General features: G+C 42.3%; 2 protein-coding genes and 1 pseudogene across 3 annotated transcripts; 1 reads left to right on the plus strand and 2 right to left on the minus strand.

Moving 5' to 3' along the window:
• The first annotated feature begins 294 nt into the window (after positions 1-294).
• Positions 295-36487, plus strand: LOC138739196 (DNA-directed RNA polymerase III subunit RPC7-like). Its single transcript, XM_069890764.1, has 7 exons — positions 295-414; positions 4753-4882; positions 19708-19767; positions 21757-21819; positions 24990-25063; positions 33126-33236; positions 33418-36487. Exons 1-7 carry the CDS (start codon positions 295-297, stop codon positions 33499-33501), a joined length of 642 nt encoding a protein of 213 aa, XP_069746865.1. The 3' UTR covers positions 33502-36487.
• On the minus strand, positions 18009-18680 carry LOC138749195 (translationally-controlled tumor protein pseudogene; annotated as a pseudogene).
• A 942-nt stretch (positions 36488-37429) lies between the features above and the next one.
• Positions 37430-52046, minus strand: lysmd3 (LysM, putative peptidoglycan-binding, domain containing 3). 2 transcript variants are annotated; one of them, XM_069890742.1, is made up of 3 exons: positions 51934-52046; positions 42787-43056; positions 37430-38856 (listed from the first exon to the last, which is right to left on the minus strand). In XM_069890742.1, the coding sequence occupies exons 2-3, from the start codon at positions 43048-43050 to the stop codon at positions 38221-38223; spliced, it is 900 nt and encodes a 299-aa protein (XP_069746843.1). In that variant the 5' UTR covers positions 43051-43056; positions 51934-52046; the 3' UTR covers positions 37430-38220. The 2 variants fall into 2 exon arrangements, with proteins under 2 accessions (XP_069746843.1, XP_069746838.1); XM_069890737.1 differs by lacking the exon at positions 51934-52046 and adding an exon at positions 48192-48392 and having other exon boundaries at positions 37431-38856.
• Between the last annotated feature and the right edge of the window lie 20043 nt (positions 52047-72089).

Genomic DNA, 72089 nt, shown 5'->3' on the forward strand with positions numbered 1-72089 from the left:
CCTCTGACAAGAGATGCTGCGTCAAGTCGTGTGACATTGGCTGGTCAGCGGGATCTCTGTGCAAAGCGCTTCGGAACATGCCAGCCAGGCGATCCCCTCCGTTTAATCTTCAATCGAAACTCGTGCGTGTCTGAAATTGTCAAGTTCCAATGCAATGCTGGAAAGCGGCGAGGGGCTCTTGTGCACAAGGCGTGGTCACCCTGGAGCTGGCCGCTCGCCCGCCCGCAGCCCCGGGAGAAGGAGCCCGAACACCACCTTGACTGAGAGATCGGCTGCGCCTGCAGCGGCTCCGCAATGTCTGAGAAAGGACGTGGCCGGGGTCGAACACAATTCACTTTTAATATCGAAGCTATCGGCTTTTCCCGAGGCGAGACCCTGCCTGATACTGGAGGTCAACCTCTTCCTCTCTTTCCGGTAGGTGCCATCAATTTATTTCGAAGGGGCAGAACGCCCATGGGGTGATGAGTTGAAGGAACGGTCCAGGACCCAATGTGATCGCCGTTTCTCACTCCAACCCCTTTAGAAGGAAACCCTTCAGCAGATTTGGGACATGTCTTCCCCCCACCCCCCTGGCCACTTGACACAAGAAGTGTCAACTCTTCCCTGTGGATCCACTTTAGGGATTTCCTGTTCCCTCCCCTCCCCTCCCCTCCCCTCTACCCAAGCCCACAAACACACCTTCCAGATGAAGAAGAATGTCCAATCTTAGTGTGGCCTCCTCTACATTAATGAGATCTAGGACTGACTGGGTGACCCTTTGCTGGACACCTACACTGTATGGGCTGACACTTCAGCATCCCGAGACCCACCATTTTAACCCTCCCACCCATTCCAACTGTGACATGTCTGTTCTTGGCCTCATCCATTGTCTGAGCGAGGCTAAATGTAATCTCAAGGGCAATGTACATGTTACATTCCTCTCAAACCGGCTTAGACCTAATAGCATGAACATTTGATTTGTCGAATTAAAGGTAATCCCGACGCCCATTTGATTCCATTCTTTCTATCCATTTTCCAAGTCGTCCTGTAGTTATTTTTCCCCTTCTAATTATTCTTCACTCCCCCTTTCTGGTGGTCTCTCCACCTCCCACACCTTATGACCTATAGCCTATCACCTCTGGGCCCTTTCCTCTTTGTGTACATCATATTAACATCTTCCATGAAGTCTTAATAAAGGGTCCAGACCTGAGATATTGTCTTAACGTTTCTATCCATGGACATTGTTCCACCGGCTGAGTTCCTTCAGCATTTCTTTGTCTGCTTGAGGTTCCAGCATCTGCAGCTTTTGATTCACTGTTTTCCATACTTGAGACTTTATTGCATGCTTCCAAAACTTAACATGAAATTTAAATTGATTTCCATGTTCTCTATGTTGGTTCAATGGGAAGACATTAACAATTGAGTTTCACTGGCTCCATTTCAATACAAGCCACAAAAAAAATTGTGGGGATGTCCATTCAATGATTTTAAAAAATTTGTTGGAGCTATTAAGCTTATCACTCGGTATTGGGTGAATCAAACAGGGTGTGTTGCTGACTCCCCCACTGTGATTAGTGTTAATGGGAAAGTATTTTATTAAATTGTTTCAAATAATTTATTTGAACAGTAAAATGAAATTATTTATGCATTGGTGTGATGCAATTTAATTTATCAAAACAATACATAATAAAAACTGGGATTAGGAAGTTTAAAAACCATGCTGCGAAAGTTTGCACTGTCGCATTTAAATCAGATGCAGTACTTTTTTTTATTGCTTGATCAGAAAGAGGTGTTGCAGTTAGATTTCGGAGCATGCTCAAAACACAATTGAAGCAGCCCAATGTTCTGTTTGCCATGTAGCTGGTTTGCTGCAGTTTAGTGAGATGATCACACATGTTTTGTACTGACTGGGGTAATTTATTCCAGTTCAGAAGATTAGCATAATGGATTCACAGATTCGTGTCCAATTTTATTGACTGCTGCTTCATTTAGAAAAAAAATGCTCTGTCTATTTTGTGGAGTCATCTTATTTTTAGGCCCTATCGGGTGGCCTGAACACCCCAGTATAAAGCCGCATAATCTCCACCCTTGCGGCCAAAGACGTACTCACCTGAATGCAGCAGAAGCGCCTCCGTGGTGCCGACACCAACCCTCCTCGGGGAGGGATAATTGGTGGAGTGCCGCACTCCTCCAGGCACCTGAATGTGTACATTCAGGCACCGGGGCTAGCTGATGACTCTATCAGCTGGCGACCCAACTCCCCGCTGCCTGACAGCTGTCCCCATGCCCCACAGCCTGACAGCCACCCAGTGCCTGACAGCCACCCCCCTGCCCTGCTGCCTGACATCCACCCCCCTGCCCCACTGGCTGACAGCCAGGCAGGGGCAGCCGGCAGGGAATGTCAAAGGGCGGCCGGTGTAAGCTGTTACAGCCCAGCTGACCACCCCAACACCGGGGCGGCTCTCTGCGGCATAGCAATAGCTGACTTCCCTACCCATAATCCCCCACACAGCTAAAACTGTGTGGGAAACAGAGCGGTTCCACCTGCATGGGGGATTAAGAGTAGGGAAGATGGCCATTGCTATACCGCATATTTATGACGGGTGGCGCTGCGGCACCAGTCACCCCACCTCCATCAGATCCAGAGGCGCTACGAAGTGGCTCTGGATGTGAATAGGCCATTTGAGGTGGACCAGGCAATGCTGCAAGCAGCCCATAGGGCTGCCACCTGAAAGGTGAGCATGCAAGTTAAAGTCCACTTCTGCCGCCATCCTGAAGGCAGAGGATCCACCTGAAAGGACCATTTTTTAACAAAAGCATCAACACAATTACATTTTTGGCAGCAGTGCAGGAACTGGTCGACAACACTGTGGCTACTTCACGCCACTGAGGATGATATTTTGTAAGTTTCATGTTATTTCAATTGTGATCATGTGTTCTTTGAAGACTTTTTATTGGAAATGGAGGAATTTTTAAAAGGAAATCTGTTTATCAGCAACAATTGCTGCAAGTGAAGCTCTAGATCAGTGGTTTTCAAACTTTTTCTTTCCACTCATACCACCTTAAACAATGCCTGTGCTCTGTGATTAGTAATGGATTGCTTACGGTGGAATATGGATGGGAAGGGAAGGTTGAGAATCACTGCTCTAGACCCAATTGTTACTGACGTATTTTGCTTGAGAAAAATTGTCATTGGCCCATTTCCTTTGGAGTTATGAAACCGTGCACATAATGAGTCAATTAGGTACGATTAAAACCGTGGTTTTCAAACCTTTTTCTTTCCACTCACATATCACCTTATGCAGTCCCTTACTAATCACAGAGCACCGATGGCATAGGGAATACATAGGGTGGTATGTGAGTGGAAAGAAAAAAAGTTTGAAAACCACTGTTCTCGGTCATATGACTAAATAGAAAATAAAACATTTCATGTAAAATTGGATGAACTATAGCCATCATGTATGTTTCTTTCCTGTGTATATTTCAGTGACATAGTCCGAAAAACTGTTGAGATGTAGATGGAAGGTGCTTCGAGTAGCAAGAGGGGTTAAGAACTTGGGACAAAAGAAAAACAAGGCAAAGCAATCTAAAGTAATTAAAATAAGAATTGGGAGTCAGAGAATGCTATTTGGCTCCTTGAACAAGGTCCATCACTTCTATACTATACAATTCCATGAAATCAAGTTGTGAGAAGAACTGAGACAGCATCATGGAGGGATTAACAAATGAACAAAAGTTTGACAGTATTGTGGGGAAATGTGAAAGTGCCCACTTAAGAGAAATAAAATAGCTGAATATTGTTTAAGTGAAGAGAGACAACTGAATGCACATGAATCTGGGTATCGGACTTGAAACACAAAATTAAGGATGCAAATGGAGTAAGTATTTAGATAGAAAAATATAATTTTTGTTCTTTTATTTTGAGAGGAATGGATATATAAAAGTATAGAAATCTTGCTGCAGTTCAACAGGAAGTGGGTGAGCCCACAGCTGGAGTACAGTGTACATAACCTTGGGCGACAGGATAGGAAAGATTCACTTTGTTGGTTTCTAAAATGAGGGGTTGGCTTTTTTGGATAAAGTGAGGCCTCTTCTTTTTACGTAGAAAAAAATGAGAAGGGGAAGATTGACAGAATAGATGCTAAGTGGAAGTTTACAATTTTGAGGCAATTTAGATCTTGGCAACAGGTTCAGAAAAGCAATTCATGCATTTAACACGGCGAGGAAAAATTTCTTCTGAAGCTTGTGAATCTTCAGAATACTTTGCTTCAGAGCAGTGGAATTTAAATCAATGAAAGGCTCACATTTTCAGCTTGTTGGAGAGGCTGAGATAGTCAGATTTTTAGATTATACGAGAGGCGCAAGTCATTCGAGCAGGCAGGAAAATGGAGTTGATGCCTTGATCAGTTGAGCACTGAAATGCCAGGGCAGTCTCAAAGGCAGTTGTAGCTTGTTCTTGCATTTATTTCTTGTGTTCTTGCAGTTAAACCCATTTCTATGGTTGATATTTGGAAGGGGAAATTGGAGCAGGGGTGAGACCAAAATAAAAAGAAAAATGCATTTATGATGACAGAAATAGTTTGGCTCCTCAATGAAAAATAGTTTCGGTAATAATTTGAAATGACTTGTCAATTAATAATTTTAAATGATTTTGAATTTCTTTGCTGCAGTGAATTTCATTTCCCTTGATGGAAATTTTATTTGGATCAATAATAGTTATCTGGTTACAGCTAATGTTACTGTCCAATGATAATCTGTATTACCAATCTGTAGCCCACAGAATATAAGCCTGTCCCCTTGAATACAGGGGAAGATGTAAACTATATCCTAGCCTTAAAGCAGGAGTTGAGGGGAGCCTGCAAGAAACTGCCTTACTTTCTTGAACCTGCTATTGAAAAGAAAGGTAAGAACTTGTATCTTACAAAAGTATCTCCATTATTGTATAGAGCTATTGAGCTGTATTGCTTTGAAATGAACCTGTGAAGTTGCTTGGAATTTACTAGAAGGAAAATGCCTTTCAGTATAATTTACACTCTGCATGAAAATCACACTTTCTTTTTGCACAAGCATTGCACAGCAATTGATTGCATGATTGTCTGTCTTGGATTTTTGCTGGAAACAGACACCTCCATGACTCCGTGGCACACCCAGCTTGCACATTAGACCGCAACTCATTTTGCATCCATACAGCTACCGGACCATCAGAATTTCAAAACAATCAGATGTACGTGATTGTAGTCTTGCTGAATGTCGGTCCAGAGACCAGACTTGTGCAAATTGTGTCAGATGACATCAAGCAAATTATGACAAAACAAGGGAGCTTTCAAGTCATCTTATCGGTGCCAGTCGAGAAAGAGCCATCCATTCTAATCAATTGGTCTGTGGCCCTATACATCACAGTTCTTTGAGTATTGACCACTGCATTTCTAAAACCTGGACGGGAATTGCAGTCACAAATTCACAACCTCATTCCTATACCTGGGAAATTCAAAGTTGTTGCATCTTGTGACCCTCTTCAAGAATGGAGATGTCCAATAATGAGAACTGCAGAGGGATTTCCCTGTCATCTGCTGCATAGAACTTGGTGCCTGGACCCACTCTAAGCACTTCCTTCCATTGGCTTGCCAAGCTGCTGACCAAGGAGGAAGGATTCCACACACAAAGAGACAAAACTAAACATGTGCGTGTCATCTCTAAGAAATGCAGGGAACAACATACTGACCTTTGATGCTTTCAACTCGGTCAAGAGTGACTGTGAGTCTCTCCTTCATTTGGTTGCCTTAAGAAACTGATATCATTCCATTCACTACGTGCTGCCAAGGAAGCTGTGTTCATAACAAATTAGCCAAAATTGATCCCAATGGCCTGCTGACAAGTGTCCAGCCAGCCAGGTTGTTCCTTCATCGCAGAGCTCTTTTTCCTGTGTTTCTCTTCACTGTCGTTGTTGTGCCTCGCCTCCAACAAACTTCTCGCTAGACTGGAGCCAAACCACAGGACAACTTTGCAGTTCATGTGACCTCTGCTCCAGCTCCAAGGTCACAATGACATCACTGGTCCAGCTGCCGTGTACTGGTTGTACTGGTTCACGTATATCTAGCCGCTGAGATCCAAGTCCTTGTCAATTCATTCACTTAGGAGTACAGAACGATGAGTCTGGCGCTTAACATCTGCAAAGGCTTTCTGCTGGTGCTCAGCTTGCAGATGAATTGCCATAGAATAATCAATGTGATCCGTCTATCTCGGGTGAGTTTTGTTTCTGGTTAGTGTCCAACTATGTCCTGCTTGTAGATTCATATATGAGAAAGGGTATTTTCCTCCCAAGTGTGATCTATAGTGTGTAGCTGCCAAATTGGATCACTGTGGGATGTGTGAACCAACTGACACAAGGGACCATGTAATTGACCAAGTCCTTTTCAGCATGACAGGGGTGTGGACATTTTCCTGATCAGCTGGGATGAGGAGAAGCCCTTTGACATAATGGATGTGCACACCACAGGGGGCTTTAGTGGGAGTTGCTGGAGACAAATATCAGTAATGCAATCTAAATCAATGAGTGGGTAACTTTCCCGCTGTTTAGAGTAAAGCAAGTTATACACGTTCCCCGGTCACCTTTTGCCAAATCCATCAGGAAGGGTGTGGGTATAAGAAAGGTGTCGTGCCAGGCAGTGGAAGTACACAGATCAAAGCCTCCCTGAACATGGTTATTGGCATCATCTTCTGCTCACACTCAAGGCTAGTTCTCAGATGGATCAGCATCTGTAGACAGTTTGAGCTGGATTCAGGTACCTGAAGAGCACAGCTAAGCCTAACCAGTTCAGAATCAAGTCTGACTGCCTGAAGGTGCTGGGTATCTGGTTTGGAGGGGCTGAGGGATGCAACAGAAAATGGCTGGAGTGGATAGACATGAATGTAAAGCTGGGCCTTTCCCCTCTCAATGGTGGGTAAGATCCTGGTCATCAGGTGGAAAAGCTGTCAAGGTTACTTTACCAGGTGCAGATTTGACCCATACCCTACTATTCCACTGTCACAGGCCATTTTCCATTCCACCCACAGATCCAAGATGGAATGCATCCAATTAAATTGTGATGGATAAGTCCAGAGACAATGGTGGGGGGGGGGGGGGGGGGGGGGGGGGCGGCGTGGTGGCGCAGTAGCGAACCCAGCATTGCCCTTGTCCTGATAACCATCTTTGCCTGTGGCTGTGCCCAATTGTGCATAGAACTGGATATGCAAACACCAAGTGACACACTGCAATGATGATCAATCTGCTCCCGATGCTGCAAAGGATGGGTGTGGTCTCTTTGCCATGCAATGGCTTATTCTTGCCACACTACCAGTACTTCATGGAAAAGCTGAGGAAAGCACCTTTGACCACAAATCCATCAAGCAGTGGTTAGTAGAGAACATCCTGCAGGCATTGGGAGAAAGATGTGTTGGGATGGTTTCCTGGTGTCAAAACCATGTTGCAGAATGCTCATCTGGGCTGATAAGGATGCAAGAGGTCTCTCCTGAGCATCTCTGATCTTTAGGCTGTTTGCATTACCAAATAAATGTCCAGAGCCGCCTGAAACTTATTGGTCTTCCATAGCAATGAGATGTCCATAAGTGAATGTGGTTGCCTGGCACATTTTAGGCTACAGGAGTGCATGCTGAAAGATGAACTGTAGTTTGTGGGGAGGAACTGCATTTTGAGGTCTTTCCACCACTCGTCATCAAAGGTCAAAGCCATGCAAAAAGTCTATCTAAACATTTGAAGTTTGCATTGTCTTAAGGAACTATTTAATTGGTTTTGGTGCCTTGACCTAGACTGTGCTAACACAACAAATATGTAGACCTGATAATACTTTGAATGTACAGATTGAACATCATGGAATACAGAGAAGGCCATGCATTCTTCTTGTATTTCCTGTATAAACATGGGAAATTTAAAAAAAGTTTCTGTGTAGATAACTGTCCATGATTATTACAGCAAAGCCCATGTGGAAACAGTCCTTCACATGTAATAGTTAATTTTTGTAATTAACTATTACAATAATAGTTAATATTGTAACTATTACATTGTTACACTATCCAAATCCTGTTATACCCTTGTAACAGTTCTGGAAGATAGGTGAGCATTGTTGATGTCTTCAGTGCAATCAAAGATGGACCATAATTGTTGATCTTACCGGCAACATCCAGATTCCAAAAAGAATGAATGAAACTGAAAGCCATGAGTGATGAGGGAAAGAGTGATATGCCACTGTAAATTAGATAGTGGATGTCAAGGTGGGGTATTGATGTAAAATAACTTGATCCACTTTAAACCCCATCCCACCCCTCTTCCCATTCCTGATCCTAGCTCCAACTCCTGTCTGAACTTTTTCTTTCGACTTCCCTACCCCATCTCCAATGATGAATGGTCTGTCCTCAGCAAAGGTCTCGCCTTTATGCTTTTAGAGTGAATCAATGGACATGATACTGAACACTTGTTCCATTGTTTCCTTCAATGTGCTTACTTCTTTGACAAGTAATCCCAACACCCCCCCCCCCCCCCGCCCAATGATCCTTTCACCTATCTCCAATTGTGCTCCTCCTCTTGGATAGACACCCCACCCCAGCAACTTTCCTGCTCTTGACCTTCTCATCTCCGATTGCTGATGGGACATTAATTGCTTGTGTTTCTCCAATCCACTCTTAACCTTTGCCACCCCCGAACATACTGCTCTCCATTCACTCCAAACCTGTGTAAGTGTCCATGTTTTTATTGTTGCTTTTACAAGTCTTGCAAGGGCTGTGTGGAATGAAAAGTTACTTGGCTCAGCAAAAAAAACCCAAAATGAGTGATAATAAGCAAAGAAACATGACAAGAAAATGAGTCATTGTGTCTCAGTGGCAGGTGGCAATAGAAAACAGCCTCTCATGATAAGAATGTGGCTTTGTAAAGACATAATTCATACTTTTTCTGTGCTGTATTCGTGTTCAACGTGCTGTGGTGGTGGCAATCTACAGTGAACCTGGAGTGTCTCTTTTCTTTTTATTGTGAAAGATTGTGCTTAGCCTATGAGAGCTGAGCTCGTGTGGGGAAATAGCTGTTGGGCTGCATCACTCTCTCTCTCTCTCTGACTGGGTTTCTCTTGCTTTGCAAACCTGGTTTATCAGTGTTCAGAGTTTTCTTAGAGTTCGAGAGGCATATGGAAATCAGTGTGATACAAAACACCAATTTCACTCTCAATCTCGCAGGCAAAGAAGGTGCAGTTGTGGTCTGGCGCAGTAGTAACCATCTTATAAATTCTTTCATATCTTTGCCTTCTTCATCTTCCTTAAGGCCCACTATCTTTATATTGTTTCTCCTATTATAGTTTTCCATTATATCCATCTTCTGAGCTAAAAACTCCTGTGTTTCTTTAACTTTTTTATCAGTTTCTTCCAATTTTCTTTTTAAGTCATCCACTTCCATTTCTACGGCTGTTTCTTGTTCTTCCACCTTGTCTACTCTTTTCCCCATTTCTGTCATGACCAGCTCTAATCTACTCACTTTTTCTTCTGTACCTTTTATTCTTCTTTTTATTTCACTAAATTCTCGTGTCAGCCATTCTTTTAATGCTTCCATTTATTCTTGAATTTTTTTTTTAATCTATGTACTGACCATTCCCTTTATCTTCTATTTCTCTGTGCAGAGCTTGCTATTCTCCTTCTTCTGTGTCTGCTCTAGAGTTTGTGTCTTCTACTTCTCTTCCTTGTATCTGTGTCTCTTCTGACTTTCTTATTGGGCTGTTTGTCTCAGTTTGTTGGGTATTTCTTTTATGGTGTCTTGATGTTGGTCATCTTCTTTTGGGCTGGTTATCTGTTGTGTCTCTGGTTTCCTTTTTTCATTCTCATCCCTCCTATTCCCGTTATTTTCTGTATCTTCCCGCTGGGAGCCCTGCTGTCGGGTCTTTCTCAGCTGTTCGTGCTGTGGAGTTCCGGCGTCTTTTCTTCTTCTTTTCTTCCCGTTGTTTTTGGCTTTTCTTTCTTTGGTGCCATTTCCTTCACACCTTTAATTTTTGTGATTTGTGTGTCTGGGGCTTTGCTTTTTTTTTCACTTTATTCCTTCTTTTCTGGAGAGGGCTGGTATTATCCTACCGGCCACTACTCCATCACGTGACTCCTCCCTAGTAGTAACCATCTTGATTGTTGCTATGGAGCTTCTCTCAACAGAGCGCAATCGATTCAGTCTTCTTCCAAATTTGATTTTCAACTTTCAATTGTCTTCCAATCCATCCTATTGATTAACGGGTCAATAGTCCAGATTTTCTTTGACTTGAAGATCCATCTTTTATTCACTAACAAGTCAGTAACATCCCATTTTATTGACTAAATATAGCAACCATCTTCCTTTATAGTCACCTGGAGAGCTTGGAATGTCCTTATTTATGACTTCTTCATCGAAAAAGATCCATAATAAAGTTGAATCAAGTTTTCCAAGGTTTATTAGATCTTGTTATTACTTATCAACTTTGATATTCGATTAAAAAATACTTAATAAGTTACTTGAAATGGTCAATAAAGTTTTAGGTCTATTCAAAGGCCCTCTATCTTCTCAGAACAATTCAAAACTGCAGTCTTATCTTGAAACCACGAAGAGAGACCTTGGTCTCACAGGCTGCAACCACAGACACACTCAAAAGAATTTAAAACAACAGACTGGCAGGCCAAATATATCAGTAATTTTAAGACATTTTAAATCTTACAGGTATTGTGACCTGTACATTGCATTGGAAAGGACAAATATTAGCTCTTGGGCATCTCATCATCAGGACATCATCTCCCAGATCATCATGAACCTCATCATTTCTCCAAGTAAACTGCCTCCAACCTGTTAGTTCCCAACTTGATCCTGCCTACTTCTATCTCCAACCCAAGATTCACAGACATAACTGGCCTGGCAGACCCTTTGTTTCTTGTGCTGCTCTACTGAACATATCTCCTCATACCTTGACATCATCTTGTTCCCCACCCCACCTTGACAGTCCCTTCCCACCTATGCCTGGGGCTCCCACTCGCCCTTTCCACTCTTGGAAAATTTCACTTCTCTGTCCCTCATTGCCTTATCTTCATTATGGATGGGCAATCCCTTTACACATCCATTCATAAGAATATAAGCCATTTGGCCCATCGAGCCTGCTCCACCACTGAATACGATTATGGCTAATCTGATGATTGGCAAATCTCCAGCTTTCTGACTTTTCCCCATGTCCCTTAATTCCCTTATGATGTAAAAATCTATTTTTCAATCTTACCTGAAGTACATTTACTGAGGTAGCCTCCACTACTTCAGTGGGCAGAGAATTCCATAGATTCACTATTCTCTGGGAAAGCTGTTCCTTCTCATCTCCTTCTTAAATTTACTACCCTGAATCTTGAGGCTATGTCCTCCAAATCTTGTCTCGCCTACCAGTGGGAAAATTCTTGTCTATCTCCATCTTACCTATTCCTTTTATAATTTTGTACATTTCTAGAAGATCCCCTATCAGTGTACTCGGGAACCACTACCCAACTCTTCCTTCACCACACCGATGACTGCACTGGTGCTACCTCCTGCACCTGACCTATGCAGACTTTGACAATTTCATTAACTTCATTCCCAAATTTCTACCAGTTCTTAACTTGAACCATTTCTGACATCTCTCTCCCCTTTGTTGACCTCTCTGTCTCTATCTCAGGTGAAAAATATCTGTTACAAAATTCACTGACTCTCACAGCTCGAGTGTCCTCCATAATTTTTGGGACAAAAACACGTTTTTCCTTTATTTGCGCCTGTGCTTCACAGTTTTACATTTATAATCAAACAATTTACATATAACTAAATTGTTCCTGCCCCATTGAATTGGTCTCTCCTTACCTTAACTCTGTTTTAACTCCTTCCCCCAACCTTGTCCAGTCCCTCTCCACCAACATCCAGGACACTTCACATACCCTCCATCACTTCAACAACTTACTTGATTTCCTCATATGTACCATGGATATCCAATCCATTTACACCTTCATTTCCCCATACTAAAAGCCTCAAAGCCCTTCGTTTCTTTCAGGATAATACAACCAAACAGTTCCCCTTCACTACCACCCTCGTCTGGCTGGCGGAACCTGTCTTCACCCTCAAAAATTTCTCCTTTGGCTCATCCCACTTTCTCCAAGTCAAAGGGGTAGCCATGGGTACCTGCAGGAGCCCCAGCTGTGCCTGCCTTTTTGTTGGCTATGTGAAGCATCCATGCTACAATCCTGCAAAGGAAAGGTCCCTCAACTCTTCACCTGTTACATTGATGACTACTTTGGTGCTGCCTCATGTACCTGCGATGTGCTAATTCTCTTCATCCACTTTGCTGCCAACTTCTACCCCCAACCTCAAATTTCACTTGATCCATCTCTAGTAACACTCTCCCTTTCTTCAATCGGTCTCCATCTCAGGAGACAAACTCCCAACAGACATCTTCTAGAATCCCACCAACTCCTCCCACAGCTACCTCGACGACCCCTCTTCCCACCTTGTCCCCTGTAAGGATTCCATTCCATTCTCCCAATTCCTCCATCTCCGTTGTATCTACACCCAGGATGAGGACTTCCATGTCAGATCATCAGAGGTGTCCTCCTCCTTCAAACAATGTGGCTTTCCCTCCATCACCATCAACTTGGCACTCACCCGCATATTCTCCATTACCTGCACATCTGCCCTGGCCCCCACACGCAACAAGGACAGAATTCCTCGCCCTCACCCACCACTCCACCAGCAAGCAGCCAACATGTCCTCCTCTGCCATTTCCGCCACCTACTCCGTGATCCCACTACATTTCCCTCTCCTCCTCTCTCTGCCTTCTTCAGAGTCTGCTCCCTCTATGACTCCTTTATCCACTCCTCCCTCCCCACTTGTGCCCATATCCACAGAAGATGGTCTCCTCTAGATTGGATATACTGGACCCAGACTGGGAGATCACTTTGTTGAGCACCTCAGGTCTGTCTGCCTCAACAGCATGGATCTCCCAATGTTTACCCATTTCAATTCTCCATTCCATTCCCTTGCCGACATATCTGTCCGTGGCCTTATGTATTGCCAGACTGATGCAACCTGTAAATTGGAGGAACAACACCTCATTTTCTGACTGGGCACCCTCCAATCAGATGGCATTAATATCGACTTCTCTGGCTTTTGTTTAAAAGCTAGCCCCCTTCTCCCTGTGGTCTCTCCAGTCCCTGTCTCCTTTCACACAGACATGGTAAATTCTATCTAGTCCCTGATTATATCCAATTTTGTAGGTCTGAATTCCTCCCCCATTGTTTGAATTGTAAGACTTTCTGATATAACCTGCTTCTACTTTTTCTGGTTTTTCCTTGAAGGGCTCCAGGCCTGAAACTTCGGCAATATATCTTTGACTCCTATAGATGCTGAAAAGACCAGCTGAGTTCCTCCAGCATTTTGGTGTGTTTACTACACCACAAGATGCTAAGCCACAGAAACAGGATGGCTAGATTACAGTTTCCCAAGAAATATTTAAAAGAACCTGCAGAATTCAGGAAAAGGGTCTTGTGGACAGATGAAAGTGATGGCAAAACCAAAGTGTGGAGATGTAAAGGAACTGCCCAAGATCCAAAACATACCACCTTTGCACCTATATTTCTGTATATGGTCTTCTGTGGACTATACTCATTGCCCCATCTACTCCTGCCTCCTGAAGAATGTTGCTGATCTGTCGAACATACAGTACATTTGGGGATTTTTCTTCATTACGATGAGAATTCTTCTGTTATCAGCAGTGGAGATCTTCCTTGGAATACCAATCCCTTTGCGACTACTGAGCTCACCAGTACATTCTTTTTTCTTAATGGTGTTCTAAACAGCTGATTTTGGTGTCCTAAGGATTGGGACGATGTCTCTTACTGTTTTATTCTTGTTTTTCAGCCTCATTATGGCTTCTTTGACTTTCATTGGCACAACTCTGGTCCTCATAAAGAAAAATGGCAACTCCAGACTCTAAAGGTGATCAAAAGCTTTGAAGCAAGCCTAGCTCTCTTATACCTGCACCAATGAAGCAATTATTCCTTATGGGGACACCTCAAGCAGTCCAGATCGGAAACAGCATCTCCAAGACTATCATACTGAGCACAACCCCCCCTCCCACCCACCAAGGGCTGTGTGCTTAGTCAACTACTGACCCACGATTGTGCAGCTAAATACAGCTCGAGCTACATCAAGTTCGCTGACGACATGACAGTGGTGGGCCTTATCAGTAAGAAAGAGAAGGCAGCATGCAGAGATGAAGTGCAGGCACTAATGAACTGGTGCAGCTCAAACAGCCTGTATCTGAACTTTAAAAAAAATAAGAGATGGTTGTCGACTACAGGAGGGCCTGGGGACATCGAGCTCCCTTGACCATTGATGGCTCTATCAAGTTCCTCAGTGTGCACCTGGCGGAGAATCTCACCTGGTCCCTTAACAACAGCTCCATAGCCAAGAAATACTGTGAAGGCTGAGCAAAGTCCATCTCCCACCTTCTATCCTCACTGCGTTCTACAGAGGATATATTGAGAGCATCCTGTGCAACTGCATCACCTGGTTTGGAAGCTGTACTACCTCAGACCGCAAGACCCTGCAGAGGATAGTGGAGTCAGCGGAAAAGACCAATGGAGAACCTCTTCCTAGCATGGAGGATATCTACTACACTCGATACAAGTGGAAAGCAAAATCAAATCTAGAATATGCATTTTAATTACACATGAATTGTTTGATTATTAATGTAAAACTCTGGAGCACAGGGGCAAATAAACAAAAAAATTGTCTTTGTCCCAAACATTATGTAGGGGACTGTATCACAAATACCACCTACAAATTTGCTGATGACATTACACTCATCGGCAGAATCACAGACGGCAATGAGGAAGTGTACAGGAACGAGATAGATCTGCCTGATGAGAGGTGTCACAACAACCTTGTCCTCAACATTAGCAAAACTAAGCAACAGATTACGGATTTCAGGAGGGGGAAAGTTGGAGAATATGAACCAGTCCTCATCGAGAAGTCAACAGTGGAAAGGGTGAAGAACTTCAAATTCCTGGGTATCAACATCTCTGAAGATCTATCCTGGGACCTCTATGTGGATGTACTCATGAAGAAGATTCACCAGCGGCTGTCCTTTCTGAGGAGTTTGAGGAGACTTAGTGTGTCACCAAATACTTGCAAATTTCTGCAGGTGCACTGTGGAGAGCATTCTGTCTGGTTGCATTACTCTGGTATAGAGAAGCCAATGCACAGGACAGGAAAAGACTGCAGAGAGTCGAGAGCTTGGCCAGCTTGTCACTCTTAGCGAGGACATCTACAAGGGGTGATGTCTTAAGAATGGAACTTCTGTCCTCAATGGCCCTCACCACCCACCTCATTGCACCTTCACACTGCTACCATCTGGAAGGAAGCACAGGAGCCTGAAGATGAACACCCGATGGTACAAAATCAGCTTCTTCCCCTCTGCCATCAGATTTCTGAATGTACAATGGACTACACAAACTACCTCACTTTCTCTTACTTTTTGCACTAATTTATTTTTAGTGTAATATTTGCACTACTGATGCTGCTGGAAATACAATAAATTTCATGCCATATTCATGACAATAAATTCTGATCTCTCTTGTAAGGATGCCGCCCCCCTTCTCCCATTTCCAGTGCCTCTGCTCATCTGTTGGCCTTCCACTTCAGGGCAGCTGACCTGTCCTCTTTCTCTAAGATGTGTGGATTTACCCCAAACATCTTTGATAAAAACTTTACCTGTATTTTTCATGATCCCTGCCACCCCCTAGGCCAAAACTCCATTGGTCCTCACTTTCCAAGACACCATCCTCCACTCCTGACTCATTATCCACTGATACTTCTGTCACCTTCAGCATGATCACGCCACCAACCACATCTTCCTCTTCCACCCCCATCTGCTTTTTGCAGCGGTCAGTCTCACTGAGACTCCCCAGTCTGCACTTCCAGTTGTAACCACAAAAAGTGTTCCATCCAGGAGCACAAACATTGTAGCTTTTAGGTTGGTCAGAGGTTTACATGCAGATTGTCCAACTGAACCTTCTGCATTGCTGTATCTTGTAGGCTTCCTCGACATTGGTGAGATCATTTGCAGATTAGTTGCTTCACCCAACACCAAGACACTGTGGGTTTAACCTTGAATTTCCTGTAGCCAACTCCCCCAAACATACTTGCATAGATACGTCTGTCCTAGGCCTCCTCCATTGTCAGGGAGAGACCAAATGTAAACTTGAGGAACAAAACATCATATTCTTCCCAGACAGCCTTAAAATTAATGGTATGAGCATTGATACTTTTTTTAAACTTGAGGTATCTGCATCTGGTTCCACTCTATCATTTCTTTTTTTTACGTACGCCTCTACTTATTTTTCTCTCTAATCCTCTCCCCCAGTCCTTCCATCTACCTGCCTCTCCATCTCTCAAACCTTCTGACAAATGTTGCATTACATCGACCCCCCCCCCCCCCCCCCCCACCCTTCAGCTTCTTGCCCCCTTCATATAGAGTGCTCTCCATATTGTTTGGGACAAAGATACAACTTTTTCTTTATTTGCCCTTGTGCTCCACAGTTTTAAATTTGTAATCAAACAATTCATATATGATTGAAGTGCACATTCCAGATTTTATTCAAGGTTATTTGTATACATTTTGGTTTGACCATGTAGAAATTACAGCACTTTTTAATGGACAGTTGTCTCATTTCAGGCCACCATAATATCTGGGACAGAGCAATGGTATGGGCATTAAAGTAGTCATATTTAGTACTTCGTTGCACATCCCTTGAAATCTGTGATTTACCAGATGCTGAATATCTTCCCTGGTGATGCTCTGTCAGGCCTCAACTGCAGCCATCTTCAGATCTTGCTTGTTTCGGGGGCTTGTCCCCCTAAGTTTTCTCTTCAGCATATGGAAAGCATGTTCAATTGGATTTAGATCAGGTGGTTGACTTGGCCATTCAAGAATTTTCCAGTTTTTAGCTTTGAAAAAGTTGCTTTAGCAGTATGTTTGGGATCATTGTCTGCGTCACCCAATAAGTTTGGAAGCATTTGCTTGAATTTGAACAGATAGGATGTTTCTGTGTACCTCAGAACTCATTTTGCTACTGCCATCAGCAGTTACATCATCAATGAAGATAAGTGCACCAGTACCTGTGGTAGACATACATGCCCAGACCATAACACCCCAACCACCATTTTTCACATATGAGGTATGTTTTGGCTTCTGGCCAGTTCCTTTATACCTCCACACTTTGCTCTCGCCATCACTCTTATACATAATCAGAGTTAATCATGGTCTCATCTGTCCACAAGACCTTTTTCCAAAATTCTGCAGGCTGTTTTAAATACACCTTGGCAAACTAATCTAGCCATCCTGTTTCTGTAGCTAACACAATGGCTCTCAACCTTTTTTTTTCCACTCACATATCACTTTAAATAATCCCTATGCCCCCAATGCTCTGAGATTAGTAAGGGATTGCTTAAGGTGGCATGTGTGTGGGAAGAGAAGATTGAGAATCACTGCTCTAGACCCAATTGTTACTGATGTATTTTGCTGGAGAAAAATTGCCATTGGCCCATTTCCTTTGGAGTTATGAAACCATGCACATAACAAGTCAATTAGGGACAATTAAAACAATGATTTTCAAACTTTTTCATTCCATTCACATGCCACCTATGGCACAGGGAATACTTGGGGTATGTGAGTGGAAAGACAAAGGTTGAGAACCACTGAGCTAACGTGGTTTGCAACTTGCAGTGTAGCCTCTGTACTTCTGTTCAAGAAGTCTTCTGTGGACAATAATCATTGACACATATTCACCTGCCTCTTGAACATTGTTTCTGATCTGTTGGACAGGTGTTTGGGACTTTTTCTTCATTAAGAAATTCTGCCATCAGCAGTGGGGTTTTCCTGAGCCTACCAGTACCTCTGCCATCACTGGGCTCAACATTCTGCTCTTTTAATTTTTTTTTTCATTTTTTGAGGGGGGGGAAATTAATGCACTTTATTACACTCAGTTAAAACAATGTTCATTTGCAATAAATCAACTCAGTGATACCAGATCCATGTTTATTGCAGGTAACAGGAACATTTCAGGTCATTATGATTGATCAATTCAACATGATGAATTGCAGGCAGCAGATTTAACATTTCTCAATTTCCAAACCATCCTTGAAGAAAATCATATGTGGAGTTTCGTCATTACGGTAATCTAATAATCCAATTGCGCCTTCGTAGTTCATTCTCTCACCTGAATAAAACTGATAGTCTCCAAATTTTTTGAGAATGTTTAAGAGTACCCTTAGCATTGCTAGTAAAATCTTCCAATTCTTCTGGGTTTTCCTTTAGAACTCTTTCTTTCAGGCGTTTCAGGTACTGCTTTATGTAAATCATGTAGTTATCTTTGCTGAAAGTCAATTCGTTTGAGATGGTGATTCAATACAATGTCAACACCACTGACAGGGTGATTCTCAGAATGCTGGACTGGACATTCTTGGGAAGCATTGCCATGCCACCAATTAAAGTCATCAATTGCACCTTCTGTTCTGCAAATGAGCTTCCCCTCCACCTGGTAAGTGATGCTCTTCAGATCTTCCTTGATCTTATAGATATCGGAGAACATCTCATCTCCCGAAATAATACACTTGTAAATCTTCATGGCGGAGGAACCACAAGCACACAATGGCCCTACAGCACCGACCGAAAAAGCCTGCTCTTTCTTCTTAATGATGTTCCAAACAGTTGATTTTGGTCATCCTTAGGTTTGGGATGATGTGTCTTACTGTTCTATTCTTGTTTTTCAGTCTCTTTGACTTTCGTTGGCACAACTTGGGTCTTCATCTTGAAAAATAGCAACTACTCACTCTAAAAGTGATCCAAAGCTTGGAAGCCAACCTAGCTCCCTTACACCTGCACCAATGAAGCAATTATACATACCTGAATACTCACAAACCCCCGTGAAGCCAAATGCCCCAGACATTATGGGGCCCTGAAATGGGAGAACTTTATATGTGTTATAATTTCAACACGGTAAAATCAAAATGTATACAAATGACCTTGAATAAAATCTAAATCATTTGATTACAAATTTAAAACTGTGACAAATAAAGGGGACAAAAAGTATCTTGTCCCCAACATTATGGAGGGCATAATATGTAATATTCCCCCCCCCCCCCCATTACCTTAGGCTTGATTAAAGTCTCTGCACCTTATATGTATGTTTACTGATCATTTCTTCCCATGGATGCTGCTTGGCCTGCTGAGTTCCTCCACCATCTCATTGCTTAATATTCTTCAGACGGTGTTGAAGGCAGGATTTGAAATTCATTGCATTGATCATTGATACTTCATGTTTTATTTTCATCACCACCAGATGGCAGCCAAAGTAAAAGTCAACACTGCGATCCGAATTAGTGGACGATATTGAGGAAAGGCTCAAGCCTGACTTTGACCTGCTGAATTTCTCCAGCACTGTGTTTTTACTTCTGCAGATGTCCGTGTTTTACTCCAGTGAAACTGTTTGATCTTCATTGAATGTTGATCGCATAATTATATTTCAGCACGTGTAATAAAAAACAGGATGAAGAAACCTTTTTAAATTATCATTACTAAAAGCTGATTGAAACCATAAATGAGTGAACCACTAAATTCTGTAATGAAGTTGCTTTGAAATGCCTATTTGAAATATAATTCTTCAATTTAGATGTTGACAGATATTCGGAGAAGTATATTGAAAAAGATAGCAACAAGGAATGGACACCAGGTAACTGCACATAATTTGTTTGCTCATATTGATGTATTTCTACTGTGCTTAACATACAACCCTGACCCAAAGCACTCCAAAGTCTCCCATTGATTTGGCTGATTGCATGTAGCACTCTCCTTTGATTATACTGGCTTTCATCCATATTCAAGATGGAAAGTGATTAAAAATACCCAAGTAATCATCTGTCGTACACTATTAAAAATATCTAATTATCCAGAGTAAGTTTATTTTTTTACTATAGTTTTGTGCTTTGAACATATCCATTAATGGTTCTATTGAAACAACGTCGAGAGCAATGAGGGAAAGAAGCTTGGTAAGGTTTGAGTAATCAAAATTAATCAAGAACATGTTCATGGTGGGGGGAGGGAAGATGGTCAGTATTGAGGTGAGGGGTGAAACTGGGGCCTTTAGGTAGTTGGAGCAAGGAGGTGTGATGGAACCAGCTTGGGGTGGGGGGGTGGGTGGGATGAAATGGGGAGACAGAGGCAGGCATGTGATAGGTGGAAGCAGATGAGGAAATAAATGGACATTTGCAACTGGGGAGGGAAAGGTAAAGGTGGAGGCAGCTGCTGGTTGTGCGCACGGATTACAAGTTCTGGAACGTGAAAGGTAAAGAAAGTAATAATGGGAAAATAACAGGGAGAGATGATGGGCAAATGGAATCATATGGAGAAGGGGACCCCATGGGTTAAATGTGTGGATAGTAGGTGGATGGATATAGGAGGGGGCATGGGACAAAAATGGGTGATGGCATCTAGAAGTGGGGTGGGGAGTTCATTGGGATGGGAGGACTGTGGATGGAATGCTAAACGAGAGAGAGAGAGTGGAACTCTCGCCTGGCTCCTGTCTCATCCTTCCCCCTCTCTTTATTGTCAGAGTACATACATGACATCGCATACAACCCTGCGATTCTTTTTTTTTCGGCTGGTAAGGCAGAATTACCACTTACTGGTAGTGGCAATTTTTTTCCTACTCCATTGGCAATCTTTTTCTCCACACGCAGTCCTGATGCAGAAGTTCAAACTGAGGCACCAAATAATGCCTTTCCTTCCATAGACGCTGCTTGATCTGGTAACTTCCTCCCTTGTTTTTGATTTAGATTCTGATAGCTGCAGTCTCTTGTATGCCCACTAAACACCAAATTTTATGTCTTGTTCAGGACAATAAATTGTGATTATGCTGGAAAACTAGCTCTTTGACAAGATTTTCAACCATTCAGAGGTAACCTGTTCCTACAGGAAAATACCTGTTTTATCATCATTAAATATCTTACCGTGGCAGTAATTTGGTGGATGAATATTGTCTATTTTTTTCTGCATAAGGAATGAGTAAAGAAAAGTAGCAGGGAAAAGATGGGAGGGAACACTCAGTAGTCAGCTCATCTTATGAAAGAGTTCATCTACATGGGCAAGTAGGTAGCCTAAACTAGTCAATACTATCTTCAATAGTATTGTTGGAGTTGTAGTAACATCAGATATAAAATAAGGGATAAAAATCTAATTTCTTGAAGATTTGAGCTGATGAATTTAAAAAAAGGTGAAGTCTGAATCATTGTGTATTTAGTATTCACCATACTCAAGATGAACCAGCTTGCTCAAAATTATTTCCTGGCCAACACTAACTGTTATTAGCCTCAACACCTTTCTGTGGCTTACTTGCTTATAAAATTGTCTGTTTCCATCCCTATCTTGCCTCCTCTGGTCAAAACTCTGTATGTAATTTTTCCTTTACGTCCAGAAAAGACGTTCCATCCTCTCACGCAAAGAAGAATTAATTTCTCTTAGCACAGATTCAGACAGACATTTTCATCGCTTCAGAAACCAGTCCATGGCATTGTTTTATTTAAGAGAACGTTATGTAAATTTCCTACTCTATATTGAGGAATGTGTGGTCGTTCCTGCAGTCCACTTATTCTTTGTCAAGTTTGGTGAGAGACTGAAAACTGGTTGCTTCTCATCTGCACATTAATCTTTTGTAAATATGTAGACTGGAGAAGACTTCCAAGGGAGCTGAAGCCAAGAAAGAAATTTTTAAAAAAAACAAGTAAGCGTGATTTAGAATCTTACATTTGGAGAATAAATGTTATAAATTTTTGTATGTTTAGCTAAACCTCCATAGGCTTTCTGTGTGGTTTAAAGGTCCTGCTCTTAATCTACAAGCATTCAAATTCTCCAGAAAGCTCAAATGGAAAACACCCTTCAAGGAATTTTGGTATCTGCTTTGTGGCACACTTTTCAAAAGCAATACAGCTAATTTGAGTTGGGGGATTTTGCACATCTGTTGACAAATGTTGACATCCTGACTGACAGAGACACTATCTGACATGTCACTGCAATGTTGGATTCCACGTGGAGCTTGTTCTTCCTCAGAGTGCCTATTTACATTGACAAAATAATTAAGCAAAAACTTTGGGGTTTAGATCTGGTGCAGGTACTTTCAATTTGGAATTCTGATCTGTTCCCACGCTTGTTATATGCAGTTCGCTACTCTCTTCTGATGCTGGGCGATGGCAGCATCGTGCAAGTGTATCATACAGTCTACTTTCTCATGTTGCTGACTCAACCATGCTTGCAGTCTCTGTAGCGATTACACGAACAACCCATCATGTCTAGTAAATGCCCATGCGTGTGTCTCCTGCTTCTGATGAGAAGAAAAAGAGGAAATCAATCACTCTGGAGACAAAACTCGAGATACTTGCTCAGTATGAAGGGGGCAAGCCGGTAATGGTCGATGCCCCAGTGCGTTCAAGTATTGATGGTGCAGTGCGTTCTACGAGCTGTTCTCGAGCATCATCAGAAGGGAGTGAAATTGATAACCCTGTCACTTTAGCATCCACACCATCCAGCAATTAATTTTAGTTCAATACTTTAAACATTCTTCATGCCCAGTGTGCTTTCAGCTGTGTACATTAACATTTTTTTTTTCAGTGTGGAATAAAAGTATTCAAATTTAATTATAAAAAAATAGTAGGTGCAATATTCTTTTTAGACTTCTGATGGGCTTGACGGAACATAAACCTCGTCATAAGTTGAGGAGCACCTGTATAGGAAATGTTACTAAGGGGATTGTCAACTGGGAGGAAAGATAATTTTTTTTAAATGTTTTAATTATTAGCTTGTAAATTGTTTTATTTTAACAAATTCTTGAAGTTCAGAGGCATTCCAAAATATATATTGCCTTTTTTCACAGACAATAAATCTGATGCAAATTTGCTATTTCCTCAGTTCATCTGTTCGATTCATGTTTGGACCAAGGCTGTGATGGAGCTACTGCTCCTAGTGAAACTAAACTGGGCATAAATGAGTAAATTACACAATAGCTGTTGATAATAACTTCAGTCACCTTTGATTGAGAGTAAGCTGTCTGAATTTGTTCTGCTTTTGGTGAAAAGAATATCTGGGTAATTTTCTGCACTGTTGGGTAGTCTGAACCCAGTTCATTAGAAATGTGACCATTTCTGTCACTAACTAATCCCAGCTAAAGATAGCAAAACTGCAGCACTTTAATTTGATTTGTTGGTTGTAGGATTATTTAACTCTCAGCTTGTTTTGCAGCTTCACTGTATTATTACATTTTATGACATGGTTGATGCGGTTCCTCATCACACCAGGTTGATTTCTCCCATCTTTATTGTAGTGATGAGATGTACTGAGCAATAAGATTAGACTCTAATGGTGGGATTTCATTCCCACAAGCACTGTGTGGTACTCCCTTCTCTCCAGATTGGTGTGGACAGATGCATATGCCATTGGTAGATTGGTGAGGAAGAGTTTTAATTAGAGATAGAGCACAGTGACCAACCCTTTAGGCCGACAAGCCGAATTACACCCAGTTGACCTACAACCCCCGGTACATTTTGAAGGGTGGGAGGAATCTGAAGCCCCTGGAGGAAACTCCTGCAGACACCAAGAGAATGTACAAACTCCTTACAGACAGCGCAGGATTCAAACAACCCCTATCGCTGGTGCTGTAACAGCATTGTGCTGACCATCAAATAGATTAAACCCAGGAGATGGACTGTGACGAGGACCTGGTTTGGCAGTATTGTCTTTTGAGACTTGGTCAGCTCAGTCAGTGACGGTGTAACCAAATCCCTCTTGGTGGTGAACATTTACACCTCCATTCAGACTAACGCTGTCTTTTGTTCAGTGCTGTTTCCAAAGTTGTTCAATATGTGGAGCACTGAATTCATTAGCTGAAGGAGTGCTAGATGTTTCCTTTCCCATGCAGAATTTAAGGCAAAGTTTTTTAAATGGTAAAAAAGCAAATTTACTGATGAACCATGTTGGGTTTCATTGAAACATCGGCAGGTATTGGCCATTTTCAGAAAAGATGGCTTCTTTAGGTGATACACACAAAATACCAAATTGCCATTAACAAATACCTGGTGGAATTAAAGGCTGCCGATGTTGATGTCATTTTGAATGTTTGCTATTTCCTGGTAAGATCAAACATGAGGGATTAAAATCATTTGCTGATGATTTGCATATGAGAGAGCAACTTTAGTTGGTAGATTTTAGCCTTCCTTCTTCTTTGGCTCGGCTTCGCGGACGAAGATTAATGGAGGGGTAATGGCCACGTCTGCTGCAGGCTTGTTTGTGGCTGACAAGGATGCAGTGGTTGCAAGGGAAAATTGGTGGGTTGGGGTTGGGTGTTGGGATTTTCCTCCTTTGTCTTTTGTCAGCGAGGTGGGCTCTGCGGTCTTCTTCAAAGGAGGTTGCTGCCCGCCGAACTGTGAGGCGCCAAGATGCACGGTTTGAGGCGATATCAGCTCACTGGCGGGGGTCAATGTGGCAGGCACCAAGAGATTTAGCCTTCCACCTATTGATAAATACTACATAAATTGAATAAAAGAGTAGACACCTTTTCAATATCATAATTTATTTAACTCTTCCCACGAGTCTCTATTTTAAATGCATTAGTTTCATAAGAAACCTTTAGGCCAAAACAATCTCACTTGTTGTAGCTGGTTATCATTGAAAGGGACTTCTCAGTTGCCGAGGAAACGTTAATAGCTATCGTAGTAATGAAGAAGTGAATATCACGAAAATGCACTATTTAGACCAAAGGGAACAATAAGATTAACCACTTACAATAACATTAAAATATGTTATGTCAAATGGAAATGCAACATGAATTCTTGCTGTAGATTTAGCTTTGACTGATTTTTGAATCCGAGTGGAACAGACTGCAAAGTGTTGCTTTCTTGATTTTTGCAGAATCTAATGCAGGTGAATCCTCGAATCCTAAAGTTGTGAAAAGGTCTAATGAGGACATAATCCAGAAACTTGAGGTGGGTAATGCTTGTGATTAATAATCTTTACATTTTGTGGCATGATCTTCAGTAATTAAATTAAAAGGGATTTATGGAAAACCATTTGATCTAGGAAGCTGCCTACAAAATGAAAGTTCATTTAAAAATCAGTAGATTGCCACCAGAACCTGTACAGGAGTTTGATAATATGTGGTTATGTTGTTCTTAGGCAGTTCCATGGGATTAAAAATGACTTGGATCAAATGTTACTTAACTAGTAATCCAGAAACTGTGATAATAATCCACCGAATAAGAAGTTAAATCCTATTTGGGGATTTTGTGAACGTACATAACTTTTAAGAATATCTGGAAATGAACAAATGCATTAGTAATCTATAGCCAACTAATCTAAAAATAACCCAATTATTCCACCAATTGACGTGTCTTGATTTTGCATAACAGTATTTTGAGTAGTATCTGTTTGATAGCAATATGAATTCTTATATTTTAAATTTAAATTTTTAACTTTGACATACAGCATGGTAACAGGCCATTTTGGCACACGGGTCCATCCCACCCAATTTATACCTAATTAACCTACACCCCTAGTACATTTCAAATGGTGGGAGGGAACCAGAGCCCACAGGGAAAAAAAAACCCACACAGACACAGGGAGAATGTAAAAAACTCCTTACAGCGCAGGATTTGAACCCCCGGTCCCGATAGCTGGCGCAGTAATAGCATTGCGCTAACCGCTACGTCAGCCCGTGCCATCCATATTGGAATATAAAATAGGACACAATCACTGAGTATGGAATTACAATGATCAACTGGTACCATGCATCAATCATGTGAGGGCTTTGTTATGAGATTCATTCCAGATAGCTGCAGGGAAGCCTGTTGGAGCATGCTTTCAAATTCTTAAAGCTTCTTCCTGATGGGAGGAGGGGGAGGAGAGTGTGTCTGGGCTGCAATGGATCTTTCAGTATGTTGGCTGCCTTTCCTAGGCACCAAGAGATGTAAATGAAGTCCATGGAGGGAGGGAAGTTTGTGTTGTGTTCTGATCAGCATTCATTACCTTCTGCAGCTTCTTCCGAAGTTGAGCAGATCCCATACCACGTTGTGATATATATGCTGAACTTCCTTCATCTTCCAAGATAGTAGAGGCATTTGGTTTGCTTTCTTCACTGTTGTATCAACGTGGCTGGTGTAGGTCAGGTCATTGGAAATAATTACTCTCAAGAACTTGAAGTTATCTACGGTCTCCACTTCACGGTGTTACAAACCCAAAGGACCCCAAAACCCAGCAGCAATAGACAATCATCAAGACGTGGCTTTCAAAACAAAAGTTATTTTTAATCAACTTCAAACATGAAAATAGAATCAAACAAGAACTTAACTCAATAATTAACTAACCCAAATTAACCCCCTACTAATTTTAAGCGCATGTGTATGCAATGTGTGTGTAAATTCAAGAAAAGTTCTTGGTGGTTCACAGTTCAATCTCACTTCTTCTTCCAAGTTCTCTGGTTGCAGGTAATCGCCATATTGTGCACAGAATTTAACATGTATAAAGTTCACCAGGCTTGGTGCTTGAAAGATAAATGTTTACTGCTCAGGAAGGTTCTTGTAGGGTTTGCAGAGAGAGATACTTGTTGCTCCAGGATTTCCACAAGTGAGGTACCACCACTAGTCATCTCAAGGTCTCGCTGATGAAACTTGCCCCATCAGGGTCTTCCAGATCTTCAAGGGTCCTCTAGATGGTAACATCTTTCTTCAAGCTACCACAGAGTTCCATTCCTTCCTCTATTTCAAGAGAAACATCAGACAGATAGCACTTCTAGCCATCTAATGCTCTGGAACTTGCTTTCATCAATTTCAAACAGTTTTCCCTGGATTGCACTTTTCAGTTACTTGTCAGTGACCCACACACTGACTGGCTTGACTGAGCTGTTAACTCAACTCTCTCTCTTTTCCAATTCCAATTCCAAAGAAAGTATGTGACTCATGTCTTGCAAAACTCCCACCTTGTCCAGCAAAACAACAGGAGTTCTTTCTTCTTCTCAAGTTGTTATCTTTGGTAAACAATCCAGAATTGACCTGACTGTGAGCATGACTCCAGCAAGACAATTGTCAAGCATTTTATGACATCAGTTCAATTAACACCTACTTGTGAAAGGTGCTTACATTCTCCAGAGATCTTCAGTATTTTTTCAGTCTTTCAAATAATATCTGTTTTAAAATGTGACCTACTCTAAATCTTATAAATTCTCCCCAAATATTAATATTGTTACAACTGCCATAATTAATGTGGACAGGGATGTGGTCTATACCCCATTCCCTGAGATCAATGATCAACATCTTTATCTTATTGACATTGAGTAGGGGGTTGTTATTCTTGGTATCATGCCACTTGACTTCAATCTCCTTTCTGTAATCTGTCTTGCCAGTTTTTAAAAAAAATCTATGATTGCGGTGTCATCCGCAAATTTCAAAATGAGATTGGACCAATATTTGGCTGTGCAGTTGTGGGTGTAAGGTGAATATAGTAGAAAACCTAGTATTGCATCCTGCAGAGTTCTGGTGTTGAAAGTGGTCCTGGAGGCAAGGTTGATCTACATCTTGACTGATTGCCATCTGTCTGATATGAAGGGATTTCCCCTCGCCTATCCTCTAAATTGCTCAGTGCAGCAACAGGTTCATGATGGATGCTACACAAAAGCCTGGAACACCTGGACACCTAGGATATAGTTCACCATTCAACACCATTAACCCCTTAAAACTGATCAGCAAACTCCAAGACCTGGGACTCAACACCCCACTGTGTAATTGGATCCTGGATTTTCTCACCCCCACACCACTATCTGAGGATCGGCAAGAACTTGATCACTGGAGAACCACAAGGCTCCTGTTCTGCTTACATCTATGACTGTGGCTCGGTGAAACGATACTACCATCTACAAATTTGCCGACAATACTATGGTAGGGAGTTGTATAAAAAGGGACAATGAGTTGGAATACAGGAGGGAGATTGAAAACGTGGCTAAATGACACACCAGCAGCAACGTCGCACTCAACATCTCTAAAACCAAGAACCTCATTGTGGACTTTAGGAGGGGAAAGTCAGAGATGTACAATCTAGGATCAGAGGGGGAGCAAATTTAAATTCCTGGGAGTCACTATCTTGGAGGACAATTCTTGAACCGAATGTACTAATGTCATGATGAAGAAAGCACGTCAGCGCCTCTACTTCCTCAGGAGTTTGTGGAGGTTTGGTATGACACCAGAAACCCTGGAAAACTTCTACAGATGTGTGGTGGAAAGTGTGCTGACTGGCTGCATCGCAGCCTGGTATGGGGGCATCAATATCCATGAGCATAAAGCCCTGCAAAAGGTAGTGGACACAGCCCAGGATATCACAGGCAAAACTTTCCCCACCATCGAGAATATCTACAGGGAAATGTTGGAGAGCAACAGCCATCATCAGTATTGCACAGTCAGTTGTGTACATTTTTGCACTCCAACATGTGGGTATTTCTTCAGTCTTTCAATCTCAGGGTTGAATGTGATGTCATGTATGTACACTGACAATAAATCTGAAATATGATTACAAATTTAAAACTGTGGAGCAAGAGGGAGAAAAAGTGTCTTTGTCCCTGTTACGAGCCCAAAGGACCCCAAAACCCAGCAGCAATAGACATATACCAAGACAAGTGGTTTTTAAAACAAAAGTTATTTTTAATCAACTAACCCAAATAAACCCCCTTCTAATTCTAAGTCTATGTGTATGTAATGTGTGTGTAAATTTAAGAAAAGTTATTTGGTTCACAATTCAATCTCACTTTTCCTTCTTCCAAGTTCTCTGGATGTAGGCAATTCTTATACTGTGCACAGAATTTAACATGTATAAAGTTCACCAGGCGTTGGTGCTCGTAAGGTAAATGTTTGCCGCTCAGGAAGGTTCTTGTAGGGTTTGCAGAGAGAGATTTGTTTATACAGGATTTTCACAACTGAGGTACCACCACTTATCACCTCAGTGAGTCGCTGATGAAACATCAGACAGATAGCACTTCCAGCCATCCACTGCTTTTGAAACTTTTCATCAGTTTCAACCAGCTCTTCCTGGCCTGCACTGTTCAACTGCTTTTCAGTGTCTCACACACACATAAGCTGAGAGGCCTTCTCTTCTCCCTCCCTCTCTCTCCGACTGGCTTCCAGAAAGCCCCATGTGACTCATGTGACTTCCAAAACCCCCACCTTCTTCAGCAAACAACAGGAGTTCTTTCTTCTGCTCCCATCTGTTGTTTTTAGATAAACAAAACCCAGAGTGAGCTTTCTATGAGCATTTTGCAGAAGGATACTTATCGTCATCCTGGTTCCAGTTCCTAACATTTTATGATGTCAGTTCAATTAACACCTACTTGTGAAAGGTGCTTACATTCTCCAGAGATCTTCAGTATTTCTTCAGTCTTTCACAAAAGATCTGTTTTAAAATGTGTGCATGTATGTAACCTACTCTAAATCTTATAAATTCTCCCCAAATATTACCAAATTCTCCCAAAATATTATAATCATTACAGTCCCAAACATTATGGAGAACACTGCCTTGTACTCTAAAAGTAATTCAGAACTTTGATCTATTTTTAGATTTGTCAAACATTTTCCACTTTCTATAAAGTGATATTGACTTTACCCAATCAGAACATCATTTTCCAAGAGCCCTGCTATTCCATTTAGAATAGTGAGTTCCAACATTTTGCAGATAATAGATGTCAAGCTATTCTCACTGATGGTCTTGTATATACATAAACATGCATAATCCATTTCAAATTGCAGAGTTCACTCCAGAATCTATGGACTTGAAAAATCATCACTAATGCATACACAAAGTCTACATTCACCTCTTTTAGAACCTTACATTGCAGGCTGTCAGAAACCTGGAAGAGGAGGTGGAGGGTTTGTGACCTATGCAATGTTTTTCAGAGAAGAAAACCTACCATCTATGCTCATTCTGGTCTCTGGGACTCCATCCACACCAATGTTACATTTCTTGACATCTCTGGCTCAGAGTACAAGTCCTCCCTGACATACCATGGTAATTGAGACTGAAGGATCAGGCATATCTCAAAATGGACGCGAGTTTGAATGTTGCCTGCCCATGTGGAGTACAGAAGTCTTAAAGCAAACTTGTGAATCAAATGTTGTATTTGACAAATTATAACGGGGATACAGGAGATGTAAGAGCCAAAATGTGCATACCGACTTTGTTAGTCAGGGTCCATAGGCTGGGCGAAGCCATCTTGATTCCTGGATTGGTGCAGTGGTTTTGCATATTGGAGTTTGGTTGGCGCATGAGCGAGTTAAGGGTGTGAATTCAATATTGTCAGGGTTCTTAACTCTTGAGCATGCAAACCCACTGTGCATGTCCCAACTGAAGACTCGCGCAGGGATCCAGGAATCGAGATGGCTGCACCTAGCCTATGGACCCCTGGATGCTGACTAACAAGGTAAGTATGCAGATTTTGGGTCTTACATGCCCTGTATCCCTGTTATAATTTGTCAAATACAACATAAACCGTGTAAATTTTATATTTTTTCTTACATTTTTTTTTAAATGTGGTCATGTGTGCAGATGGACATTGGTTGCAAGTCAGGAAGTACCCATACCATATTGATCTGAATCCCTTTCAAATTCAAATCTATTATAGGGGTAAAACATAAAAGTCTGCAAACACTGTGATTGAAGTAAAAACACAATGCTAAAGAAACTCAGCAGGTCAGGCACTGTTACTTTAGATAGCAAATATAAAGATACATAACGAATGTTTCAGGCTTGAGCTCTTCATCAAGGTATGAGCAAAAAGCAGCCAGGTGTCTGAACAAAATTGTAGGGGGAAGGTTAGTGGGAGAAGCGCAGTCCAAAAGGCAGGAGGTGGATTAGGGAGGGCACAACAGCAAGTAGGGGATGGAGGGAGTAGGGGTACAGTGGTTCTACTCCAGGACCCACTCAGTGCCCCCCACACCCCTCCCCCTCCCCTTGCTGAGGACTATTCTCTATTCTGGACATGCCTGTTTCTTCTATGACCAGTAATCCTACTTTGTAGTCCTATAGTTCACTGTTAATTAGACAGTGACAAATACAAAAAAAGCAAAATGGCGGCCACCAAGGCCAGACCATCTCATTGCCATTTTGGTGAACTCTGGCACCAAAAAGAATTAGCACTGCACCCTTGGGAAGGATGGCTCTGTGAATAGAGAAGAGAGGGGGAGAAGAGCTAAGGGAAAGAAGATGGAAGGCAAAAGAGAAAGGAGGGAGAATGGAGAGTAAGTTAGTAGAAACCAGAGAATTCGATCTTAATGTCATTCAGTTTGAAGTGCCCAGACAGAAAATTAAGTGTTGTCCCTTCAATTTATGGGTGGTCTTGGTGGGATACTACATGAGGCCATGGACAGACATGTGAGGACTTGAAGTGGTTGGCCACTGGGAGGCCCCTGTCACTAATGTGGACAGAGCAAAGAGATCTCCCAGTCTGGGTCCAGTATCTCTGATGTAGAGAAGGCCACAAACGGAACACCAAATGCAGTAGATTCCACAGGTACACAAGTGAAGTGTTGTCTCACTTGAAAGCACTGTTTGGGACCTCGAATTGTGGTGAGAGCAGAAGAATGGGCACAAGGATGGTACTTCCTGCAGCCACTGGGGAAGGAATGAGTGCATGAGGGAGTTACAGAGCAAGCAGTCCCTACAAAAGGCAGAGAAGGGAGGAGAGGGGAACTTGTGTCCAGTGGTGGGATCACGTTGAAGGCAGCTGAAACGAAGGCTAATATGTTAGATGCGGTGGTAGGGGAGGACAAAGGGAATCCTGTGTTTATTGCGACTGTGGGCAGAGGGGGGCCAGGGCAGATGAGGAGGAAATGGAGGAGAGGTGGGTGAGGGCTGAGTTGATGGTGGTGGACAGGAAGCCACGTTTTGGATGATCTGGACAAATGTATTATAATTCAAAATTGAACAATTTGGTTAATCTCAATTTAATAATTTTAAGAAGAAATCTATTTGGTGCATCTGGAAGTGTTATTCCATGCTGAAAGCATGGATTATTAAAACTGCTTCATCTATAAACTTATTCATTCCTATTGCAATTTATTATCAACCTCATGCAGTGGCACTGGAAATAATCTAAAAGTTATTTATTATTATTTAAGTAACTCATTTTAACTGTGGGTTGAACTTTCCCAGAATCTATTCCAGGCACTTTCTTTTTATCTGCAAATTACTCCTTGTTATGGCTGCAGAAAAGGCTCCACATTGCTTTCATAATTTGTTCCCACATTCCCTGTCTCCACCAAGCTCTTGTTTACCAAACCTTCTTTGTCGTCGTCTCTTTACCATGAATGATCTGTTGTATTCATTGAAAAAACTTCAGCACTAGATTATGTTCAGTAGTCAGACCATTTTGTATTGATCAATAGTCTGAGTGAATCAGTGACTGTTTGACCCTTGGGATAATTCCTTGTGAAGTGTGTAATTTTAGCATTGGAGTCTCATGAAACCTAGGCCTGTTAAGACCATTTAAATGAATTACCTTTGTTCTCTGTTGTCTGTACTCCACAATGGGCATGTCTAGATAAAGAGCTCAGTTGTAGAGTTTCTTATATCCTATCAGTGTTACTTTGGCTTAGGACATTTCTAGCCATTTTGAACTTTAAGGAAGTAAATTATTCCTAATGTGGATTCAATGTAATAGCGAGCGTGTAGTCGTGCACTACCAAAAAAAGGCACACTAATGTAGTCGGGTATAGCTCTGCTTTATTGGGGGCTCAAGCCCGATTTTGATACGGTTCACATTCCTGCCGTTTCGCCCCTTTACTGACGCAACGGCCCACATAACAAAAGCATGTAACAATCCCTTCTTCCCCGTGCACTGTTCCCTGATGCTGCCCTAGCCGTTTGCCTGACGGTTCGCTTGCTGGAGCCAGTGACGTTGCGCAGTCCGCTGGCTTTCGGTTGCGCTCGTCGCCCGGAGTGCTGGCCCGATTGCCGCTGCGGCGGGCTACAAGGGTTCTTTTTTTTTAAATTCAGTTTGTAAATGTGTTCTTATAGGATCTAGAGAAGAAAGATACAGAAAATAAATCTGATGAAGAAACAGAGGAGAAGGAAAAAGATGATGAGAATGCTGGGGATGAAGAGGACAACGAAGAGGAGTTTGAAGAGGTATTAATATTTCCAATATTCGGGTAAATGGATTGCTTGCTTATAATTTGTTAACTTTACATTTATAGGCAATTTATACCCCTAATTGGCAGATAGTGCATTTCCTGCTTGTGTTTACTGCATGCAGTAAATGTTCGTTATAATCTTTGGAAAACTCAAAACTAAATTCTCTTGCTTTTAGGAAAATGACTACATTGCATCATATTTTGAAGATGGAGATGACTATGAAGCCAGCGATGAAAATATGGATGAAGCTACATACTAGAGGCATCTGGCATTCATGTATTTAAAATACTGTGAAACTATTCAACAATATTATTAGAATTATTTTAACTTGCCTCAGGTCTTTGCAAAATCTTGTTTTGCATATGCATAGGGATTCAAATAAAAATTCTTGTTTACAATGAAGACAAAAGGGTTCAAGTGAAGCTAAAACTTGATTAGGCACGCCTGACTGATTCAGAGCATAGTAAATATCTGGCAATAGATCAATTATTGTATTGGCATTGATGATATATTATTTAATTACCACACTCGTAAGGAAATGCATTAATTTTTATTGAAGAGAAAGTACTGCAGTGAAACATATTAAAATAGTCTAATTTGTAAATTGTAAGTCGATCAGGTTGGGTAGCATTTTTATTCATGATTCCATCAAGCAGTCATTGCTACTTATGAACCTTAAAATCCTTTCAAAAGCATACTGTATTTGGTGCTAGTATATATCTGCTCTCTTTGCTGGTTCTAATTTCACTGGGAAAATAAATGCTCATTGCAACAGAGCATTATGAAAATTTGCAGCTGGCCAGGCTGCATCTGTGCAGAAAGAAACTGCAATTTGGTTTAGTCAACTTTACAGTCATTCTGACTGAAAATTGAAAATCATCATCAAACGAGTATTAGAAAGAAATGTAATCACGTTTACAAAGCCAACTGCCTTCATTACAAAAGCGGGTAACCTACCTCTGAAATTATGACTGCACAAGTATGACTTGGAGTCATTCAAACCTCCAGCATCACATCCATTTTCTGTGCAACTATCTATATATTGCATCAGAAACAATGCAAGAACAGTGTTACTTCTTCATGTATTTTTCAAAGAAGTGATCCGCCTCCTCAAATATTTATAATTCCTTGCTCTCTAAGCTGTGGTAATCTTGAAGGAATCCAAGCATCACTGAATATATAATGGGAACATGGGAATGCACTGGATCATCAGTCAACTGCCAGATATGCATGCAGACATACAAATTGAGAATGGAAGTAGTCCTTAAGCCTGTTCTGCCATGTTATACGATCATGGCTAATCTAATGTTTTCAAACCTTATTTGGGTTACTGCTGATTACATTTGATGCCCTTTCCTATAAATATCTGTCTACCTCAGTTTTAAGTTGTTTAATGTATCTACTTTCACCATACCTTGAGAGTGTTACAAAGAATGACAAATACATGAGAAAAATGTTTTTGCCTCTTTAGTCTCAATTTTTCAGTGTCAAATAGTTCTCGAATTCCCTGCAAATGAGAACATTCTCTCGTCACCCATCCTAATAAAACTGCTCAGAATCTTGTATTCTTCCATCATCTCTCGCTGTTCCAAATTCCAGCAGATACAAACATAGCACGTCCAACCTTTCCTCAGAAGACAGCCTGATGTCAGTATTGAAACCTCTCTGAACTGCATCCAACACATCCAAATTCTCCCTTACATAAACCAGTCCTGTACATAGTACCCCATAGACTTGCCTATATGTATGTAATTCCTAAAAAAAAAATTGATGATAGATTTCCTATTAACGGCCTTTTGCCTATCATGCACTAGAATGCCGAGATTTCTCTGCACCTCAGAATCCTGCAATCGGTCAAAACGTGGATAATGTGCCTTTTTTTTCCTGAAAAAATTGACAAATTCACCTTCTCACTATTGAATATATTGTATTTTCTCCTTTCAACTAACCTTTTCCAAATGTTTATCATTTGCATCCTAAAGCAGTTCAACATTACACAATCCTTTGTTTTAGCTTAAGACAAATTTTATTAGCAGTACATCTTTGGTTCAGTTTATCTATTCGATTTGGACTTACTACCTGGTAAAGTTGGTTCACGACAACTAAACAATTAGAGATTTGGCTGCTTTGTTTTTTTTTAAGTTTCTTTGGAGAATTTCCATACTATGGGGTAATGAAATTGATGTACTTTGAAATATGACCGGTGCCACATCATCAGTAACAGAAATAGTTGTGTTTTTTTGTGCTCTGTTGTTTTCAGCATGCGATGACAATGACTAATTCTTCTCCTGTTTAGAATAGCTTACATTCACATTTTTAATTCTCTTCCCAAGTTGTAGTTTCCAATTATTAATGCAAATTCCCTATCCCAAGCATTAATATCGACTTCTTTCAGTGATCCTTTGAGTTCAATTTAGCCAATATTCGAACTGCTTCAGAATCTTGCACACTATTGCATGCCTTTTTTTGAAAACCAATTGTTCTTGCAACATGTTAACAATGTTTCTAACCACAAAAAGTTGTTGTAATTAAACATCTTTTCCATCCTCAAGATATCCTAAAGTGTGTCCAAAGCCACAATCACTTGAAATCTTCTAGAAAAATGTGACTTGGTCTTACAATCAACCAACATAATAATAAGGGTTGAAATATTTCATTACAAGTTATTAAATCAGTGACACATTTTGGGTAAGTGACCTACTGAGGGAATGTACTGAATGTCTGTTGCCTACATCCCTTTTTTGATTATGAAGTTGATCATTTATGATGTTGAAGGTGTGCTTTCAACTGCTAATTGCTAGTTATCTGTTGAATAAAAAGTATTTCAGTTTAATGCACTTTTCTGCCATAAATCTCAATTTAGGCACAGATCAGTTCAACACATTTCTGGATGGAAGATGGTGATGTGATTGAGACTAAAATTACCCTGATTAAACAAAGAAAAAAGTGCAGTATAATATTTCTGCCTAAATATTTTTTTTTAATCCTTGAAGAAACATCTTATTTGCCTTTGATTTTGTATATTTCATGCATACTTTGTGCCTAATTAATGGTATTTATATAAAGTTTAACAAAACAAAATGTGCTTTAGATTCCAGCATCTGCAGTCTCTTGAAATATCTTATGAGAAACTATTTCTCCTGAATTTATTTCAAACTATCACTGCATCTTCGTATGTAACAAATACATTTGAACTATGCAAAATGAATCTACTATTATTATGCCTGAATATTGCAAATAAAGTATTCAAGCTCTATGTTTGCTTTGTGTATTAAGGTTTCGAGATTGGAAGTGTGATTATGGGTGGAAAGGGGTGTGGAGGGATGAGATTGTTAAATACTGACAGAATAATGCCAAACACTGACAAATTAATTTGACTTTGCTTTAACAATTGCATAGAATTTTGCTCAGACTGTAAATATTCCACCAAAGTTTGTCCCATTTCATCCCATTAATGAAGAAATGGGGATGATCCATAATATCCTAACCAGTGTACAATTAGAGGCCTGGGAATTATCGGATGGACTCCTATGAATACACCCATCAACATTTGGAGTCATCTTCTGTACATATGCTCAAGGACAATCTGTTCAGTTTAAACAAACAATTTTAAGTGTAGTACTCATCTTGCAGATGGAAAATGCATATTTGTAGGACAATCTCATGATTTGTGCTGGTTTATAGACCGAGCCGAAATGTACTTAGAATTGGCATCTTAGTGAATTCAGATGTCTCTGAGAATAATCTCATCTGTATTCATGCTTTGGAAGTTTGTGGTCCAATTACCTTCCACTTAGAAACTTTCTTCTTGTTTGGTTGAAGTGGAACCTGTTGTGGCAATGAAGATATGCTGAACAAATACAGGCACATTATTCTTCAGCTGGGTGTGAAACTTAAATTTTTCTGATCATTCCCTTTTAATCCTTAAAGTCAAGTAAGATTAGGGAAACTTTACCCCCACTTCTTCCCCAAGGGGCTGACCAGAACAGCTGTCACCAAACTGCAGCAGGCTAATGGGGACTATTGTTGGGTGTAATCCATTAGCAGGGGCTAGTTTGTTTCCTCAATGTATAATTGTCTCAAACTAAATATCATAAACTAAGTATAAAATGGAAATCACATTACATTGACATTTCAATTTTTATTTTAAAAGTGAAAGAATATAAAGAATATGATTTCTTTCAAGCTGTAACTATTACACAAAATCTTACAATTGAACAGCTTCAAATATTATATGTATATCTTCAACTATAGTTTTTTTTAAAACAGTCAATAAATACACTTTATATTAAAACTTATTTTCAGGCAGCAGAATCACTCATATGAACAGTTAAAATGAAGACAGCATGTGGTTCTGACATTTTGAATGTTACTTCATTCAGCACCTATAAAAATGTATAACTATAAATATAATTCTATAACTACTGAAATGTACTGCAATCAATGTATCATTCAAGGTTTAAAGAATAGAGAGGAGGGAATGAAGCTAAATGCATATCTTTTGATACTGGATATCAATTTCAGCATTTTAAAATCATACTTCTATACCATACCTTTGAACAGGTATGAGGATATAATTTCATTATCAGTGTATTCTCAACCAGAATACAACTTAAACAGAAAAGGAAGTTGAAGAAATGTACATTATGCTAAACAGGATCTCACGCAATTATTGAAATAAAAACTTTAGGTTGCATCAAAATGTTGCTCTTTGCAACCACATTATATTACTTGACTCTGACCTAAACCGCCACTCCCTTTAAATTCAGCCATTTTTTGTTATGTTGGCCAATGACATTGGAAAGCAAGGTTTGGTGACCTACTAATCATTCTACAAATGTAGATTTATTTTACTTGAGCAAACAAATGAACATTTAGAACAATGCAATTTTCCCCAATTCCTCCACATTGTAATTATACTGTTGAATAAGATGGCAAGCCTTTGCACAACACAAAGAAGATTGTTAGATTATTGACATCAGGTGACAGATATCTGAACTTTTGAATTCACATCCTCTGAATTTATTTTAGTCCTTTTCATGGGATCATTTTCACTATTAAGCTTTAATTTTTGTGGCACAATCTGAGTAACAGGTAAATTTGTTGATTCCATGGTAGAGTGATGGCTTGTCTCAACCTTTACCAGAACTTCATAGTATAGTAAATAAAACAATGGTGTAACAATCCCAACTATTAACATTATCATCACTGCATTCCACCAGCGCATGCCCCAATCAGCTCCATAATGGGGATCTTTTCTTGGAACAATTTTGCGATCTGTTGCCTGATAAAATGGTTGTGCAGACAAAGCTGAAACCACCTCATCTAAATGCTCCCGGGTGGTGTCATTAGATTTTACTATCCTTTCAATGTCTTTATCAACTTCTCTAAGAAAGTTATCAACATTTTCATTTGAAGAAGAGGACTCTACACTCGATTTAAGTTCCTGAAACTGTGCACTGGATTCCAAGGTTCCACATGGAACCAATCTTGATGCAACAGGACTGTGTTTCTCACCAAGTAAAGTGATCTTTTTCACAGGAATCTTAATAGTTCTGAGAGCAAAAAAGTCCTGGTCATTGATGAGGTTATTTACCCTCTTGATATCGGCAACCTGAAAAATATAATTAGAAGAACAGTCAAACAATGGACAACCCATCATGAATGATGTTTTGCAGATATACTTGCTCTAAATCAACAGGTCAGGAACTATGATGGAAATTAAAATGCAATTCCAAGATCAAAGAAGAAAATCATCTCAAAGTACACTGCTATTTCAGCTAAGGAACAGTGCATTTGCACACAAACATTTTTTTAAATTTAGACATACAGCACAGTAACAGGCCATTTCAGCTTTGAGCCCGTACTGTCCAATCACACCCAATTAACCTCCACCCCCGGTATGTTTCAAACAGTGGGAGGAAACTGGAGCCCCTGGGGAAAAAAAAAAACAGGCAAGGGGAGAATGTACTGTGACAGATTATGTTGTGTTTGTATTGTAAATAGATATGATTTTGGGAGGTAAATTGGGGCAGGATTTTTTTTAGTGTATGTCACATACAAACAATTGAAAACAGATCTTATTTAAAATACTGGAGCTCTGCTCATGCGAGACAGGCTGGCACCAAGAGCCTTTGCAAAAGCTTTGGAGAGTGCCCAAGAGTCTTCACTAATGGATTGTTTACAAAAAGGCAACAGATGAAAGAACTTGTCAGAGCCGCAAGCTGTATGGAGTGGAACTTGCTGTTCTAAGAATGTCATGTGGTTTTGCAAGCAGAGAGTCATGCAGGCTTTCGGAGAGAGAGGATTGAGTTCTAAAGTGCTCCAGTCAGCAGCAGCAGCTGGCAAGCTTGTGGAAAATCCCATTTGGAAGAAGGGTTGTAAGTGCTTTGTTCAGCCTGATCAAAACCCTTGTGGTTCATGCAAGAGGAGAGGACTGGCTGTCTAATGTTTCAATTGGAATAAGAGAAACAAAAGGCACAAAAGGTGACCTGAAAGAAAGAGGTTATCATCTGGAGAACCCTGAAGAGGGCAAGTTTCATCAGCAAGACACTGGAGTGGCTGATTAAAAAGGAATCAGTTGTGGATGTCCTGGAATAACAAATCTCTCTCTAAACCGACAAGAACCTTCCTGAGTGGTATCCATTTACCTTTTCAGTAGCAAAGTCTGGTGAACTTTATAAATATTAAATTCTGTGCACAGGATAAGAATTACCTGCAACCAGTGAACTTAGAGGAATGAGAAGTGAGATTGGACTGTGAACCAAAGAACTTTTCAGAACTTACACACACATTATACACACGTGCGCTTAGAATTAGAAGGGGGTTGTTAGGTTAGTTAAGTCAATCGTGATAAGTTAAAGTGTGATTCTGTTTTTATGTGTAAAGATAATTAAAAGCTACTTTTGTTTAAATAACCATTTGTCTTGGTTTATATGGTTTATATCTATTGCTGCTGGGTTTATAGGTCCTCTAGGCTCATAACAGTACAAACTCCTTAAAGACAGCGCAGGATTCGAACCCTGGTCCAGATTGCTGGCGCTGCCACAGCGTTGTGCTAACTGCTACACTAACTGTGCCACCCTAATCTAGTGCAGGAAGACATAACTTTTGAAAAAGTTGTTAAATGAGGTATTGGCTTACTGGGAAACCATTGATGTCTAAGCTTTGGGTGAGCTCCAATTTGTTCCAATTAAAAACAGTGCACTGCCTTGGCTTCCTCTAGCACTCACCCCTCCTTCCAATACCACCATACCCAGTGATTTATTTAATAATTTACTGATCAATAGAATAACTTTGAACTTACCCAATTTATTTACTATGTGGTCTTTTTAAAAAAAAATTATGAATCTCTCAACTATGAAAAGCCACTAATTTTATCAGATCAAGCTCAATATTGCAGCATTTTCAAATTTCTCAAAAAGTGTTATCATCCAAACGAGATGATCCCCAAAATGATAAAATATAATTATTAAATAAGGATTTATTCAAATACATGTACATTGTAAATAATATACTGATTAATTGCATCGCAGCCTGGTTTAGTAATTCGAGTGTCAGAACAAAATGTCTGCAGAAGGTAACAAACACAATGAAGTTTGTAACAGGCTTAGACCTCCCATCCATTGAAAACATCTGTGTGAAGTGCAAAGTACTGGCTCAAAAAGGTAACTATAATCATTGAGGACCAGCATTACCCTGGTCACCACCTCTTCCTGCACCACTTATGACACCAATCATAAACTACTCCTTTACAATAAAAATATCTGTCTGCACCAAGACAATGCCACTTTTCTTCTTGCATTATGGTAACTGTGAATAATTATCTACTGTATTCATCTTTATCATTTAATTTATTGGTTTATAAAGCACGTTTTTGGTTGCAGCAAGATCATTGAATGTGGACATTGTACAATGTATATAACAATAAACTCATTATTATCAAATATCTGAAGGTTTAAAAATAAACATTTAAAATATATTTACTGTTTGTTGGATGAAAAACAAGGAATATAAATTTTGACTGTTTTCTTATTTCTTACAATAGCCTTTGTAATGTTGAGGCAGTGGCAATTCTTGCAAAGTCAGTCTTTTTCTTTGGCTTGGCTTCGCGGACGAAGATTTATGGAGGGGGTAAAAAGTCCACGTCAGCTGCAGACTCGTTTGTGGCTGACAAGTCCGATGCGGGACAGGCAGACACGATTGCAGCGGTTGCAGGGGAAAATTGGTTGGTTGGGGATGGGTGTTGGGTTTTTCCTCCTTTGCCTTTTGTCAGTGAGGTAGGCTCTGCGGTCTTCTTCAAAGGAGGTTGCTGCCCGCCAAACTGTGAGGCGCCAAGATGCACGGTTTGAGGCGATATCAGCCCACTGGCGGTGGTCAATGTGGCAGGCACCAAGAGATTTCTTTAGGCAGTCCTTGTACCTTTTCTTTGGTGCACCTCTGTCACGGTGGCCAGTGGAGAGCTCGCCATATAACACGATCTTGGGAAGGCGATGGTCCTCCATTCTGGAGACGTGACCCATCCAGCGCAGCTGGATCTTCAGCAGCGTGGACTCGATGCTGTCGACCTCTGCCATCTCGAGTACTTCGACGTTAGGGATGTAAGCGCTCCAATGGATGTTGAGGATGGAGCGGAGACAACGCTGGTGGAAGCGTTCTAGGAGCCGTAGGAGATGCCGGTAGAGGACCCATGATTCGAAGCCGAACAGGAGTGTGGGTATGACAACGGCTCTGTATACGCTTATCTTTGTGAGGTTTTTCAGTTGGTTGTTTTTCCAGACTCTTTTGTGTAGTCTTCCAAAGGCGCTATTTGCAAAGTCAGTACCCTTTCACTAATAACACAAAAGGGAAACCAGGAGACAATTTTCAACAATCCATGAAAAGATCATATGAACAGAGGTACTTGAGTGGAGGCAGATTTAGTATTTAGAAATGTATATATTTCTACCTGTATATGCATGCAGTATATAGCAGAGAAAAGGTAGTAATAAGTGCTTGTTTTGGTCTGCTAACAATTATCAAATACATTTTTGTGCTGAAATCTTCAATTTGTGTGACTGGAAATTCGATGAATGCATGAAGAATGTTTTTGGAAGATTAGAATGTTTAAAACACACATTTAAAGGGCTGATTTCATTTTAGAGAATTAAGTTCATTTTCATCTTCAACGCAGCTTCTGAAGTATTGTAACAATACCAGTTATTTAATAGATTAAATACTGTAGCACAAAACTCAGCATTAGAAATCATTCTGGACTTGCATATTATCTTCTATGTCTAATTTACTTCTACCTTTTGACTCATCTGGAACTAATGCAAACAGAATATGGGAATTGTTTACAGCTTCTCACTTTCCACAGTTATGTTTTATTGTCTTTTTGGCATCTATATTTCCTTATACTTAATTCTTGATGGTGTTGTACTTAAAATAGACTTTTCAACTAAGATATTTTCTATGATATTTTGGACCTATGGCCTTCTTTACCATTCCTTCCACCTCTTCTTTGCAACAATCCTTTATGTTATGACTGAAATCCATCACTTACAGAACAGCTATACTGCAAAGCAAGTGCATTCAACGTGTCACCCTCTTGTATTTCTCGGACTAGGTATACAACATCATCCAAGCGATCTTTAGATGCAGATCTTCGGACTTTTTCTCTTCCTCTTGACCTTAGCTCAAAACATTCTATATCCTCTTCCGAAAGTTCATTTTCTGACGGTGTGGTGTTAGCAAACACATAAACGTTGCCTCCCAATGATGGCTGAATAGTTGCTGGCAGAAAACGTGTTTGACTTCTCCCCGTCATGGTGAACTGTGAAGAGGTATAAAAAAATTAATCTACTGTTGTCCAAACAATATATTCAGATCTCTTCTGTAAACAACTTCCTAAATTTGTCTTTAAAATCAATGTGTCTAATATAACCTGTATGACCCAAATTTCATTTTCTAGGGTTATTTACCAGATTTCATCTTTCCTGAATGCATATTTTTAATATTAGAATAACCCTAAATAATACTCAAATTACAGTATACAATTTTTAAAAATATATTCTGAAATCTGCTTATTAAATTTGCAATAGTATTTGAAAGGAAATCAAATTGTGAGCTCAAATAATCTCCATACACAAATACTTGAGTCACTGGATATCAAAGAAGAAGAAGAAAGCTGTTAATTTTTTCTCTTGTGATCCAAGCGGCTGAAGCTAATTGTCCTGAAGAGTTAAACATCCCTTTCATTTAATGACCCAAGAATGCATTTTCCCCACTTGTAACAAAGCAGAGTTGCAACCTCTTTAACAGATTTTATGTGCAACCTTGGAGCATACCAAGTTCAGTCGACAGTCTGCAACTGGATCCTCAACTTCTTGACTTACAGACCACAAGCAGCGAGGATTGGTGCAAAAGGTTCCATTCTTGTCATGTAATACTACATTTAGAATGCAACATGCATGAAATTCTTCAACTTTTGTCCACTGGCAGAGTTGCCACTTTGTCCAGTGCCCCTCAGTGCTCTGCCATAATACTAAATAAAGGTGCTACACAAGCCCCATAACTTTACAAGCTGTATACTCTTGACTGCATGGCCAAACACTGCTTGAACAGACGTACAATTTTCTCAATAGCCTTGAATAACTCAGCATGTCCAAGGTCTCTTTTATCCACTTTTACAGATGGAACAAATGTTCATTTGTCCACTTTTACAGATGGATGCATCACAGCTTAGTTCAGAAATTGTTCTGCTCAAACCCTCAAAAAAAACAGCAGAGAGTGATAAATGCCATTCAGGCCATTGGATAAAACAGCCTCTCCTCCATCATCTATATCTCTAGTTCTCTTGGGAAAGCTACTAAAATTAAAAAAAAGAACTTATCCCACTCCAGACATAATCACTTCACCCCTCCACCTTCCATCGGGCAGAAGTTGCATATGCTTGAGAACTTGTGCTTCCAGTTTTAAGAACAGTTTTTTTCTTACTGGTATCAGGCTTTTGAATGGATCTTACACTGGTAAAAGATCATGCCCATGTGTTGTCCTTGATTAGTGTCCTTTCCTTTATTCCAAAATGTTTTTGAACTTTCTCAATATCTTGCACTACTTGACTACACTTACACTATTCCCTATCCTGTTTGAATATTTCATTACCTGGTGTATTAGTTGGATTGCTCAGATAGCATGGAAAACAAAGCTTTTCACTGTATTTTGGTACATGTGATAGTAAGTCATTCAATTCATGTCACCTGCTTCAACTTTTCCATTTTAAAAAATCTTACTTTCTCAAGTTTTGTTCAATAAACTGTCACCTTTGATAATATCTGGAGAATCCTTAAATTTGCAAATCACTTGTTTGAAAAATACTTACAATTACTCTTCAAAAAATGTGTTTCAGTTAAGTTTCTATACAAGTTAAATGTTTTGGATGCAATCTCCCAAATCAAAACCAAAAATTCTGTTGATTATATTTATTCATTTGTTGTGAAGGTAACATCCAATCCCCTCCCACACGCCCTGATATAATGGGAGTGAGGGCGAAATTACTGCAGAAAATATATCATATATAATTTCTTGGCATCACTTTACCAATATTGTGCATTGCATAGCTATGAAAAGATTCAATATACAAATTTTGATTTTTTTTTACAATATATTTCCCATTTAGTGGTCAAATACTACCCCTGATCACCAAGCTGTCCACTAATCAGAGTCTGCCCCTCATGACTCTCCTACTTGTGTAAAAATCTCCACATGCACCCTGTTGAGCAACAGGCAATGGAATCCATCAAAATGGACCTTCAAGCAACATTGGACTTGTTCCAGTTTGCCTACTGCCCAAACCAGTCCACAGATGATGCTATAGCCTTGACCCTCCTCTCTGTCCTGACCCACCAAGAGAATGATGTCTCATATGCCACTGTTGCTCATCGACTTCAGCCTGGCATTCCACATGATAATACCTCAGAGGCTGGTGGATAAATTGTCCAAGTTGGGACTGAAAAGCCACAGTCAATCTCAAGTCCCATCTTGCTAAACTCTGGTGCACCTCAGGACTGTGTGCTCAGTCCACTACTGTTAATGCTGTGGACTCACAGATTCAGTTCAAACAGAATCATAAAGTTTGCAGATGATATAACAGTAGGTAGCCTCATCAGCACCACAGAGAGGAAAGTGGGAGGCTCGTAAAATGGTGCAAGAACAACAATCAAAGCCTGTTTTGACTGATCATTATTCGCAATCAGCAAAACCGAGATCTAGATATGTTTATCAATCCGTCAAAAAATTTCAACCTGAACATCACGTGGCGGTGAGCGGGAGGTTTGAGCTAGTGGAGTTGTTCTAGTGAACCGGTGCGGACTTGAAAGGCCGACATGGCCTGTTTCTGCTCTGTAAATGGTTATATATGGTTATATGGTTAAAGCTAAAGGTTTACAAGACAAAGGAGATGATGTGGACTTCAGGAGGAATAAGGTCGACCACTCTCCATGACATGTCAATGGTCCAGTGATGGGGAAAGTAGAGAGCACAAAGTTCCTTGTGCATATAAAGAATGACCTACCTGGACTTATAACATCCAAGCATTAGTCTGGAAAGCACAGCTGTATCTACACTTCCTAAGGAGGTTGAGGAGGACAAGACTATCAGTTCTCATATTGACATCGTACAGGAGGACAATCGAGAGTGTCCTACCTGGCTGCATCATTGTGTGATATGGTAGCTGCAAAACATTGGCCCAGAAGTCAATACAGAGGATCATTGCTTAAATGCAGCTCAAAGAATTACAGAGGACCTTTTGCATCCAGCACTCGGTATCTTTGGCACATTACCATCAAGGAGGTGGTTAAGGAACATCAAAATCAGGAATGGCAGGCTAGGAAATAGCTTCTTATCGCAGGCTCTGATATTGATGAACAGTATTCTGTAATCGAGTAAATCATCCCAAAATATTTATACATTCTAAATCATGTCCTATATCTATGTGTGTGCACTGTGGCCCAGAAATATGCTGCTTCATCTGGCTGTATATGTTCAGACAAATTATCATAAATTTGAAATTTAAATATCACTGGTCATTCTTCTGAATTCCAAGGAATAAAGACTAAAACCATCAAATTTCTCTTGTAAGGGCAACCCTCTCATCCCAGGAATTAGCCCAGTGAATCTCATTTGGAACACCTCCCCATTGCTTCCTTTTGTGGGAAAGGTGTGCACAGTATTTCAGTTGTGGTGTTACCAACATCATGCACAACCATCATGCCCTCATTCTTATACCCCAATCCATTTACAACAAAAACCAACATGCCTTTTGCTTTACCTGCAAAGTAACTGTTCGACAAGAGAAGAGCTGAATTAGGCTACTCGCCTGCTCTGCCATGGAAATCATAGCTAATTTGTTGCCACAGACAGTTTGTAAGCCAAGATTATTGGTGTATTTAAGGCAGAGATTAATGATTTCTTGATTAACCAGGGCATCAAAGGTTATGGGGAGACCAGGCAGTGGGGTTGAGTGGGTAAAGGGATCAGCTCATAATTAAAATGCAGGGCAGACTCAATAGGCTGAATCGCGTATTTCTGCTCTTATGTCTTACAGTGCATCCTTGGGCCTCCATGTCAATGCAATCACGAGGGAGGCTTGCTAGCAGTTAACTTTATGAGGAGTTTGAGGAGATTTAGTATTTCCCACCCCCTCACCCCCAGTTTGAGGAGAAGCAGAGGAGACAACACACAGGATGGTAACCACGGCAGTAGACCAGAGAGGTGCAATGAGAATGAAGAACACACAGGCGACGGGCTGTTGGTGACTCGACACGAGGAACCCATACAGGCTACGGTCTGCTGAAGACTGGCTGAAGGGGTAACAGGCATTAGAACTGGGATGCGAGAGGGAGCTGAAGGCGATGAAGGTTTGGATCTGGATCTCAGGTTTCAAATGGAAGCTGTGTGGCTACGGGAGTGCTGGAGAACCCATGGCGACTCAGCATCTCTGGGGAGACTCTCTTTCTCAGACTGTAAAGGGTGCCAGGCAGTTTTTGCTGATGGCAAATCTTTGGAAATTTTGTGGAATGTTTTCTGTTTTATACATGACAAGAAAAAGAACCTTGAATAACCCTTGTCATGCTTCTTTTCTATTTTCATCTGAGTGCCTAACAATCCCTCAGCAGAACATTCTTCCAAGTCCAAAATATTTGGCGGGACCCAAGTGAACCACAACAACTGGATCCACCCCCTGCCCGCCCCACTCCTAATTTTTCATCAGTCCTGGAGAGGTCCTATAGGAAGAGATATATCACATTTAAATTTTGTTTTTTTTTAAAACTTCCGACCTAAATCCATTGAACAGGGACCAATCAACTCTCCCACACTCCAGTGCCTCTTTCCACATTCACAGTCCAGATCAACCAATGACCATCATCCCAGATACCCGTAGGTATGCTGCCATTACCCCATTCCATCACCCTATCTCCATCCAGTGACCAGAAGTGCTGCAGAAACTCAGCAGGTCAACATGGCATCCAGGGGAAGCAATGGGATGGAACCAACATTTCAGACCCGAGCCCTTGTCTCCCTGTCAAGGGAGAGGCAAAAAAAAGCAGACATTAAAAAGCTGGTGGGAAGACGGGAGCACAGGCAAGAGATCATGGGCAGAAGAGAAAAAAAGATGGGGAGATCTGGGAAGAGGGGCCGGGGTCGCGGGGAAAGGGGCCGGATGGAAGTGGCCAGGGGGCAGATAGTGAAGGAGCCCACGGGAAGCTGGAGGAGACCTGGTTGCAGTGACCAGATGGAAGTCTGGAGACGACCCCCCCCCCCCCCAACCCCACCCCCACCCACTCCCCCGGCAACACAACGCCCAGCCCTGCCCTCAGGGACGGCCAGGGGTACCTCGGCGGGGGACCAGCCTCTCATGCAGCCTGGGGGTCCCGGGCCGGGTACCCAGCGAGGCCCGATCGCACTCACCTGCTCGCACCGCCACTCCCATCACTTTCCGGCGGGAGCGGGCTGCATCGCCGGCCGGAGTTGCGGGAAGCAGCGGCAGAGAGTCGGGGGATGACAGCCGGGAGAAGCCGGAGCTGCGGGCGTCGATCTCCCCGGGAACGGAGGGCCCCGCCCCGGCTGAGCAGCCGGACTCAACTGCCAGGTCAGCGCTCGGCAAGATCTCGCGAGAGCGGCGCTCGGCGCTGGCTGTGACCCGGCCGGTGGGGGAATGGGGAGGGGCACAGGGAGGAGAGGGGAGAGAGATCCGGGGAAGGGAAGGGGGGGGGGGGGGAAGAGTCCAGTTACTGCAATAATCACAATGACCAAGACTGAAGGGAACGATAAGCTTTATTGTACAGAAGACTTGAGCTGGCCCGGATCCACGTTCGAGAAGTGCAGGGAAGGGAGAGGTGGCCCGACCTTTATGACCTGGGTCCCAGGGGAGGAGTCCGGGTGAGAGTGTCATCAGGGGGCGGGCCAGCCCGAGCCAATTAGAACACACAATCCATACCATAACTGGGAGAGTCCCGGCAAAAGAGGGGGGAATCTTGACAAGAGAAGTGGGGAGGGGGATATCTGGACAAGAGAAGGGGGGGAGTCCCGGCAAGGGAAGGAGGGGGAGTCCTGGCAAGGGAAGGAAGGGGAGTCCTGGCAAGGGAAGGAGGGGAAGTCCTGGCAAGAGAAGGGGGAGGGGTGTATCTGAACAAGAGAAGGGGGAGGGGTGTATCTGAACAAGAGAAGGGGGGAGGGGGGTATCTGGACAAGAGAAGGAGGGGTATTTGGACAAGAGAAGGGGGGAGGGGGTATCTGGACAAGAGAAGGGGGGAGGGGGTATCTGGACAAGAGAAGAGGAGGGGGGTATCTGGACAAGAGAAGTGGAGGGGGGTATCTGGACAAGAGAAGGGGGTATCTGGACAAGAGAAGGGGGTATCTGGACAAGAGAAGGGGGTATCTGGACAAGAGAAGGGGGTATCTGGACAAGAGAGGGGGTATCTGGACAAGAGAGAAGTGGGGGAGTCCCGGCAAGAGAAGGTGGGAGGGTCTGGGCAAGAGAATGGGGGGAGGGTCCCGGCAAGAGACAAGGGGGGAGAGATCCGGCAAGAGAATTGGGGGGGAGTCCCGGCAAGAGAATGGGGGGGAAGTCCCGGCAAGAGGGGAGGGAAGTCCCGGCAAGAGGGGGGGGAGAGTTCTCTGGCAAGAGAAGGGGGGGGCCGGACAAGAGAAGGGGGGGGAGTCCCAGCAGGAGAAGTATGGGAGGGGGGAGAGTTCTGGCAAGAGAGAAGGGGGGATGGTCCAGGCAAGAGAATTGGGGTTTGGACAAGTGAAGGGCAAGAGAGGGGGGGGGGGTCCGGCCTGAAAGGATGGGCCAGGCAAAAGGGATGTTCCAGACAAGAGAAGGGGGGGTTGGGCAAGAAAAGGGGGTCTGGGGAAGTGAGGGGGGAATTCTGGGGAGTGGGGGGGAATCAGGGAAAAGTGGGGATCCAGGAAAGAGGGTGGGGTAGTCCAGGGAAGGGGGTTTCCAGGGAGAAGGTGGGGTCCGGGGATGAGGGAGAATCCGGGGAAGGGGGGGTGGTTTGGGTTGCTTGTGGGGTTACTGGGAGAGGAGGATCAGGGGGGAGGGGATATCCAGGGAGGACAGATCTGGGGAGACTGGCATCTGGGGAGAGGACGATCAGGGAAGTAGCATGGGTTCATGGAGGGTGGTGGGGAGAATGAGGAGGGTGGATCTGGAGAAAAGGGGGGTCTGGGGAAGAGGGGTGATCTGGGAAGGGGGGGATTGAGGTTGGTGGGGGGGTACTGGGAGAGGAAGATTGGGTGAGGAAAGAATGTAGATGGGAAGAGGGGAATACGGGGGGAGGGGGGCATCTGGTAAGGGGGGTTCTGGGTAGGGGTGGGGTCAGTGGATAAGGTATATCTGGGGAAATGGGTGTGGTGGTATGTTATTACACCACGAGGTCACCAGGTGGCTCAACTGGTGACCTTGCATATATAAATTGTGGAGACCCATTCCCCCCTCATTCTGGCCTAGGCTTGCACAGAGGCAAGTCCTCAAGACCTAGAAGTATATATTAACCTATTAAAACTAGCGTTTTACCTGCACTCTGCTTCGTGTGATTTGATGCTAGTCAGCATCAATTTAATAGGCTAATATATATTCAGAATGGATGCCCCACCAGCCCTCGACTTAGCTGAGTCCCGACTTAGGGACCCAGGCACATGCAGCTAGAAACAGATAGGACAGAGAACTGCAAGATCGGTATCGAGAGAGAGAGGGAGCGTGACCCACCCAGTGGTCGTGGTGGACTGTGGAAGGGGCAGAAGCATCCCGGAGCAGGTAATGAGTGGCCGAGAGCCCTGCCTGTTAACTAACTTGTTGGACCAGGACTGACTGTGCAGCCCACGGGGTTCCTGGTGTATGAGCAAGAGTCACACTAAGCGCAGATGGAAGGCGTGAGAAAAGTTGCCCTACCAATCGCAATTTACCGGCAAGACTTTGGGGACGGATTACTACCCTCAACCGTCCCCAATTTCCTGGAGAAGGCCTGCGTTCCCGCAGGACCAGGTGACCACGTGGGAGAGGGATCAGGACCAGTACGCGCCCCCCACCCCCAGCTACCAAACCACAGGCTGAGGTTCAGCCAGGTACTGAGGCCCAACAGGGTAGAGCTGGATCCCAGAACCCCCAGAGTGAGCATGCACTTCAGCCAATGGCAGAGATGCTTTTTAAACTATGCGGGGGTGGAGGGAGCATCAGAGGAGGAGATGCTGATGCTACTGTTAGCTCAGCTGGGGGATCACCCATACTCGTTAATACAGAATGCTAAGTCGTATCAAGAAACGAACACTCTGCAGAGACACTATAATGGAGGGCACAGTGAGCTGCACTCCAGGCATCAGCTCATGACCAGGTCACAGCAGGCAGGGGAGTCTGTTAGAGACTTCATACTCGCACTGAAAGATTTAGCGAGGGCTTGTATTTTTAAAGCAGTATCAGCCCAAGAGTATGTGGATGACCTGGTAAGGGACAGAATTGTAACTGGTGTCAGGTTGACAGAAATAAGACAAAGAAAAGGGAATGGTTAGGCTTGAAGAGGCAGAAACTATTGCGGAGGCTCTGGAGGACTCTAGGAGGGAACTAGAGGAGTACTCAGAACTGGACTTGTTAGTCCCTCACAGGGAGAGATATACGGGTGATCAAGGGCAGCACAAAGCAGCAGCCCCACTAGAGCGCCCCAAGTGCCCTTTCTACAGGCAGCTGAAGCACCCCAGAGCTCACTGCCTGACTAGGGAGAAGGACTGTTCGAGGTGTGGAAAGAAGGGGCATTATACAAAAGTCTGCAGAAACCTCAAGACTCCTGCCAAAGCCCTCTCTCATGCAAATGAAAGGTGGGAATGCTCTTCTCCTTCCCCCACAAGCAAGCAGAAGTAGAGTGCCATGTGCTGTTGGCCATCTTGGGAAAGGGACGCCGGACAGGGGACATCGCGACTGGGTGACGAATATGATGCTGAATGCTACTATGACCAAGATGCAGACTCCTACCAGAACGGAGGACATGCCATGCTGGCCTCACTGCGATTGAATCAGACGAGTCCACATGATTTATCAGACACAACAGTTAGTATTAAGATTAATGGGTCCACTGTAAATTGTTTAGTGGATAGTGGGAGTACGGAGAGTTTCATAGACCAAGGGCTAGTAGAATGCCTTACATTAAAAACGTACCTGAGTGATCACCAAATTTTATTGCTGTCTAACAAACATGTAACTAAGGTCAAACATTTCTGCAGGGTCACACTGGAGATACGAGGGGTTTAAGTTGCTGGTGCTCCCATGCCTCTGTGTGCCAGTACTGCTGGGGCTGGACTTTCAGTGCCAGCTGAAAAGCATCACAATGGTGCATGATGGGCCGCTCCCCCAACTACTCCTTACAAATAGATGACACTGTAACCTTACAGCCCTAAATATAGAACCACTCCCGTTATTCACACACCTCACTCCCGAATGCACCCCAGTGGGCACCAAGAATAGGAGGTACAGCCCGAAAGACAGGGAGTTCATTAGAGCAGAAGTCCGCAGACTCCTGCAGGAGGGCATTATAGAGAAGAGCTCCAGCCCCTGGAGAGCACAGGTTGTTGTAGTGAAGTCTGGGGAAAAGAGGCACATGGTTGTGGACTATAGTCAGACGATCAATAAATTTACGCAGCTGGATGCCTACCCTCTTCCACGTATTGCGGACATGGTAAACAGCATTCCCCAATACAAAGTGTTCTCCACCATTGATCACAAAGCAGTGTACCACCAGTTGCCCATTAGGGATATACACGGCGTTCAAGGCGGACAGTAGGCTGTACCAGTTCATCTGCCTGTCCTTTGGCATCACCAATGGGGCATCCCTGTTCCAGCGGGAGATGGACCGCATAGTGGATGAGTACCACTTACATGCAGTGTTCCCATACCTGGACAATGATACGATTTGCAGCCACTCGCAAGCTGACCATGACACTAACCTCCAACGTTTTTTTCAGGCAGCAGAGGACCACAATCTAACGTATAATAGGGATAAATGTGTCTTCAGCACTAGGAAGCCGGCTATTTTGGGCTACATGGTGCAGAACGGGGAAATCAGGCTGGACCCTGCCCGCATGCATCCACTCCTAGATCTCCCAATTCCACATACACAAAAGACATTAAAGAGATGTTTGGGGCTTTTCACATATTACGCATCGTGAGCCCTCCCACATATAAAAACCTCAACTTTTCCTCTCAGCCCAGCAGCTACCAAAGCCTTTAAGGAAATTAAGGATCTGATTGTGAAAGCAACTCTACAGTCCATAGATGAGACAGTCCCTTTTCAGGTAGAGACCGATGCCTCAGATGTGGCGTTGGCTGCCACACTGAACCAGGAGGGGCGACCCTCGTGGACCCTGCAGGGGTCTGAGATAACACACTCGGCAGTGGAGAAGGAGGCCCAAGCCATCGTGGAAGCAGTGAGGCACTGAAAACATTTTCTGGCTTGTAAATGCCTCACCCTGGTCACGGACCAATGATCCGTGGTGTTCATGTTCAATAACCAGAACAGGGGGAAATTTAAAAATGATATGATCTTGCGCTGGAGGATAGAATTGACTACATAGAGCTATGACATTCTATACCGCCCATGCAGGCTCAACGAGCCCCCAGATGAACTGTCCAGAGGCACCTGTACAGCCCTTAACCATATGTTACAGCTGCAGTGCTTGCACACTGAGCTGGGCCACCCGGGAGTTGCTAGGCTTTTCCACTTTATAAGGGCTCAAAACCTCCCATTCTCAGTAGAAGAGGTACAGATGGTAAGCAGGGGCTGCCCCATTTGTGCGGAGTGCAAACCACAGTTCCACTGACCAGATAAAGCTACATTAATAAAAATTACCAGGCATTTTGAGCATCTCAGTCTCGGCTTTAAAGGCCTGTTCCCTTCCTACGATAGGAATGTTTATTTGTTCAATGCCATTGACGAATACTCACATTTCCCCTTTGCTATCCCGTGTCCCGACATCTCTGCAGCCACAGCAATAAAGTGCTTGCAGTCCATCTTCAGTTTGTACAGGTACCCCAGCCACATACACACGGACAGGGCTGCTGCCTTTATGAGCACCGAGGTCCAGCAGTACCTGAGAGATAGGGGCATTGCAACCAGTCACACTACGAGTTATAACCCTAGGGGGAACGGGCAGGTAGAAAGGGAGAATGCCACCATCTGGAAAACGGTCCTGCTAACCCTAAAAGCAAAGGACCTACCAGTGGCAAGGTGGCAATGTGTTAATGGAGGCCCTGCACTCCATACACTCGCTATTGTGTACTGCCACTAACATGACTGTATGTTTTCTTTCTTTTTTTTTTATTTTTCACACTATGAACCATATTAATTAAAATACAGAAAAACATTTCCCTCTTGAATATACACAGTGTCATTTTTTCCCCTTTTTTTCCCCCCTCCCTTCCCTCCCTCCCTCCCACCGCCCTCCAAACCCATTAAACGTTCAAAATATACAATACAATAAACCCATTAGACAATGTCATCACACAATGAAAATAAACAAGAAAATTGTGTCATCTACTTTTACACATTGGGTCAGTTCATTTCATCTTCTTCTCGTTCTATCATTTTAGGGGGTGGAGGTCCGCGGTAGGAATTATTTCCATGTACCATTGCTGTACTCTCAGGCTCTCTTCTGATTTCCAAGTTGACATTATAGATTGTTTTGCTACAGCTAAGGCTTTTTTGCGCTTCATCCAGTTTAAAACCACATTCTTTACTTATTACTTAGAAGAAAGATCTCTGGATTTTTTCATATGTTGCTTTTTGTGATTATATTTAATATCTGATTTAGATCTTCCCAAAACTTTTTCATTTTCTCACATGCCCAAATTGCATGTACTGTTGTTCCCATTTCATTCTTACAGCGAAAACATCTATCTGATACTGTTGGATCCCATTTATTTAACTTTTGGGGCATGTTATACAGCCTGTGTAACCAGTTATATTGTATCATGCGTAACCTCGTATTTATTATATTTCTCATAGTTCCAGAGCATAACTTTTCCCATATTTCATTTTTTATCTTTATGTTTAGATCTTTTTCCCACTTTGTTTGGGTTCATAGCTTATTTCATCATTCTCTTTCTCTTGCAGCTTGATATACATGTTTGTTATAAATCTTTTAATTATCATTGTGTGTGTAATCACATATTCAAAGCTACTGCCTTCTGGTAATCTCAGTCTGCTTCCCAAATTGTCCTTTAAGTAGGTTTTCAGTTGGTGGTATGCAAACATTGTACCATGAGTTATCCCATATTTATACTTCATTTGTTCAAATGATAATAATTTTTTTCCCAAAAAACAATTTTCTATTCTTTTAAATCCTTTTATCTCCCATTCTCTAAAGGAAAGTTTATCTATTGTGAAAGGGATTAGTTGATTTTACATCAATAATAATTTTGGTAGCTGGTAATTTGCTTTTTTCCTTTCCATGTGAATCTTCTCCAAAATGTTGAGTAGATGGTGCAGTACTGGTGAACTTCAATATTACACCAGCTTTTCATTCCACTTATAAAGTATATGTTCTGGTACCTTCTCCCCTATTTTATCGAGCTCTATCTTGGTCCAATCTGGTTTTTCCCTTGTTTGATAAAAATCTGATAGATATCTTAATTGTGCTGCTCTATAATAATTTTTAAAGTTTGGTAGCTGCAAACCACCTTGTTTGTACCATTCTGTTAATTTAACTAGTGCTATCCTCAGTTTCCCCCCTTTCCATAAGGATTTCCTTATTATTCTCTTTAATTAATTGAAGAATTTCTCTGTTAAGGGAATTGGTAACAATTGAAATAGGCATTGTATCCTTGGGAAGATATTCATTAAAATGCAATTTACCCTTCCTATCAGTGTTTGTAGTAAATCTTTCCAATGTTCTAAGTCATCTTGTAATTTCTTCATTACTTGCTGATAATTTAATTTGTATAGATGGCCTAGATTATGATCTAATCTAGGTATCGGATTGCTTGTGTTTGCCATGTAAATGGTGATTCTTTTCTAAACTCTGTGTAATCCGCATTATTCATTGGCATCGCTTCACTTTAATTTGCTTTGATTTTGTACCCCGATATTTCTCCATATTCTTTCAATTTCTTATGTAATTCTTTTCTTGATAATTCTGGTTCTGTTAAGTATACTATGATGTCATCTGCAAATAAACTGATTTTATATTCCTTCTCTTTTATTTTTATCCCTTTTATTTTATTTTCTATTCTTATCAGTTCTGCCAATGGTTCTATTGCTAAAGCAAACAGTGAGGGAGATAGTGGACATCCCTGCCTAATTGACCTGCTTAATTTAAATTGGTTCGATATATATCCATTTACTGTCACATTCGCCATTGGTCTCTTATATAATGCTTTAATCCAATTAATATATTTCTCTGGTAGGTTGAACCTCTGTAATACTTTGAATAAATAATTCCATTCTACCCAGTCAAAGGCTTTCTCTGCCTCTAAAGCAACAGCCACTGTTGGTGTCTTATTTCCTTGTACTGCATGGATTAAGTTAATGAACTTACAGATATTGTCCGTTGTTTGTCTTTTCTTAATAAGTCCAATTTGATCTAGTTTTACTATTTATGGTACACAGTCAGCCAATCTGTTTGCTAATAGTTTTGCTATTATCTTATAATCTGAGTTAAATAGAGATATTGGTCTATACGATGCTGGTGTTAGTGGATCTTTCCTCGTCTTTGGTATTACTGTAATTATTGCTGTTTTACATGAATCTGGCAAGTTTTCTCTTTCTTCTATCTGGTACATTACTTCCAGGAGAGGAGGAATTAATAACTCTTTAAATGTTTTATAGAATTCTATTGGGAGTCCGTCCTCTCCAGGCATTTTATTGTTCGGTAGTTTTTTTAATATATCCTGTATTTCCTCTATTTCAAATGGTTTTATCAGTTTGTTTTGCTCCTCTTCTTGAAATGTCAGAAGTTTAATTTTAGCTAAAAACTCATCTATTTTGTCTTCTTTCCGTTCTCAGTTCGGTATAATGGCTCGTAGAATTCCTTGAAGTTTTCATTGATCTCTGTTGGGTTATATGTAATTTGTTTGTCCTTTTTCCTTGTTGCCAATACCATTCCTTTAGCTTGTTTTTCTCCTAGCTCATAATACTTCTGTTTTGTCTTCATTATGTTCTTCTCCACCTTATACGTTTGCAGTGTTTCGTATTTTATTTTTTTGTCCGCCAATTCTTCTTTTTGTTATATCTTCCCTTGTTGCTAGTTCTTTTTCTGTACTTGCTATTTCCCTTTCCAGCTGTTCTATTTCTCGATTGTAGTCCTTTTTCATCTTAATTCCATAACTTATTATCTGCCTTCTGATGAAGGATTTCATTGCATCCCATAATATAAATTTGTCTTTCACTGATTCTGTATTTATTTCAAAGTACATTTTAATTTGGCCCTCAATAAATTCTCTAAAATCCTGTCTTTTAATTAGCATGGAGTTTAATCTCCATCTATATGTTCTTGGTGGGATGTCCTCCAGTTCTATTGCTATTAACAGGGGTGAGTAATCAGATAACAATCTAGCTTTATATTCCATTTTCCTAACTCTCCCTTGGATATGGGCTAACAACAGGAACAGGTCAATCCTTAAGTATGTTTTATGTCTACTCGAATAATATGAGTATTCCTCTCCTTTGGGTGTTGTCTCCTCCATATATCCAAAAGTTGCATTTCCTGCATTGACTTGACCATAAATTTGGCTTCTTTGTTCAGTATATTCAATATATTCCCCTGCGCATCGACAATCTTCAAAAAATATCTTGCATAAACTTTTGATCCTCCTCATTAGGTGCAGATATATTGACCAAATTCCAGAGTTCTGAATATATCTGACACTTTATCATTACATACCTCCCTGTTGGATCTATTATTTCCTCTTCTATTTTGATTGGTACATTTTTATTGATTAATATAGCTACACCTCTGGCTTTTGAATTATATGATGCTGCCATTATGTGCCCTACCCAGTCTCTCCTTAATTTCTTGTGTTCCACTTCAGTTAGATGCGTTTCCTGCACGAATGCTATATCTATTTATTTATTTTTTCAGTAAATTTAATAGCCTCTTCCTTTTGATTTGGTTATGTATTCCGTTAATATTTATAGTCATATAGTTCAACATGGCCATCTCATACTCTGTTTACACCTCATTTCATCTTCCTCACCACCACCTTTCCCCCTTTCCCCATTTTCATTTCTCAGTTTTCCTTTTTTGAACGCATTGTATGACAACACTTCTAAAACATAAAATACTTCAACCACTCCCACATCAAAATTCCCTTAACCCCAAGTGTCCTCCCTGCCTCTCTGAGTCGCCCCTTGTCCCTTGCAGGGCAGCCACAACTCCCCTCTCCATTTGGACTGCGAACCCGTTTGCGTGTCAACTGATTTCGCAGTGACTGTTATTCTCTCCCACCCAACCCCCTCCAGAAAAGACTTTTATCTTCACATTAAAACAAAGCTCACCCTCTTTTCTTCTTTTTCTTTTTTTACCCCCCTTCTCCCTTACTTCCCTTTTCTTCCCTCCTTTAGTTCTTACTTATACATTATTTTTACATCTTTACAAGTAGTTTGTCGTCATTCTTCATTCTTGTCTCATCTCTTCATCTCTCTTTCTGTCTTGCAGGCATTCTGCAAATTCTCGTGCTTTCTCTGGATCTGAGAACAGTCTGTTTTGCTCCCCCAGGATAACTATTTTAAGCACCGCTGAATATCTTAACATAAATTTATAGCTTTTTTTCCATAGGATAGATTTTGCTGTGTTAAACTCCTTCCTCTTCTTCAGGAGCTCAAAACTTATGTCTGGGTAGAAAAAATTTTTTGACCTTTGTACTCCAGTGGTTTTTTGTCTTCTCTAATTTTATTCATTGCCTTCTCCAATATATTTTCTCTTGTCGTATATCTCAGAAATTTTACTAAAACAGATCTTGGTTTTTGTTGTGACTGTGGTTTCGGGGCTAGTGTTCTGTGTGTGCTTTCTATTTCCATTAGTTCTTGCATTTCTGGAATTCCCAGGACTTTTGGGATCCATTCTTTTATAAATTCTTTCATATCTTTGCCTTCATCATCTTCCTTTAGGCCCACTATCTTTATATTGTTTCACCTAGTATAGTTTTCCATAAAATCCATCTTCTGAGCTAACAACTCTTGTGTTTCTTTTACTTTTTTGTCACTTTCTTCCAATTTTCTTTTTCATTCACTTCCATTTCTACCGCCATTAAACGTTCTTCCACATTTTCTAATCCTTTCCCTACATCTGTTATGACCAGCTCTATTCTTCTCACTTTTTCTTCTGTACTTTTCATTTCACTAAATTTTAGTGTCAACCATTCTTTTAATGCTTTCATTTGTTCTTCAAAAAAGATTTTATCTATGTACTGTTCATTCATTTTACCTTCTATCCCTCTGTGCAGAGCTTGGTGTTCTTCTTCTTCTGTTTCTGCTCTTGGGTTTGTGTCTTCTACTTCTCTTCCTTGTATCTGTGTCTCTTCTGACTTGCTTGTTGAGCTGCTTGTCTCAGTTTGTTGGTTTTTTTTTCACACCTTCTTGATGTTAGTCCTCTTCTTCTGGGCTGGTTATCTGTTGGGCCTCCTGCTTCCGTTTTTCTTTCTCATTCCTCCCTTTCCCATTGCTTTCTTTTTCTTCCAGCTGGGAGACCTGCTGTCGGGCATCTCTCAGCTGTTCGCGCTGTGTAGTTTTACTCCACAGCTGGTCCCCCCTCCTGCTGTTGTTCTCCTTGTCCTTGTTCTGCACATCATGCATGTGCAGTTGTGCACCTCTGTTTGGCTCAGTGAGCCATTTTTGCAGTCCCGCGGTCGGGAGGTCACGACCCTGTGGGGTTTCCACTAACCTCGAGGAGTGGGCTCCTCTTTCCATGGCGGGTCCCTGCTTTTTCGTGCAGGTAAGGCCTTCTCCTTTCTCTTCCGGCATCTTTTCTTTTTTTTTGAGTTGTGGTTGTTTTTGGGTTTTTTTTCTTAGATGTCATTTTCTTTCTTTTCTCCACACCTTTATCTTTTATTTGTTGTGTTCTGTGTGTGAGAAACAGAAGTACCTTCACAGAAATTGCTCGAGACAAAAATTGAGAACAAAGAACATTTATTATACAACAATGCAAAGTTGGGTGCTTTCCCCTTACCCTGGGAATACACACATACACTGGGGCTCACCCACCTTTTATACAGTTTATTTCAGTGTAGAAGTACTCTCCCCCTTACATTGTTCTGCCTCCTGGATGAGTTTGACATTAGCAAATCCTGTCTGCCTACGTGCTGTTTCTGTGAACTTGGAGGACCAGGGGGTATCCTGTCGGTGTCCCATCATGTCATTGTCCTTATTTGTCCTTATTCACAAACCTGCCTTTGTTCTAATTCACATCTTCCCGACTCTCAGGGCTACAACCTTCTTATATGCAGAACTTGCTAATTCTGTCTAAAAGGCTAGAAGACCCTTATCTTATTCAGACTAACTTTGCCTTCCTACATTCTAATATCTATCCTTATCCTATTCATACTGGCTTTATTCATTACACATATATCCATACTAGTTTCCTCATCTTTCATATTTTTATATCAGTTTTACTTATCTCTCACAATCCTCACTTTTCTTTCAGCTACGCTTCGTGAATTCTCAACTGGAATGTATTACTTGTAAACTTGGTCATTTTCCCAGCGGGTCAGTAAACAAACTGCAGTCTCAGCATCATCAGACAGAATTACGGAAACATACATCCTTTGGGTTCTAGCGATCTGACGAGGGGGCCGTTGAATTAAATACTGCACACAAGTCTTTAGGCAGGGGAGCACCATAATGGCCAGAATAGCGAGTCCAGCTGCTATAAGGGCTGTGGGTATCAGACTCCAGTTACCAATAAAAAGTCTAGTCCATCCCACACCGGACCGAGGTTGCCAAGTCTGAACCTGGGCATGGGAAGATTTTCAAACTCCTGAAGAAGTGTCTTTAACCACCTGACTGTTGTGAGCATTGTCATTAACCAGTCTTTCACAAACGCTGCCTTCAGCAGCCAATGAGTTATCGAGAGCCAGGCAGTTTTGTTGAACTGTGGCTCGTATCTGTTGTCTTTCTTCAGCCCATAAATTCAGGGCCATTGCTGTCTGTTCGGTGATGATCTCCAAGGCTGCCTGGAGTCTGATTAAACGATTTAAATGCCAAGCAACTGTAGTGTTCTGGAGCAGCTTATGTCGTTTACAGCTGGAACTCCCCTTACAGTGGTGGTACTTAACATTCCGAATGTCTGTGTGACCCAAAGAATTCTTTACAGGAGACCAAGTTGGGGAGGGGTGTTTCTTATCACTTAACCTGTGAGTTGCAGCTTGTCTGCGACATTAGCATAAGTATCACTGAACCTGTGAGTTCCGTCTGTGAACATTAGCATATGTATTCACTCTATCTCTACTACATGTACAATCCTGACTAACATTCTGTCTGTCATTGTCCCACCATCTTCTTTGTGCTCTCCCTTTAAAACTCCTCTTTTTAATACCTATAGAGGCCAAAATACAAATCAAATCTACTCCCCTAGGGCCGTTTTGTTCCCCTGGTCCATGTTGGGATCCTATATTAACCCTCACCCCACTGTGATTATACTCTATACCTGTGCCCTGTCTACATTCTAAAGGTAAATAATTGTCATCTCTGCAGCCCCAGTTCCAGGAGGACTTAATACATTGTGAGCAATTTGGTGATTTCCCAAAAATTGGGAACCAACAAGTAAATAAAACAGCAAATGGTAAAAACAACATTACAGCACTTTTTCCTGGCGTAGTGTAACTTTCAGATCAGAAGGATGAAGGACTGCACGCCAGGTGAAGTGTAGATTTTCAATGTCGTTAGTCTGTGGTTCAGCAGCTCGTTTAATTCGTTGGATATGGCTCCATCCCTTTTCTTTCGTTCGTGCAGCAGTGTCTGTAATCAAAAGTACACAATAGGGGCCATCCCAGACAGGTTTTAGTTGGTGATCTTGCCATGCTTTTACATATACCCAATCACCAGGTTTAATAGAATGAATAGGATACTCCAGGGTGTGGTTTGAGCTAATAAACCCTTCTGTCGTAAGTCATGGAGAGAAGTAGAAAGTCCCTGTAAATATTTAGATATGTACTGGTCATTAGCCTCAGGGATAGGGGTATCAGTGTGGAATCCCAAACATCATTTCATATGGTGAGACAGTAAGGTCCTTACCAGGAGCTGTGCGAGTCCTAATTAAAGCTAAGGGTAAGCATTTAATTCAGGAGAGGCCAGTTTCCTCATGAAGTCGAGTGAGCTGATTTTTCAAAGTCTGATTCATTCGTTCAACACGGCCTGAGCTCTGGGGATGCCATGGGGTATGTAGCTGCCAATCTATTCCCAGTATTTTGCACATACCCTGGAGTACCTGAGAGGTAAAATGTGTACCTCGATCTGAGTCAATGGTTTGAATCATACCATATCGTGGAATCACAGATTCCATTAGTATTCTGATAACGGTACTGGCACGATCATTAGGGGTCGGGGAAGCCTCAACCCATCGTGTGAAATGATCTACCATCACCAGGAGGTATTTGTAAACCCCTATCTTAGGTAATTCCGTAAAGTCAATTTGTATCCGTTGAAATAGGCGTACAGCTATATCGCGACTGCCAGGCATTACCTGGCGCATAACTTTCTTATTTACTCTCTGACAGATTGGACAACCCCGAGTACTTTGTTTGGCTGTAGTGTATATGCCTGAGCAATGAAAAGACCGTACAAAAGTATCCACAAGTGCCTGTGTTCCCCAGTGTGTCTGCTGGTGGAGCTGATCAATAATTTACCGAGCCAAGGCTTTGTTCAGCACTTGACGTCCTTCTGTCGTCCACCACAACCCATCAACGGTTTGACGCATTCCCTGGACTTTCATGTAAACCTCCTCTTCTCGTGAAAAGATGGGAGTCTTTTTAACCTCAAGTGGGGTGGGCAGTAACAGCTGCATGTCTATTTTCTCCATGAGCGCAGCCTGTTTGGCAGCTGCATCTGCCTGTCTGTTCCCCTGTGCTTCAGGACTATCACCACTTTGATGGCTTTGTACATGAACTACAGCTATTTCCTCAGATAATGTAAGAGCATCTAGAGATTGGACAATTAAGTTTTCATGGATCAACTTTTGTCCTTTTCCAGTTATCATTCCCCGCTCTTTCCAGATCTTCCCAAAGGTGTGCACAACACCAAAAGCGTACTTTGAATCTGTGTAGATAGTGCCCACCTTGTTCTCTAGACCCTGGAGAGCTCTACAGAGGGCATACAATTCACAAGATTGGGCTGACCAATGACCAGAAAGGCGACTGGCTTCAATCACTACTCCTTCCTTCCCATCCACTACACTATACCCGCTATAGCGAGTGCCATCAATGCAACGGGAAGATCCATCAATAAACCACCTTTCACCCTCCTGTAAAGGCTCATTGCTTAAATTCTCTCTAATTTTGGTCTGTAAATCTATTACCTCTAAATATACATGCTCTAAATCATTTATGGCATTGTCAGAATTTGGAGAAACCAAGAAAGCTGCTGGATTGTGTTCTTTAATCATAATCAGGGTCAAATCATCCCTATGCATTAGGATCGCTTCATATTTTGTAAGCCACCTTCCAGCACATTGTAAGAGAATATTGCGGACTGTGTGAGGGATGTGAACTATCATCGGGGCACCAAACATAATCTTTCGTCCTTCCTCTACTAAAATAGCAGTGACTGCAATGGCTTGCACACATTCTGGCCAACCACGACAAACAGGGTCTAAAACTTTTGACAGAAAAGCAACTGGCTGTCTACAGCCTGCCCTCTCTTGTGTTAGTACTCCAGTGGCTACACCTCCTTTTGCATTGGTATATAGGTCAAATGGCTTATTTAGGTCGGGTAAAGCCAACACTGGGGCACTAATAAGGCGCTGTTTCACCAAGTTAAAATTTTTAATCTCTTCCTCTGTCCAGACAACAGCTTCGCCCCCTAGAATCGTGAGTTTATCATAGAGGAATCTGACCAGGCTAGAATAATTTTCAATCCAGATTCTACAGTATCCCACTAAACCAAGGAATTTCCTAAGTTCTTGGGAGGTGGGATCTGTAGAATACCACATATCCTCTCTGGACTTATTTTCCTAGTTCCTTGACTTACCAGATGACCTAAGAATTCGCTCACCCTGAGACCCTTGTTCTCCAGAAAATTCAAAAGTTCAACAGTATACTGTTTAACTAATTTGTACGTTTTTCCCGTAATTAACAAATCATAAACATATTGTATCAACTGGCAATTCTCTCTCCGAGGAGCCTCATCTAGTATTTGTTCTAAGACCTGGCTAAATAAATTTGGTGATTCTGTAAAGCCCTGGGGAAGGACCGTCCACCGGTATTGATTTTTGCGTCCATTAAAAGGATTTTCCCATTCAAAGGCAAACATGTCTTGTTGGAATCTAGGGGTTAAAACAGTATGAAATAAATGATTAATTAATAAGTGTATATTTACTGCATGGTTCAGGGAAAAAGGAATGTGATTAAGTGGCAATCACAGCAGGGAGCAAAGTTGGCTGAGCAAAATTGTCTCTCCAAAATACAGGGAGAGGAAATGCATAAAACAATTTAGGAGGAATGCTCAAACTAAATGAGGTGGTGAGTAGCACAGGAGACACAGGCCAGATCAGAACAAAGAATGGCCTGTAAGAAACAAAGGGAATGGAAAACAAGTCTAGGAGGAAGATTAAGGCAGGAGGAGGTGTTAAAGAGAACAGCAGAAATTGGCAGGAGAAGAACAGAATGGTGATTAGAGATATTTGGGGATGAATTAATTTCTGATCAACACAACGGGATAGTCTGGCCTGGAGGATTAAGATGGGAGTGCTACACCCCAGATATCTGCAAAACAGGAGATGACTTGTGATAACCCTTATGCAAAAAGATCTAGCAAAGGAAGACAACTTTTGTTCTGTATGATAATGAAATCTAGCAAAGGAAGCCAACTTTTGTTCTGTATGATAAGGTTGACCTATATAAACTGAACCAACTGGACAATAGGGGTCAGTCTTGGGGAGTAGCTCACTGTGCAAGTGACCTATGAACTAATGAGTGACCCAGAGCTCTGTTAAGTTTTATTCTTGTGCTGTGTAATAAATTGACTGTTGAACCGAATACCTTCTCCTATCACTTCATTCAAAGAACGCGCTGGACTCAGACTACACATAGACTAAATTAAGAGTAAGTTAAAGCCAGAGTCCAACAGTCTCTGCTCTCTGCTGCTAACGGACAGGTCCAAAAAGCATCTTTGAGGTCAATCACACTAAACCATTTACTATGGGGATCGATTTTACCCATTATTGTATAGGGATTAGGTACAACCGGGTGACGGATGAGAATAATTTTGTTCAGCTCCCTCAAGTCCTACACTAATCGATAGGTACCGTCTGGTTTTTGGACAGGTAAAATTGTGGTATTAAAAGGTGACATACAAGGTTCGAGTATACCATCTTTCACCAACTGGTCAATTACTGGCTGCAGCCCCTTTCGGCCAGCCATAGGAATTGGGTACTGTTTTCGTCTGATTACTTGCTCAGGATCTTTTAAAGTAACTTGCAGGGGAGGAATATCTAACACTCCTCTATTGCCTCTTTTTGCCCATACTCCAGGATTTATTAGTTCCTGATCTTCCTCGCTTAATGTATACAATTGAACCCCGATACCCAATTCCTGTGGTCTGGTGCCGATAGCCAATTGTTCCTGTAAATCTCGTCCTAACAAACAAACTCCAGCTTGGGGAACTAGTAAACTATCCTCTGTTATTATCTTTTCTCCCATTTGTATTCTTACATCCCTTAATACAGGGACCGTAAAATCACTTCCTCCTAATCCCGAAATCATCACTGTCCCCTCTATCTTAACACCCTAGGGTGGTTGTAAAATACTAGACCAGGCTGCCCCAGAATCTACTAAAAATACCATCTTGTCACTGTGGGGTCCTATGCTTAAATTTACCAATGGTTCTCCGTGCAGCCCCACGGTGTGTATTGACTGAGAACCGTGACCACCCCCTATTCATAATCTGCTTCCATCAGGGCGTAAGATCGCGTCTCCCTGGCTCGCATTGGGCATTCTCTCTTAAAATGTCCCTCCTTTTTACAATGGTAGCAAACTACTGTTCCTGTTTCCCAATTTCTACCAGGGTCTCCACGGGGTCCCGGGAATGGTCGTTGTCCCCGGAATTCTCCTCTACCCCTGCCTCTGCTCTGGACTCTACTTCCCCACTCCTGGCACTCCTCCCAACGTCCAGGAGCTGGCACACAGTCCCCACCCTTTCCTTGCTGTCCCTCCACGACTTCTTTGACTTTGTGCCCTTTGTGCGATCTGTAAAAGCTGTGTTATTCCCTGCTCATGCCAATTCTCAATCAATTTCCTTCTAATGTCATTTGTTAATGACATTAACATTAATACCATTTGTTCACCCGCTGGGGATTCTACATCCAGACCCCCATATTGCTGTTTGGCCAAGCGCAATCTATTCAGAAATGCAGAGGGGGTCTCCTCGGGACCTTGGGGAACCTCAAATGCTTTCTTAAAATTCTGTCTCTTTGGAACAGATTCCTTGATTCCTTTTATCAGATTAACCCTATATTCCTCCATTAATGTGCGACCATCATTAGTATTCTTATCCCAATTTGGTTTTGCCAGGGGGAACTAAGTTCCCCAGGTACTGCCTCTGGTCCCCCTTGATGTTCCCTATCCCAGACTCTAATCCCTGCCTGGCGAATAGAGCCCTAGAAATCGATGTTAACTTATCCCATGTATATATATTTGGTCCCAAAAATTGATCTAATTGTTCGGCACATCCCTGACGATCCTCTATCAGGGAGGTCATTTCTCTCTTAAAGTTACGCACCTCCATACTAGTCAGGGGCACATTTACGAAACCGAGACCCCCTCCCACGGGAACTTCCCGTAGAGGTCTCATCCAGTTAATTTCTGGCTTATTATGTCTAGGTTCCTGCTCTCCGGGAAATGAATCAAAGGGTTTTTCCCTTTCTTCCCGGAGGGTCTCACACTGTTCTGAGTCCCAGTCTCCTCCTTCTCTTGTCAATAGGGGTGGTAATCTAGTACTTTGTGAACGCGTCATCATACCTACTTTCTTCTCTTTTCTTTAGCTGTTGGGGAGGAGGGGAAGGTGCAGAAGGGTAGAGCATAGGAGAGAGGGGAAAGATAGGAGCCGGCATAGGAGGAGCATAAGGTGGAGGAAGGGAATGTAACACATCCCATCCTTGTGTTTCAGGGACAAAAGGTTCCTCATCTTTCTTGTCCTTACATTCCTTTTCATTCAAAACCAGTTGAACAAATGATCCACTGAGCCAGCAGGCTGCATATTCCCTGCTCTCAGTATTATCTCTGGTTTTGGTAGAGCCAGATGTTCAATGCCTGACACATCCAGTCATCCTTGGATCCAAACTTTGGCCAATATACCGAATTCCCTTTTATAGGACTTTTAACCCATTCCAGACAGCAATACCTGACCATGGTCAGTTTGTCTTTCCCGCGGGTTCTCCCCGCACCCCAATCAGATAGCATTAATCCTAACGGACTTTGCTTAGTTATCTGATTGTCCCGTCCTTCCCTAGGACTATCTTCCATGCTACTCACACCTCCCATACTAACAAGTAAGTAAAATTCCTCTTACCAGGATCCAGTAGCTATTCCTAGCACGCTTCCTTAACGTCCTCCCGTTGTTTGTTCTCAATGCCTCTTCTCGGATATCACTCGCTTCATCAACTGACCAGTCATCTGCCGTCCGTGAGTCCAGCTGAATCAGCCGGGGTGCATCTACCCTCGTCGTCGGGCACTCTGTGGAGGGAGTGGGATCCCGGAGGAGCCCCCATTTGTGAGAAACAGAAGTACCTTCACAGAATTTGCTCGAGACAAAAATTGAGAACAAAGAACATTTATTATACAACAATGCAAAGTTGGGTGCTTTCCCCTTACCCTGGGAATACACACATACACTGGGGCTCACCCAACTTTTATACAGTTTATTTCAGTGTAGAAGTACCCTCCCCCTTACATTCTTCTGCCTCCTGGATGAGTTTGGCATTAGGAAATCCTGTCTGCCTACGTGCTGTTTCTGTGAACTTGGAGGACCAGGGGGTACCCTGTCGGTGTCCCATCATGTCATTGTCCTTATTTGTCCTTATTCACAAACCTGCCTTTGTTCTAATTCACACCTTCCTGACTCTCAGGGCTACAACCTTCTTATATGCAGAACTTGCTAATTCTGTCTAAAAGGCTAGAAGACCCTTATCTTATTCAGACATTCTAATATCTATCCTTATCATATTCATACTGGCTTTATTAATTACACATACATCCATACTAGTTTCCTCATCTTTCATATTTTTATATCAGTTTTACTTATCTCTCACATGCGTATCTGGGGCTTTGCTTTTCCTTCACTTTTTTTCTTTTTTTCTGGAGAGGGATGGTATTCTCCTACCGGCCACTACTCCATCACGTGACTCCTATGTTTTCTTTCTTGAGGAAAGCCGTGATAAGCACGGTGCTGCCAAGATGGCTGATGACACCGGGACCGGCACTCCTCCGGAAGCACTGCAGTCGCCACAGGACGAACCCATTGGTGGAGCCCATAGAAGTGAGGCATGCGAACTCTCACTACGCATATGTCGCGTTCGAGGATGGATGGGAAGACTCGGTGGCCACCAGGAACCTTGCAGCAGCAGGAAGCGAGGGCGACACATGAGAGCTGCGGACCTCGATGAACTGGCAGGACAGAACAGCGGATGATGCAGGAGAGCTACAGGCCCTGATGGACCAGCAGGAATGCACTACGGGAGGGTTGCGGACCCCTATGGAGCAGAACGATGAGTGATGGTTGAGCACACCCCCAATGACCAACACACAATTGGAAAGCCCTACACCCACACAACATACCCTTGCCCAGGGCCAAGACCCCCCAGGCTCCGATACCCCCCACCTCCCCTGCCCCGGCACCCTGAAGGTTCAGAAGGAAGAGGAAACCTCATCAGATATTGGACTTATGAACGCGTGGAAAGAGACAAGGGAGGGGGGAGTCCCAATTTTTTAAGGGCGGGTGAATGTGGTGGTGTGTTATTACACCACTAGGTCACCAGGTGGCTCACCTGGTGACCTTGCATATATAAACCGGAGGAGACCCATCCCCCCTCATTCTGGCCTAGGCTTGCACAGAGGCAAGACCTCAAGACCTAGTTGTATATATTAGCCTATTAAAACTAGCGTTTTACCTGCACTCTGCTTCATGTGATTTGATGCTAGTCGCCATCAAGGGGAATCGGGGGGGGGGGTCTGGGGAGGGGGAGGGGCCAGGAAAGGGGATCCGGGGAGAAGCAATGCACTCAGCGAGATCATGAGTAGTGGGAATCCATAGATCAAAGAGATCCAGTGAAGGGCAAGATTCAGAGATTAAAAGGAACCATGGAGTCAGGGGTCCAGGGAAGGGTGTGTTCCAGTGGAGCAGGGGATCCAAGGAAATTGAGATCTAGAGATGAAAGAAATCCAGGGTCTGGCAGTTCTATGAACACATTGGATCCAAGGAGTGGGGCTATCTGGGGAATAGGGGATTGCTGGAAACATTGATATTGCTTGGATGACAGAAATGGTTGTTACTAAATCACTAATGTAACTGAAATTACTGCTAGCACTGGGATCATTCAGATACAAGGGAAGACTAGACAGTGATAGTACAGGTTGTACCTCTCTTATCTGATGATCTGTGGTCCAGCATATTCCATGGTCCAGCAAATTTTGAAACTACTGCCGTTAGAGTCATGCGCTACATAACGTCCGTTCGGGCAACGTCTGACCACATATACATCCGTGGCCCCATAATTATTCAGTTACTGCAAGCAAGTCCTCAGCTGTTTTGAAAAAGCGATCACTAGCTTTCAGAAATGTTATTACCGTCTACCCAAGGTGATCCAACTACCCCACTCTCTCCCCACAGCCCTGTATCAGTTCCCAAACTAATTCCACTACCCCACTCTCACCCCACAGCTCTGTATCAGTCCCCAAATTAATTCCATTGCCCCGCTCTCTCCCCACAGCCCTGTATCAGTTCCCAAATTAATTCCACTGCCCCACTCTCTCCCCACAGCCCTGTATCAGTTCCCAAGTTAATTCCACTGCCCCGTTCTCTCCCCACAGTCCTGTATCAGTTCCCAAATGAATTCCAACTACCCCATTCTCTCCCCACAGCCCTTTATCAGTTCTCAAATTAATCCCACTGTCCTGTTCTCTCCCCATAGCCCTGGATCAGTTCCCAATGAATTCCACTGCCCCACTCTCTCCCCACAGCCCTTTATCAGTTCCCAAATTAATTCCACTCTCCTGTTTTCTCCCCACAGCCCTGTGTCAGTCCCCACACTGATCCCACTGCCCTGGTCTCCACAGCCATCAGTCCCCATACTGATCCAACTCAGCCCCATGTGTCAGTCCCCACACAGATCCCAATAGGTGTTTTCAATCTGTCTTGTAAAATGGGCTTAGCACTCCACTCACAAGGCAGCTTGAAAGGGTCGGACCCAGTCAGCGTCATCCAAAGTCAACTGGGTCCCTGCCCTACCTCGGAGGTAGTCAGGGAACCCAATTAATCTTACCCAGGACACGTCACAGGGAAACCATGGCTGAAGACTGATCAGGGGGAGAGAGGTTGCTGCCACAGGGACCAGGGTGGAGAAATGGGGGAGCGAATGAGAGGTCACTGCCATGAGGTGGAGAGATGGGGGGCCACAATTAGGGGGAAGTGAGGTCTATGTTGTGGAGGGGGTGGGGAGGGGGTGCCATGATCAACGGGAGAGTGGTCGGCTTCCACGCGGGAGAGAGAGGAGAGGGGTCGGCTGCTGCAGGTTGGGGCGAGTGCGATTGACAGTGGGTGGGAGAGAGACAGCTGGTGGGGGGAGACTAGTTTGCATGACGCATCCCCATGTCATTGTGGGGGGGGGATTCCCCCTTAAATCACTGGGTTGGTGATTTACTGGGGCTATTCCCCCTCAACTTAAAAGGTGTTGGAGGCACCTTTGCCCCACTAATTGCACCTGGGTTGCAGGAGGGCTACTTGATTACTCTGCTCTCTCCCCACAGCCCTGTGTCGGTCCCAGCACTGATCCCACTGCCCCGCTCTCTCCCCACAGCCCCTTGTCAGTCCCCACACTGATCCCACTGCCCTGCTATCTCCCCACTCTGATGTCTAATTACAAACAGTTTTGCTTAAGGTTGTTCACCCTAAGTCCATATCGCATAATATCCTATTTCATAGAACGTACCATGTCTTTATAGACAGCGCAGGATTCAAACCTAAAGGCGTTACTGGAACCGCTACCCTAACTGTGCCAACCCACAGTATCATATCCTGTTTTAACATTTGTTCTACCTTCGATGTGTTTACATAGGGAGTTCCCTTTGGGATCAATTTCTGGCACTGGCTTAGACCCAATGCCGCTGGTACAATCTATACTGGGTTTGCAGGGATTAGTTGGGAATACAAGAATTGTTGGGATTCCTGAGAGTCTCTGGAAATATGGGATTGTGATGTTGGAATTATTTGGAATTTTGAGAGAACAAGGATTATTGGTAATTCTGCACTTGTTAATATTACTCATTGGCCAGAATGCTGGGAGGACTGAGACAGGACAGACTTGAGGACTGCTCTACTGAGGCTCTGTTTAGTATGTGGAAATGCAGAATGAGAAATGGATGACCACATTAATGGGATTATATTATAGACCATCCAATCATCAGTGGGAATTGGAGCTTCATGTTTATGGAGGGAGAGCAGACATCTGCAAGAAACTGAATTTTGTGAATTGTTCATGTCAATAAATTCTGATTCTAAAACATAAGGTTGTGGTAGTAGATGATTTTAACTTTCCACATATTGACCAGGACTCCCATAAAAGGATTTGATGGGTTAAAGTTTGTCAGATGCACTTAGAAAAGTTTCCTTAATCAATGCATAGAGGTTATAACTAGAGATAGTGCCATTCCGGATCTCCTCTTATGGAACGAGACAGGACAGACTTGGGAAAATGACAGCGCTGCCGCTGCTGTCGATGTGCGGTGAGTGGAGTCACAGAACTTCCTCGTGGGGTCCAACTGTCCAGTTCAACTGCCGTCGACATTGAACAGCCTGTGAATGGAGTCGACATTGGTTTTATTTAAAAATACTGCAACCTTGGGGGGGTCTGCACCCAAGATGGGAGGATTGGCGCAGGACACCAGAAAATGGGGAGACCACC

This window comes from Narcine bancroftii, chromosome 1, assembly GCF_036971445.1.
Source record: "Narcine bancroftii isolate sNarBan1 chromosome 1, sNarBan1.hap1, whole genome shotgun sequence".
In the NCBI taxonomy this organism is placed as follows: domain Eukaryota; kingdom Metazoa; phylum Chordata; class Chondrichthyes; order Torpediniformes; family Narcinidae; genus Narcine; species Narcine bancroftii.

What these genes read in the sequence shown, in the direction of transcription:
- lysmd3 (XM_069890742.1), bottom strand. Translation starts at nt 43,050, where the DNA reads ATGACGGGGAGAAGTCAAACACGTTTTCTGCCAGCAACTATTCAGCCA. An exon ending in CTTTGCAGTATAGCTGTTCT is followed by an intron (nt 38,857 to 42,786) that starts GTAAGTGATGGA and finishes TATATTTTTCAG; the next exon opens with GTTGCCGATATCAAGAGGGT.
- LOC138739196 (XM_069890764.1), top strand. Translation starts at nt 295, where the DNA reads ATGTCTGAGAAAGGACGTGGCCGGGGTCGAACACAATTCACTTTTAAT. An exon ending in ACCTGCTATTGAAAAGAAAG is followed by an intron (nt 4,883 to 19,707) that starts GTAAGAACTTGT and finishes TCTTCAATTTAG; the next exon opens with ATGTTGACAGATATTCGGAG. An exon ending in CAACAAGGAATGGACACCAG is followed by an intron (nt 19,768 to 21,756) that starts GTAACTGCACAT and finishes GTAAATATGTAG; the next exon opens with ACTGGAGAAGACTTCCAAGG.